Genomic DNA, 72089 nt, shown 5'->3' on the forward strand with positions numbered 1-72089 from the left:
ATACATTATACATTACCTTCACGCCTCTATATTCCATTTAGAGGTTTACTGCTTAAATTTGCTTTAATATCTTCTCAGTGGAATATAATTTGTGTGATGACACAGATGAGGGGAGTGACTTTCGTTTGTCACAAGCCCACCAAAAATCCCAGTCAAGGAGCAGAGCACAGCACAATGGCCCATAAGGAGACATGAGCCCCTCCCATTTGGAGCACAGGATGACAATGCTGAAAACACAGTAAAATCCTCTGCATCCAAGCACTGACAGATGAGGACCTAGAGCAGAAAGCCTAGGGGAGTGCCTGAGGTACTTGAGAGCAGCCAGTGTTTCCATGTGGCTGTTTACCTGTGAGTTGCTGATTGGTTTTATGACACATTTTTTCTGAAATGCTCTCATGCTGGACACTTAACGCTTTGTTGTAAGGAAGCTGGTCAGCCCTATCATAACCCTGACATTTTCTCCAGAGAGAGCAGAGCAAGAATAGTCGAAAATAGTGAATGCCTGTGATTCGTGCAAATAAAAGATATCGGAAGAAATCACCAGAATGTGGCTTTATTTAGAGACAGCTTATGCTGCAGGAATTTCTTTTTTCAAATACAATCACGGGTTATTTTACCCCTGCTGACTCTATAAGTTTTGGTGGTAGATCACAGATTTTAGCAATTCCCTACTGTCTTGTTACTTTGTTTGGCTGGATATCGAGCTCCCGTTCTGCCAGCTGTCCAGAAATCCTGTATGAAGGCCACTCGGCATAAGTGGCAACAGCCAATCTGCACATTTGCACAGGGAGTCTTGCAGCTGGGGCTTGTTGGACTTGCAGTAAACACTTCAATCAATCGCCATTAAAACCAGACTGAAATCACAGTGTTCTGGATTGCCACTAAAGGAAGGTCTCCTTATGCTACATAGCAGATGTACATCCCAATTCAACCTGACTTTAATTCTGTATAGAAATAAGAGACACCGAATACAAACTAATTCAAAGTGAATATCAAAGGATGTTTAAATTTAAAATAACCGGTTCTCTCTCCATGAAGCAGGTTAATACTAGCACACCACGTTTAGAAGTGGGGAAACTGATACAGAAATTTGTGTCCAGTAACTTTTAGGTGGTTAAGCTTTTAGGTGAACACTTCAGGAGAAAAAAAAAAAATGTTTTTTACAACCATCTGCAACGTGAGGAAAAGGCCTACAGTGTCTCACGCTATCCAGAAACTTGGCAATCCTGCTCAGAGGCTGTTTTCAAAAATTGCTCTAGCCTAGTGCTCTAGCCACCCAGGGAGTCAATGAGAAGAGCCAGGTGAGAGCTAAGTCGTTTCTAATCACTGCTTGTGTTTTCCCACTTCCAATCCAAGCTTCTGGACTAAATATAAAGTGAGCTGTCAAGTAAATGCACTCATGCCATATGCTAGAAACATCACAAAGCTTTGTTGGCCATATAAAAATCGCTGCACATGGGAACAATAACTCATTCTTGAAAACCAAATAACCATTCTGATCTGAATCAATCAGGTCCGAGAAAGTCAGAAAATCCACCCCTTTCAGGATATGATTGTTGTGCAAGGGCTAGGAATATAGCAGAGATTTAGAAAAACCCATTCTCTGGTACCTGTCCTTCTCTTACTGTTTTAAAGTGTGAGCTGTAAGGCTTTTTATGCCAACGTTTTACCCTGGAAGAAATATCGCTGTTAGTGATATAACTCCTTGTTGGTCAGATTCCTCAACTGGAAGCCAGACCTTTTGGCTGACAGAGTGATCACTGCGGAGCACATAGCAAAACGTTGGTCCAGTTTTCCCTTTTTCTCCTAAATTCTTCATTTTCATTGCATGACTTGAGATTTAAAGACAAACAATTTGTAGAAAGCTGGGCAATCACTCTGTTTTCAGATGTGTAATGTAAAATTTACAGGTAAGTGCAAGTTACCTCTCCAAGTTCAGTTTCTAACTGCAAATTTATTTGAAGGCATAAGGACAGTTGTGTTTGGGTATGTCTAGTTTGCTGTTTATATTTAAGTGCAGTTTTGGAAACTTTTGAGGATGTTATTGTACAAAAAAACCTAACAACAGAAGGGAAGACAGCAAATCAGAAAACACATCTCACAAAGAAGTGACAGAGAAATAAATGGGGAAGGAACTTTCACTTTTATTTTCACACTACAGTGTGTAATGAGCTTAACTAATTTCTGACCAGGACTTTGAAATGCAACAAAAACACAAGTCAAGAACAATAAAAAGGATAAATTAAGCCAGAGGGAGGGATCTCAGCTTCCTCTGTCTTGCCAAGGAATTTTCTGGCGGGATAGATCTGCCCTGGGAGGGGGAACGGGCTTTTCTACAGCCCTTTTCTCCATTTGGGTCATTCTGGGACATGTTTGTGAACTGCAATCGTGTCCCTACTGACACCCTAAATGACCCCATCTGGGGCCACAGCTGCTCTGTGTGGGACCAGGATCTACGTAGTTCCCTTTAAAAACAACTGATTCCCTACAGGCTGGAATGAATGAGCCTAATTAGCTATGGTTTGTATCCCATGGCTGAGCAGGCATTGAGACCTGTCTTGGGATTGGGGCATCTCTGGGGCCCTGCTTACGTGTGCACTCACTGAGCTGTGCTAAGGGGGAACCCTTCCCTTGGGCAGGGCACTGTCTCCCCTGACCATCCCCCAGGACAACTGGCCTGCAGCTTCAGGAGTGACTTGAGTGGAACAGGAGAGTGGATGGACGTGCACATGGGTGGAGGGGCTGCAGTGTTTCCAAGGCAGGCCGGCAAACAACTTCGTGTTTATGATTTTAAATATCACGATTGCAAATGCAATGATCCATGTGGGAAAATCTGAAGGAGAGAAAAGAGGGTTATGGGATGACCTGGAGGAACACAACAAAGTTAAATATGGGGATTTGCAGCCAGGCTTTTCAAAGTCAGCCACCAGTGTGGTTATCATTAAATGTTGCAAACAGAAGCCAAAATAGAACCATGTGACAGCAAAATTAAATTTTCAGAAGTAGTTTGGGGTTTATTTGTTTGTTTGTTCAGCTAGTATCCCACTGCTTTATCTTTATCATGCTGCCTGAAATCTACTTTGCATTTGTAGCAAGTCCTCAACAAAAATCTCGCAGGCTGATCAAAGTCAGAAAAGGGAAAAGGTTAAAGCACGGTTTACAATGCGCACAGCTCCGGGGAGCTCTTTGTCATATGTGCATGTTTGTATATAAACAAAATCCTCTCTGCGTGATGCACTGGCAGTAGATAAGATTCATGGAGTGCACTAGTCAGGAAGCAGCACTGTGCTGACAAAACTGTGCAGCGGCTTTGAGATAAGCAATGCAAAATGACCAGCTGCAGAGCAGAATCGCACCAGGCAGACCTGGATACTTGTCCCCATGCTGAGACTTGGATCTTGTGGCTATTTTTTTTTATGCACAGAGAAAATACTGACATTTTTCCTAAATTTTTCCCACATAGTAGCATAATATACCTGCTAGGTGTCTGTGTGTAGATGTACCTTCAGACTCAAGGTCTTCTGCCTGTCCAGCACAATGCAAGTCAGGGTTTGCTAGGGGAGTCTGCCTAATCATGTTTCATGGCCAGGGCTAGCTAAACTTGTTGCCCAGTATGAGCTATACTATGCCTGTGTGGTGCCATTGAACCGAGCTGCTTGAGGAAGCCCAAGGACTGGGAGTCGTTCTCTAGCTCTGCTTTGCTTCCTCTCTCCCCCAAATCCCTCTTCTTCTCCCTCAGACGTTTTCCTCTTCACTGGCAGTATTTCTTCCTTCGCTGCCTCAATGCTGTTGCTGGGATGTATTAATGCTCAGCTACCTGATTAGTTTTAGTTCCTTTCTTTGTTCTATTGATTTTTTCATAACTGAATCCATCTGCTGCCTCTGACTGATGGGAGGATGGGAAGGCTGGTTTTCAAATGGCTTCTTTGCTCTTTAAAAGGGCGGTGTTTTATAGAACTCAGCATGAGAGTTTCGGTGCTGTCTAGAAATTTCCACAGAGTATGTTCTGTATCATTTCATTACCACTGAGCTATTCACTGGTTATTATTAACAAATTTGATTATAGTGGGTCAAATTGTATGTGAAATATACAGCGTTCTCTTTCCCTTGTTCTTCCAAACAGCTATTTGTGCCAGTCATGTACTATGCTCTGAGCCAATAACAGTCCCACAGCTGCCAAAAACACAGTTGAAGCTGGAGTCTCCCTTATTTTCATCTTTTCACTTGCTCCCTGGCCAACATCCTCAGCTTCCCTTGAAACTACCAGCTTCTTCACCCCCATGTCCTGCTTGGCCCATGCAGTAATCTCGCCATCCACAGGTCCCTTCTCTGGTGGCAGACCAGAATGAGGAAGCACATCATAAACAGAGAGACCTCTTTGGTTTGCTTTGTGTGGGGTCCTGCTTAGAATCATAGAATCATAGAATAACCAGGTTGGAAGAGACCCACCGGATCATCGAGTCCAACCATTCCTACCAAACACTAAACCATGCCCCTTGTCTGCCCATTTTAGCTGGTGGGAACCACTTTTGGAGGAGAGAGGTGAGCCAGATGCTTGGCAAAATCCATTATCAGAGCAGTGTCGGAGAGAAGAGAAGAACAAAAGGGAACAGAGATGTTTCAGAAAGGAGAAGAAAAAAAGCAGGAACGTGTGCAGGATAAGTAGGCATCCTGACTGCTGCTAGTTGTGTGCTCCAGCACCATGTCCTCCTCTGTGCCTGGTTGGGACCTATACACAGTTCACATTCCTCTTACCTGCAAGTATCCCTGCTTGATTAAACGTAGTTGGGCATCCTAGCACCTTATACAGTTGTTCTGCCTCCAGATGGTAGATGGTGGCACCAAGACAAGCTTTACAGTGGTTCTATGGCTGTGGATGCCATATGGTGCTTCTTGGACAGATACGAAGATAAAGCCAACTTTTTCCAGGCTCAGCTTGGCTTTCACAAGCTCAGCTGCAATTGAAAAGGTGAAAGATAGTATCACAATGACTTGCTCGTTATACACCATACATTTTAATGCAGATGCACTGAGCAAGACTCCCTGCTCTATGGCCAAGCATAAACTTGAGGCCACATGAAAAAACCATCAAAGTTCTCTTTGCACTGTGATGAACTGCCCTGAATGCTGGACTTGGCTATAACAGAGAGGAATTCATCCCATAGCCTGGGGAGGCAAGGGCTGAAGGTTCAGTTTTCAAGTAGTAGAATAATCTAACTCCGGTCTGCAGGCTGGAGTGAAGAGTTCACTGGTGTGACTGGTGCCACCTCTGGTTTTGGCCTGTTCTTTGCTCTGCACCAATGTGACCCTGTAAAATGGAGCCAGCGATGAATCCCTGGGGTGCACAACTGGCCTTTTACATCTTCCCATGCATGCAACAAATCTGCAGCTGTTCTCATCTCATGGCTTATGGCAGTGGGCATAGCCAAAGACAACGCATCCTTGATGGGTGAAGTTGGAGAGGGCTGAATGGTGATACAGAGATTAAGCGAACTTCTCCCAGGACGTTGAAAAGTGCTTTACAGTTAAGTAAAACCTATCCAATATTAGTTCAGCCTTCTGGCTGACATTTTGATACAACATATATGATGGAAATCAGCATTTTAATTTCTGCTATAACTGCCACGGTACAAAAGTATTGTTCAGAAATTTTTCTATTACTGTTTGGAGTGTTAGATTTTATGGTGCCATATACATGTGCCGTATAGACAAGTTACGGTTGCCATGGGAATGTTAGTAATGAAATTCTTGAGTTCTCAATGCTTAAAAATCTCAAATGAGTTATAAAGGAGAGTTGTTTGCATTTCATTTCCTTAGTAAAGACAGAAAAAATAATTCCCACAACTCATTGTGACAAAATTTGCCAAACTAACGCCCCTCCATCTTAAAGCTCTGTTCAACTTTTTTCCCAAAAAAATCTCTCAAATATCCCTTATAACTTTGATGGGAGCAAAATGGTTTTTTTGCATAGGGAAATACAGTGCCCTTCCTGCCACTATCACTTTCCCACTCACATTAATTCCATGTAATTTCTGGAAAGGTGAAATCATATTCAGGGTACAGAGAAAGAACCCTGAAACCTGGGATTTATTTCTGGTCTTAGGCAATCTTGGGCATCTCCCAACTTCTGACTTTTTATTTTTCTGTCTGTAAGAAGAAGCTTTTGCTGCTTAGCCACCCTTTTGTTTTTTTTCCCTGGGTCTACCCAACAGGGAGCCTAGAATGCTATTGGAAGTCTGGATGAGGTTGAGGTAGGGAATAGGAAAAATTCAGTTTAGTATTCAACCTTTTAAAATCAGTTATGCCAGAATATGTATCCATCAGGTCTGTTCTGGGAATTATGAAGGAGTATTTCCCGCCCTGCAAGGTATCTCTATTTTCTGTTTTAAAACAATGGTCCCCCCAGCCTTGACCTCCCACTTTTCCATCCCCACTAGCGCACATTGCTTGGCATTCGTCAGCATCCTCTTCTTGCTCAGTGAGACAGGCTACTGTTACATCCCCAGCACACACATGACTAAAAGGTTTCAAGCTCCTGTCTCTGAACTGAGATTGAGTAGTATCTCACAAGAGTTTCTTCAGTTCTCACAATGTTAAATGGGAGAGACGTTTAGTGTTATCATAGCCCAATGTTATTTATCTCCTCTCTTTGAGAAAGATATATTGGAAGTTGTCTGATATTTTCGATCCCCCTTCTCTCCCAATTAAAATTAGCTCTTAACCTCCTTTTGGCAGGAAAGGAATAAGGTCTAGGGCCTGAAGACAATGGGCAACCACATACTGCCAGGAAAACAGTCCATTTTTCCCTGATAAGAGAATAACTGCTGGAGCAGAAGCTGACCACAGGACAGCCAGAGCAGCCCTTTTGAGTTAATCTCCTTCCCCTCCGGACCTCATTCCACAGTGCAGATAACAATAAAGGATTTGAAAACAGGCAATGCCCCATTCAGAAAGGCACTATGAGGCTGCCTGTGTATTTGAAGGCAACATCAACAGGAATTGTAGGGTCTCAGGCTAAAGTTCGTGGGGTGCCTAATAACCTGTTACTCTCAAAGCTGCAGTTCAGAGCCTAAGTACACATGTGGTAGAAGTGTATCCATAGCAAAGCCAAGGTATTTGTAGAGCTTTCATCTGCAACGTAAGATGCTATTTTGCACTCAGAAAAGTCATAAGGTTATGTTTCTGTTTCAGACACATTTCTAGATGTGTGTACAAAATGTAAAAGCATACTACTGCTTTCTAGTCTTTGAAACTGTACTCAGGAGAGTTTTAAGTGAAAAGCTTTGCCAGCACACAGCTGAGGATTGTAGGGATAATTGCAGTGTGTGAAGCAATACGGAAGGTTTGGGAGACACAACCCTTGATTTGCCTGTGAGGGGGCATGTAACTCCTTAGAGTAACTTGCTGCCATCATTATACGACATTGTAATGGTCATGAGTCAATGTGAAGGGGGTGAGAAAGACACTTGATACTCAGGGTATAGGTATATGGATGGGAAGAGAGAAAAGAGCTGTGGTAAGAGATAGAGGGAAAAGCACGTAGTCTGAATTTAGTTGAGAAAAAGAAAAAGAAAATATCAAAGACGGGAAGGAAAAGACAAAACAAAGAAGAAAAGAAGAAAAGAAGACATAAACAGCAGAGACCCAGAGAAGTCAGAAAATGGATAAGACAACTTACAATAAGCTTAATTAATGTATTACCTAGTCATTAACAGTGACCAAGAATGAATAATAAGACAATGAACACAGATGGCTCCAATTGCTCTGTCTTCCAGAGTGCTACTTTACACGCCTTGGCATTTCAGAAACCTGGATGCGTTCAGGAGGTTGGGCAGGAAGCTATGGAGGGTAGATTTCTCTGCTGGCCCAGCTCTACTACGTAGTCCATACACTAATCATCAAGTCTTGAAATCTGGAGAAGAAGCAGTCATTTTGGGACTATTGAGGCAAGGCTTGATTGTGAAAGAAGGGTTTGGATGTAGCAGTATAGGTAGAGGGATCTAGTGATCAAATGCTAGTAAGAAGACAACAGAAATATTTTACCTTTCATTACTGTATTCTCATTAATTTATCCAATAGCACTGTACAGACGCATGATTGTTGACTACAGAACTGATCCAATGTTGATTTGAGCAAAGAAGATACCTTTGATGTACCTTGTACTGGTGTATGCTCTGCTCCAAATTAAAGAATACATAAATTCAACAACTTGAGTCTGATTCTTAAGAGCACAGACAATGTCTATATTTATATAAATATATATTTTTATATATACCTTATTTTTTCATTTGCTGAATATACAGCAATGAAAAAAGGGGAGGGAAAATTGTTCTAGAAGACACAACTAGGACCGATTTCTGAAAATGTCACCAACTGGCTTTATTTGCATTTGACAAAAATCAGCACAGAGCCAGGGGAAGAAAAAGAAAGAATAATAAATCATTATTGAATTACCCCATGAATAGGATTGTTTAAATGAGTTGCTTCATAACTATGAATCAAATGTTCTTTTTCTAATCATTCCCAACACATGTCCTGTGCTGGATAGTGTTAACCTTTCAGCTCAGAGAATATGAATTCTCAGTTTCAAAAGTCATCTGAATTTCTAAATCTCTGACATTGTAGGGTTCCAATTACTTCTGTCCAAGTTGACTAACTTCATGAATGGGACTTGCATGCTTCTTACAGCAGTGAAATTTGGTTCAGTGAAGCTGATCCTTGGCTATTTAACTTCAGAGGCACGATGATAGCTCTGTCAGTTAAGGACGTGACCTGGAAAGTGCCAGTGGTTTACTGTCCTCTACAAAATACTGTGTGCCCTCCACATCTTGTAAAGGTGCTGGCAGCTTTGTTAGCTTGATAAAATGCAGAATTGCTTAGCATCTTGAAAAACTAAGTCCTAAACTGACTTCATAATCTACTTTTTCTCTTTTTTTTTGGCTCTTTTTCTTCTGAAAAATCACAGGAAAAAACAGCAATGCTGTTAAACCTGGAGATAAGGCATAAATGGAGCCTTTAACCAAACCCATCCACTCCATCAAATTTAAAGATTCAGATAAAATGGAATGACATCCAAACCAACCCCAAGTTGCTTTTGTTTTTGCAAAACCAAAACCCGAGTGATGAGGTTTTGCAAAATTCAAACACAAACCACTCCAGTTTGTCCATTATAGACATAAGACTGAACTCAAACCCTTTTATCTGGACCCTCTATCCCCTATGGACTTTGGTGGTTTGGCTAAAAATGGAACCTGGATTTAAACCATCCCTGATTTGGATTGTGCAAATCACAATCTGACTAATGTAATTCTTCAAAACCAAAACCATAACATGGCCTTCTTGTTCTATCTCTAATTAAATTAAACATTCTACATCCAAAGCATTATGGAGACTGAAATGTACAGAAGAATATTATCAGCATAACATAACCTTCTATTTCATTCATTCCCAAAGGGTCTAATCCTGAAATCACAAAGCCTCTCTAGCCTCATCAGACCATACTTGTGGGCACTTGGCAAGACACTTATGCTTTGAGGAGGGCTGCTTTCTCTGAAAATAGTGAATTAACTTTTATTGAATTCAAGACCAGTGTACCATTTCTTGATTATATTTTCTGGGTGCTTTGTTATCCCTTGTATGTGCAGTTTATGACATCTCTCCTGTTTCAGTAGCGGCTGAAGTAGACCAGAATTGGCCATGTTTCTGTCATCAGAAGAAAGCAAATTTATTGAATAAGTTTTTTCAGCCTCTGACCTCATATAAGTCTGGTACTAAAAGGAACAGGGCTCCCTGTGTGGCATTTTCTGGCATTTCTGATAGACTCTACCATCTTGTTGATCTTCCTAAGACAGTGTCTCCCGGCATAAAAGCAGCCAATTAAGCTCCTAGGACAGTCCTAAACACCTTCGTGGGAGGGGCATCATGTTCTCGAAGGACAATTCTGTGAACCTTTGCTCATCCAGGATTTTTGCTTGCGATGGATGCATGTGCTCAGCTTTGGCACTGCCTCTGCTTTCCTTTTCTGCCACAAGTGGGGGTCCGAGGGTGGTGCTTTTCCACCTCTGAACTGTCTATGGACTACTCCAGGGGAGATTTAGGCTGGACATTAGGAAAAAATTCTTCACAGAAAGGGTCATTGGGAACTGGAACAGGCTGCCCAGGGAGGTGGTTGATTCACCTTCCCTGGAGGTGTTTAAGGCACAGGTGGACGAGGTGCTAAGGGGCATGGTTTAGTGTTTGATAGGAATTGTTGGACTCGATGATCCGGTGGGTCTCTTCCAACCTGGTTATTCTATGATTCTATGATTCTATACTTTGAAAAGGCCAGTAAATGGTAACTAATTAAATAAAGCCTAGTGGCAATAGATTTTAAGGCAGTATCATGTACTCTGCCTCTCCTGTGTAACATTTTAGGGGGTCTGTAAATAGAGAGATGCCTGAAAACTACCACTGGCATTCACAGAGTGGTCTCCTGGAAATCCAGGAAGGGAGATGAGTACTGCGGAGAAGCCAGCTCCACCCTAGCTCCTGAAGGAGGCAGAGTGTCCCAGCTACACTTGCGAAGGACCTGCCACTTTCCTAGCAGCTATGCTAACAGTCCAAAAGTCCTTTTTCTAGGTCTGTAGGAGTGTTGCAGGCTAAACTTAAGCTAATACTTCATTTTTTTAGCTGCATTTCACTTTTTGATGCTTGATGTTTTGGTTGTTTCTTTCAGGTAGATTGTTACTTCTCTGTTAGTGTTTTGCTGCTGCTCCCATTCTGTGCTGAATTTTTTTTGGGGGTTTTTTTCATGTTTGGATTCTGATACATCATTTAGAAGGGATAATAGCAAAGGAGAACTTTTTAAGAGCAGCACAGGCCAATTAAAAACACCCACCCTTTAAATACCAAAATCTGTGAACTTCACAGTAATAATTTTCCTTGTCTACTCCAAGCGTTAAAACTCATACCCTTTCTGTATGGCTACAAGCTACTTTGAAGAGAAACAGTCGTAAGACTGGAGCAAGGTGGCCATTTAACCAGATAGCTGGCACAATTACAATTATGCTACATGTCAGCTTGGACTAATAAGTTGAATGAAACACAAAGTCCAGTGTCTTTTTTTGCCCTAAGCAAAGACTTTTATCCAGCATGTTCTCTTAAAAAGAAACAGGCTAAAAGCTAAGGACAAATATGCAATTCTGTGTGCCTAAAGTTAAACAATGAAACCCATGCCAGCAGTGCCTTCTTACCCTGCCTGGAAGCCCCAGGGGAGGGGATGTTGTGGGTTCATCCTCTCTTTTCATCCACAGCATAGGGCAGGAGGGAGAGGGAGAGTTTTGTTTCATGAGAAGAACAAGAGACTGAACTTCTTCCTTTCTCCTCTTCAAAGTCAGAAAGGAGGAGACAGTTGTGATGGGGGTAGAGGAATGAAGGGAGGTCATGGGAGAAGGTTGTATCTTCCCTTTGGCATCATGGGCTTCCCCCGGAGAATCCTGCCACTTAGTTGTTAAAACAAGTAAAACTTCCTTCCCCTGCCTCGCATCTTCCTGTTGACCCAGAGCATCTCTTTCCTGATCTTCATTTGATACCACCAGGATATATTGCTCTTCAGTGATCCCACCTGTTGGACAGTTTGCAGGCCTGGGGTGGAACATTAAATGTGCGGGCCGTATGTCTGGGGCTCGGTAGTGCTGCACATCTGGGTAAGATTAAACAAAGCCAGGGGCGGGAAGTGCCAGTATAACAAATAGTACGAGTCATAAGAGCTCAATTTAGGACCTGTACATATGTTTTCAATGCTAATTTGAAGCAATCCTTTTCAATTCATGCTTCAGTGTCCTTTTGCAATGTCTAGAAGTGATGTAACTCCAATGCCTTTCATCCTCAGGGCCGTGGTGTTATTTGGCCTATCCTGCTCAGGCTCCTAACACAAAACTGAATGGTTATCATCTCAGATATTTTCCTGTCAGAGCATCCACACCATTATAGCTTTTTGTCAGATATCACTAGAAATTCTCTCTAGTATGAAGGCAGACCCAGGGGTCTAGGGAGAGGGAAGAGCTCAAATCCTTTGAGATCCCTTATATGGACCTTGATATGGCTCCTCTGGAAGGGCTGGGGACAGGCAGGTCTGAGTGTCGTGCTGCTCAACTCCCTGATAGGTCCCTGAGCTCAGATCATGCTGAGCATGGTGAGAACTGAGACCAAATGACATCAGGAGCCCGGAGAGAAGAGTTGCTGCAGAGCTGTCTCTTTCTCCTGCTATCTCATGGAATTCAGCTACCCTTTGTGAGCTGAGAGTAAGCTGGGCAAATGTTAAACCACGTAGAGATACGGGTGTTTCAAAAGTAGCTGCTCTGGAGCAAAGGGAACATAAAAATATTTGGGTGTTATGTTTGAGCTGCACTAAGTCTGTAGGTTTGATTTCGAACAGGATAGATAATATTTTTGCACTCCTGTGTCCTCCACTTTTTATCAGGCATAGCTCCAAAGGAGAGCCTTCGAATCTGACCTACAAGCTCAGTCAATGGTTGCTCCATAGCTCTCCTGGTGTCACCCATAGGTATGACCAGAGAAAAGCCAATGGAAGCAGCACCAGCTCAAGGAAGTGGGGAAGACCATGACCATCCTGATGGTCATGGGAGGGGCACTGATGTAGCAGATTAAAGAGGAAAGGTTTTAGAATTTGTGTGTTGAGTTTTATAATGTGAGAGAGCGAAATAAAAAGAGCTAGAAAGGAGATAGTTATGAGAAAATTCCCCTCCAAAGACAGTCATAGTGGAAATATTTGTGAGAAGCCCAGGCTTCAGAACTGCTTTCTCCATCTGATTGAGTTGCACTGTATGGCTCTGTTCTCAAAAGTTGTTAAAAGTGGTCCTTCTGAGAATGGCTGTTCTTCCTCCCATCCATCTGCCATGAAAAACAGGTTTCCCACCATCAGATGCAGAACCTTTGAGGAGAACTGGCTTGAACTATGAAGTTAATAGCATGTCCATAAATAAGTGAATTATCTTCAGACATTTTGGTGGATCTCTTAAAATATTTACCTTTTAGGAGCAAGTTGGGTAATGGGTTTTCCTCAAACCTTAAAGTTTTAGTGGGCAACAAAGAATGCAGAGTGGAAGCTGCTTACCAGATGTTCCACAGCCTAGAGAGATAAAAGGAGACTGTTTTTACAAGTATAAATGGTGATATAGTACCCTGCACTCTGTAAAGCACGTATTTTTTAAAGTCATTGTGCAGTTGGACATTTCCATATTTCCCAGTCATAACCTGCCTCATCCACATTGAATTTTTTTCCCAGTTCTGACTGCTTCTTTTTCACTTTACAGTGCTGGCAAAATTATTAGGATTTTTATTTTTTTTTTAAAGACCCTCCTAAAATTTATTGCTTTAGTCATTAAAAATTAAATTATCTTTTGAAACTTTAGATAAATCTAATAAAGCTAATCTCATTAACAGAGTGCAAAAATATCCTAACACTCCAAAGTGTTTAAAGAGTTTGGGGAAATTACTTACTGCAGAAGACATACCCAAAGGCAACAGGGGATTAAGATCTGGACTTCTGTAAATTGGCTTGACTTGACTAGCAGTGGTGCAATAATTTACTAGGTGTGGTAGATTTTGTCCCTAATTTATGAGAGTCAAACAATCAGAATGAATTGGGTGAAAGCCTTTAAAAGAAGAATAGCAAGAAGGAAAAGGTTTATTTTCTTTTTAAATTTTCTGTCATATCTTCATGAAGTGAAAACCTTGAAATCTTGTCTCTGTTTTCAGATCATAGCAAATAAAGAAATGTGAAGAAGCAGACAGAGTGCTGTCATCAAAAGTACATGAGAGCTCTGTGTTCACTCCTGTCTCAAACAGGATTCCCCAGAAGTTTCTTTGCTTTTTGACTCTGGAAGTTTAGCTTGGTTGTCTGTCCTTCTATGTGTGCAGTTAGCCTTTTGCAGAAGAAAAAAAAAGGAGAAAAAGAATAAGAAAAATATCTAGTTTTCCTATTCACCTCCTCTTGTGGGCAATTTTTTTTGCAGTCTTGTATTATCAGGATACCTAGACTTCTCTCTATACAAACAAGATCTGTACTACATTTTCAAAGTTGCCGGTGAACATAGAACGCAGAAGGATGTACAATCTTAGCCTTCATCCTGAAGAGGAGGGATGACAGGAGCCAGAGCAGAAAGAAAGTAATAAGATTTTGCATTAAGTCACCTTTAACAGGACATGTAAGATACTTGCTTTTATTAAGCACTGGAGTCAGGTTATACAGACCACAGACAGATGAACTAGTCAGGCATGACTGACTCCCCTGTGCCTCTGTCTGCAAAATTTAAGTTATTTCCAGAACTGAAGCTAAATAAAGCAGTATGATGCTGAAGCACTTCTAAAATTTCTTTACTCTTCTAGCTATGATCAGCAGTGGAAGTACAGGTCCTGGGATACTATTAAAAATCCCTGACTTGATGAGGACCTAGAAAACAGATGGTAAAGTCCACTTCTGAAAGATTTCTAGTCTCATGCTGTGAATTTTGTAGCTTTGTATAGGACTAGATTTGAGAATTCATTGAAATGAATTGAAATTAGAACTGTCAAAGAGTGGCTTGTTACTGGTGCTATGAAATAAAGCAATATTATATGTAGCCCATCCTTTTAGCCTGTATGACATCTAACAGACATTACCATAATGCCTTGTTCCTGAAAAGATTTATTCTGATTTTAACATTATGTGATCACACTGTTTATTACAGGCAAGAGCATTTGGCCCACACTTTATATTAATTTATGTTAAAAAATAAGGTAAAATAATTGAGTAAAATGCTAGTTTGGACCATTTTAAGGGCACTGCCAAAAGTAAATTGCAAGTATTTGAAAATTAAAGCTCCAGTTCCTGAAATTGAACCTGTAGGATCATTCTCTACAGTTCTGAGACTGTTAAACTTGCGAGATTTAAAGCACTTCTGTGATTTCTTTTTCTTTCTTTTTAATCTAAATGAGTAATAAAGCCATGGAAATAAATGGAGCATTATTCTTGGCTTTGGTTCAGTTTTGGATCCAGAAACTGAACCCCAGTGGAAATGTACCATGGATATTAAATGCTGCTTTCTTGAACTGCCTTTGGTTAGAGTATGTTGCACTTCACATAGATCAACACAGTCACTACATCTGAATATTACACTTGAACAACAAGTAAAGTTTTAAAAATCCAAAACTGTCTCAGTAGTTTGCTACCTGAGTGACAAACATCACAATATATTATCAAATATAATTCTGAGATTGTGGTAAGAATGAATGGCCAAAACACGAGATGACTAAAGGGATCCTTCTTCCTTTCTGCAAACCAGTAAAACCATAAAAGGTAATTGAAAGGTGTCAGAAAGGAACGAACAATAATAAAGACTTGCAGAAGAAAACTGGATTTCTTCTCATGAAAACATGAAAATAGGAAGAAAGATTTCATTCAGAAGAAAAACAATCAATGAAAGTTTCTTATTGAAATGTAAATCCACTTGTATTTCCCACATATGTTTAGATGGGCGCCAGAGAAACTTTAACAAGCAGTGGAAGATAAAAATAAAAAGATTAGAGACATCCTAAAATAACACCCAGACTTGTATTAGTGTTATATTTCAGCTGGGAAAAAGTCTGACCAACAAAAGGAATTGTATTTGCAGTTTGAGAGATCTGTAAATAGCATTAGGAAAAGAACATCTGCTTTGGAATTGCATATTAAATGACCCAAGGGTGACAGTTTGTTGGCATGTGATTAACCAGAAGTATCATGTTTCAGATGCTTTTTATTTTTCAGTCTTCAGTTTCCCGGGAGTAGGGTGTCATCAGCTCTGTGCAACGCCACGATCACTGTCATGAGCACAGTGATAAGTCTCATTAAAGAAGTAGCTGGTATGTGGTGTAAGGTGCTTCATTATTTTTATTGACTATTCCTATGAAATAAGCCTTTTAACTCTGTTTGACTTCAGAAACAGCTGTGAAAGATGAATCCACCTCTTCATTAGAAAGTGAGTGAGGAAAGCCGTAATGTGCAGAACAAGTCTCTTTAGTATGTGAGCAACACCCAATACCTTTGTGCTAGCCGTCTGATCTAATTTTGCATGCCCTCCTGCCAAAAATGTTTAGCAAGATTGTGTTTGGGTGTAAGTCTATCTTGAATTTTCATTGGAGAGATGTCTGGCAGCTGCTGAAAGATGACAGGGGATATCAAAACTGCATCAGAGAGACCCTCCTCCAGGAAAGCAGGATTTAGATAATATTTTATTTAGCATGATGACTCCATGTCCCACTCCTCTAGTAGGTACATCATTGATCTTCAAGGCTCAGAGATACTGAAACACCAATGTATTGCTTTTTATATTGCTCATTCACTGAATTCTACCAACAGTCTTCCCAGCAGTTAAAATTTCCAGTGTTTTCTACTGCCCACATGCCTTGAAAGGTCCAGCTCCAGCTGGAAACATCTAAGCATGGCATTTGCTCCATAAGTATTGTGTAAGAAATTCTATATCTTGTAAGAAATGCTACCTACTATATCAAACACAGGTGGAATACAGGCTTTGTGGGTTTAAGCTATTGTTATGAATGGTGGTTCAGTGCCACAACATTTTGGGGTTACTCAGCTGCTCTGTGCAAACAGATGAAGCCATTGCCTCCCAAAGCCAACACCAAGAGGGCAGACAAGGCAGCTGTCTGGGCTTCCTAATGCAGTCTGTTTCTGCATACCTCAGGTGCTGCTGAAACTGGCCTCCTCTGTGCAAGCACCAAAGGGTAAATTCAATTACTATGTCTCCTGCTACAGTGAGGTAATCAGACATCTCAGACTCCCTGCTTGGCCAGAAGACCTGCGATTTTTAATAGCCATTAAAAATATATTTATTTTTTGCTGTTCTTGGCTGATCTTCTCCCTTCACGCTGATTAACAATGCTCTGATCTTTTACTGCTGCCTTTTAGTAACATAACAGCCTTCCAAGATGGAAGAAGGCCATGATATTCCTCTAACTAATGTTTATGTACCCTGTAATAATTTTTCTTCCATGGTTGCTGCTTTTGCTAGTTCCTTCACATCCTATTCCATAGGTTTTATTTTAACTGTAGGGCACTTCTCTTAATTTTCCATAAGGCCTTTTATTTGTGTTTAATTTAGAGATTTTAGCATTGCTTCTTTGTCTGCAATCCTTGCAGACATTTAAGTTACCAGCTGCAATTTTATAACATTGCTAATAATTTTTCCTTTTGTTCTAAATGGAATATTCTCTGATACATATTCTTTTGATTAATTTGAGGTTCTTTTCCGTTAACAAGGGTCAGCATGGCTCAGGGAGCAGGCAACGGGACATGAAAAAGTTTGCCAATATCTTGCTACTCCATGTCTAGACTGAAGAAGTTAAAGGAATGTTTTTGTGTGAGGAGAGTTTTGGTTTTTTCTCTCTCTTTTTTTTTTTTTTGCATTTGATCGCCCTTATTTGATTCTCAAGAAGTGATTTTAATAGCTGTTAAAAGTATGTCTGATATTGCTGATGAAAATGAACAGATTGCTGCTTCATTCTATGATAAAAAAAGTATGTGGCGATGTTATTAGGAAAATTTTGCATGTGTAATTGATATTTTCCTTTCCTATATTCTGTTTGTTTACAGTATACCAAAGCAATTTGCAGCTAAATCTATTGCGTGTAGCAGGCAGATCAATTCAAAAGAAATCAGATTTGTTCTGAGTGGCAAACTGTGAGACCTGTTGAAGATTTAAGTAGCAGACACATATGAATCCCTTTAATGTCCTGCTTTTTTAAATAAAAAACTCTATATTAATGGAAACTTTAAGAAGCGAACTATAATCGCAGAAATGCTTCAGCTTTTGCAAGTGGGCAGAGGAAATTCTATTTTACTATATAAATCACTTAAAAATGTCTTGGCTTGCAAAGCTTCTGAACTTTGCTCCGTGCAGTAGCAATGGATTATGGGGGTTATTGAAAGAGAACATAGATTACGGATACTAAATAGGAAAACTACCAGGAGACACGTGTAACACACATGAAGAAGACCTTGTGGATAAAATGATTTACAGAGTGAAAGATTTTTAATCTTCCCTTCATGACTTGATGGCTTCATAAAAGAAAAATACAACAAATACATATTTACCAAATAGGTTGTTAGCTATTGCTGCACTCTGTGTTTTGTCTCACATTCTCTTGGTTCAGCTATGGATCCACGGGTTTCACTCAGGTTAAAACTTGCTATGGCTGTGATACTTTTCTAACAAGAGGAAGAGTTATTTTAATACTTCCATTAATTTACTATGCAACGACAAGGTCACAGTGCTATGGGAGAAAGTGGCAGAAAGTGGGAGAAAGAGGCAGGAGTAGTATTTTGCCTCTATAAAAACACTTCAGAAAAAGTACTTTGTAGTGAATTTGAGTCAAACCAAATAGCTACATTTGGAGTAATTTTGTGGTACTTAGCTGAAGCTAGCAAGCTACTGCTTCTGAATCTTAGGGAAATTTTATTTCAAGGTCAATATTGATTTAAAATAAAAATCTATATTCTGGTTTTACTAATAATATGTATCTTTTGTGTTTACACAGCATTTGCAGGGGCTGCAGCCTTGCTTTGCTAAACATTGCACACACACAAAGCAAGAAAGTCCCCTAAAGGTTTTAGGTCTTACAGATTGAAACAGACAGTATGGAACATGGGAAAAGGTAAATATCTCTGTTTTACAATCAGGACATTGAGGCCCAGGACCTCCAAAATGCTTCCTGTTTTATGCACCAAAATCTCACTGAAATCAGTGTGAGCCAAACACCCAAATGCCTTGAGCATCATTGAGTTTGTGGAGAGGAACGCCTCTCCACAAACTGATCAGACAGACACACTCATACCCAGTTATACTCCCTTATACTCAGTCAGGACCTGTTTCGTCCAGCCTTCTGGTGTCTGGAGTTTTTTGTTTTGTTTTTTTTTTTGAGTTTTGAATATAGTGTTAGTGGAATCATCAGGGTCATCTGCCTACTAACCTACATTGACACCTTCCTAATGACTTGTACTTGGGCATTTAAGAAGCCTGGAGTTGAGCCAAGGCCATCCAAATATCAGTCTTTACCCACTGGTACTATGCTGTGCCCTTCCTGCCTTCTTTCAGGAAATATTGCATATTAAGGTTCTTTGTGTAACTGCAGTTGTGTTCTCAGGATGCCTTCTTTTTGTAGAATGTACTTCAATACACAGGGTCTATAGTGCAAGCATACACATTCAGTGATATGTTTCAAACCAGCTGGATGCTTATGATGCTGAGACAGTGTAAGGGCAGAGGTCTGTTTCCAATCTGAATGATTAGTTGGCTCCACTGGCATCACTGAAGATCACGCAATTACTGCTGAGAGGCTTTCTTGTGCCCTGTTCACAAGGGTGTGTCATTAGCCCAAGCCGAAATTAGCTGTCAAAACTGAGCTAACTGAGGACTTGAGTTACCCCTGAACAAGACAACGTTTTCTGCATAGGAATGAATTTTACCCATGGTGAATAAATCTCACAGGATCAAACCTGTAGATAGTGCAAAGTAAACAAGATGTTAGCAGTCAACTTAAGTCACACCAGACAGTTATTAGTAACAGAACAGGAGGAAAAAGGAATAAGTTATGCAGCGTATCTTTCTTTAAAAAAAAAAGTTTAATTGAAAAAGTATTTCCATTTGCTCGAGCTGCTCTTTTCGTACCCTGCTGTCTTCATCTCTCAGCTGCCAAGGGCAGAATGATGTGATTCATAGACTTTTCAATATAAATTGTACACAGCCAAATCATAGGGCTGCTGCTCCCTTGGAAGTCAGTGGCAAAGTTCCCATTGGCTTTAACAGACATAATCTTGGTCTATCAATGGATAGGGAAAAATATAACACCAACCTGGGTGATCCAGAAAAGGGTCCTTTACGCTTGTGGGACCGTGCCCTGGTTCATGTCCTTGCTACCTTACTGGTTTTTGCATAGCTGCAGATCTTGTGGTTTCTTTTGAGAGTCTGACATTCTGTCCAACTGATTTTATAGTTAACTTCTGATGTTTAGCCTAAAGTTGTCATCTCAGTGAGCTAGACTCTTCCAGCATGTCCTGTGTCTTGTCAAACCAGGACTATTCCCTTTTAGTGTATTCTGTGTAGTGTAAGATCTCTTAAAACATCTGGTTCGAAGGTTTTCTTTGTTTGCTTTAAAGATTACACCAGTGTAAGTCTCCTTCTCATCATCTTCTTTCAAATCTTTTGTGCTTTACCTACTTTTCTGTGAATATTCATCACATTTTCATCACACTGAATGCAGCTCTGTGTAGCGCACTAGGTGTGTGACTGCAGTCTCCAGGGTTGCAGTGCCAGATCCTGGATGCTGCTAAGTGGCTTATTTTGCTCCAGCAAAGCACTTAAGCACTGCAAGTGAGTAATGCCAGAAGCAGAAGACAGCGTTGCTTCTTACATGCTTTATTGCTGAGTGGAATTCAATGGACTTGTCAGCCTCCAGCTAATAAATGAGAACGATCACAGAGTATCTGGCAGTACCAGGGCTGGCAGACATAGAGAGACCAGGGGGACCAGACCTGTCAAGCAGAACCTTTACAACATTGACAGAAGGAGGACATTTTTTAAAGCAAGAGGTGCTTTAGTTAGATATATGTTTGAAATCTTCAGCTGGAGCTAATTATTTCGTCTCATTTTGAATACTACTCAGATGCATGGCTGATCAGTGAGCCTGCTGGACTACTATCAGTGATCTATGGGCAGAATAGATGGGCTATCACCTCTTCTGCCACTCAGGAAAGGTGTTGGATTGATCAGTGACAGAAACTGAGGTTCTTTATCACAGTGGTTCTCAATCTCTTCCAGATTGTGACCCCAAGTCACAAAGAGAGGGAGTTTCAGGATTCCTCTTTTCTGATCCTAATAAAAGAAGGGCATATATCCCTGCAGGCTCACTACATCCAGCAGACTGATTTTACTATTACTTACTCATCGAATGGATTAAACACCTGCAGCACTGGAAACATCATCTCTTTCACATCTACTTCTGGCGGAGTCTTCCATTGCTCCATGGCATCGTAAGCCAGCGATTTATAAATCTGCCTTGCTGCATGCTTTTGCACCTCCCGGTCTGAAAGTGGCCTCTTCCCTATTTACTTCTAGTAGGCTACTTTAAATCTTCCCTTCTCTCTGGAATAAATAGATGTAGGAGATGGGGTGAGAGCTGTTTCATGTAAAAAACAGCCAACCAACCAACCAAAAAAGATTTTGCAGTGTTTATGTGAATGGGTTTTCTGTTCATAAAATTAATTTTACTTTCATGAACAGCTAGCTGCACGCTCAAACTTTACATGTTAAGAGATAACTGCAGAGTGGTCAGATACAATTCCTACAATCTTTTTGGTGCTAGTGATCATTTCAAATGAAACCAATAAAGTAGTTTCTACCAACTCCTTCATGTACTTTTGATCAGCTAGGGAGCAGTGTATTATTGCAGAGCACTGCACTAAACATCTGTGCAAATTTTTAAATGTAGATGCATTGAAGAACAACAAATTTTCTCAGTAATGTGAGGAATAGTTAAAAAAGAGTACTATTTCTCCAAGATGAAAATTTGTGATAGGTCACCCATAAGTTCTTTCTGTTCTGCAACTTTTGTTTGTTTTATAAGTGCAGCTTAAGTTATTTTGGTCCATTTTATAAGCGCAATTTAGGCTATTTTGGTCAGAGACCTTGCCATGCCACATCATTGTGTCTTCTGTCTCTTCCCACTATTTCCATGTTCAAAGCGATTTTCCGTCAGGAAAGGTCACTTTTCCCAATTGTGAGACAGAGACACAGACTGCAGACATCTGGCAGGCAAAGTGAATTTGGGGCAACTAACCTGAAGTAGGGAAATTGGCACGGGAAGTGTCCTACTCTCTCCTGTTCTTCCTCATAGAGCTTTTGGGACTAGGATATTGAAAGAGTAATGGCAAGCACCACATAATAGTACATAGAATTCAGTGTTTATTTATGCTTCTCAGTGGCAAAGAGTTAAGAGTGGATAGACCTTGGAGACACCTTGTTTATGCTGCCCTCAGCGGCACTGTGGGGATCATGCTTCCTCCTGCTTGTTGGCTTTTAACTCCCATGGAATAGCTTTAGGTAGACTCTTAGGGGTAGATTTGCCAAGTGGGATGAAAGATCAAGGCAGCAAGCTAAAATTTTGAACCTTCCTTTTCTTGAACTGCATCAGTAATACTACATTTGTGATGACATAACTCAAGGGACTTTTCCCAATGCTAACTGGGAAATCATGCAGACTTGATCTAGATGGTGTTGAAATCCCATTTTTGTTGTTGTGTACTATCTCACACAGGTGGAACAGGACAGATGTTGATCTCTTTTTTCTGGGTACACTGTCTCTGAAGTACTTCTCCAGGCACCTGTTCTTCATCCAGTAAATAAATCAAGTGTGAGAGAATGATATTATTCTTTGACTAAAATTCTAAGTCAGTTTTCAATGAGCCTTACATTAAATTTACATTTATCTTTCTCTGTCGAATAGTGTAAGGTTTTTCTCTGTTCTGCTTAAAAATCTCAATGTATCTATAGATCAAATGAAGGGTAAAAATGCAGTTTTGCCTGGAAAATTTCACAGTGATTTTCTTTCCTCTCCTCTGTCCAAGTTTTCAAATGATCCTGTGCAATTGACATTTCCCACCGGACAATAAATAACCTGTTCAGCTGAGGTAAGTCTGATGTGAGAGAAAAGAGAGTTGTGAGAGCTGTGAGAAAAGATGCCTTTTGTGTTTATTCTAAAACGATGCTCCGAGGAGTTATGCAAACTCAGAAACTCAGATCTCACCAACATCTGGTTTGTATCAGCAGAAACCATGAGCTTATAGCAGTCTGGCTGGATCATTACACTGCGTCTGTTGCATATGTGTTTTAACTTCTACTGACATTACCTAAGAAATCATTAGACTGAAAGATGGTCATGTTTCTTCACACATATGCACAAACCAGCATTAGTTGTATTCATCTGCTTAGCCTCCTCATCCCATTCAGTGCCAGTTTTATGAGCAGTGCCATCTCTTACAGTAAGTCAGGTCATTTAATTTAAGTACCTGCCTTTTTCACTAAGAATATAGGATAACATTGGGAAATACTGGGTGCTAGTCTTCACTCAGTTGCCTTGTCTCCACACATTCTTTTGAGGACAGGTACTTAATGGGAGAGGAGACCAAAATATTCTCCTTGCACATAACAGTAGTCACAGCGGGCAGTTGTTTACCTTGAATGCTGGGTCTGGTCAGCTGGACAGGGAGCAAACTTCTCTCTTCATCTCACAGGTGCATCCCACTTGAGAATAGGTCTTCCTTCTGTTGAAGGTGACCTGCAGGAAACAGCAGCAAGAGATGTTTGCTTTAGCTGGTTAGTTACTTGCCTGTGAAGGGAGAAAGCTGGGGGTTAAACCCTACTTCTTGGGATTGGTATGCATTCCCTTCAGTTTCTCACCGGACTAGTTGTGGGTTAAATAAAATCCAGAATAGATCTGGGAGAATGGGCTAGGCCTTTCAACCCTCTCCCTCCAAGATTAGTGCCCTAACCACTAGCTTACAATCACATTCCTATTGTCTTTTCTCTGGCTGTCTCCACAGTTCTTGTATGCTAAGCTGCTCTGTGGCTTAATTTCAAGAGGGAGAATGAGGAATGCTCTTGCCCAGCATACCCTATGAACTGGTGGTTAGGGTACTTTTTTGGGAGTGAGTGGGCTTAATCCCTCTGAGGCTGATCAGTCCCTTTTGCTTCCTGCTTTAATCCTGTAGCATCAAAGGCAGATACCAACACTGCTTCTGACTGATTAAAACTGCGTGCTTCTCCTAGAGACTTGTGCAGTGTTCAGGTGCAGTATTCATGCATCAAAAAAATAGTGCAGCAGAGCTTTGTCTGCCTGTCTTTTGGACATAAAGTGAATAAATATGGAAATGCCCAAAGAGCGTTTACTTAGGAAGAATAAATGGATCTGGGTTAAGTAGTGGAAGGAGGATTGGATTAGTGTTTGTGCAAACCTGCTTGTGCTTGCAGGTAAGATTTAAAGAACGGGATCCCACCTTGATCATCTGCAGAATTTCACAGACAGAGCTGCTCAGGGTATCATTCTCAAGTAATACAGTCCTTGGGAGTAGCTGCTGCTCTTTTAGTCCCTTGGGAACCCATGCAAGAATTCTCCTTGGTTTAAAAAGAGGCAGAACATGCTTTGGAGACCTCTTTCTGTATGCCAGCACCTTCACACGACTATGTGTACGTGGTTTCTGGTTTCCACTACTTTGGTCACATTTCTCCTTGTTTAAATATTGGCAGGGCTTCTGTTTGCAGCTTTCTTGTTTTTCTTTTCTTGAAAATAAAAATTACAAGTGACCTGTGGATCTTACAGGTTTTTATAGCAATAAAAAATGGCCAAATCTGCTACTAAATATTATGATGTGTGATGTGCTTTTGAAGTTAATGACTGTCTAACTAATTAGTTCAAGAAAAGTACTAAGGCACAGTGCAAAGGTTTCTAACATACTCTGCCTTGCTGTTTTGGAAGTTTATACTACAATTTAGCCAGATAAAATCATCTTCCTGTGTCACAATGTATCCTGATTCTTTTCCGTCTTTGCAGAAGTATTTAGAGAGTAATGAGCTGAAGGTGTCCTAAATCAGTGAAATACCTTGGTACCTGGATAACCTGGATACTCTTTACAGCTAGTAACATTTCAAAGCTGCTTTTGATTTTTCTCTCCTTCCAGGTTGGAGTATTCCTAAGATGCAATCAATTGGTAGTTAGAGAAAGAGACAGACACATCAATGTGCTTCTATGTCCCTGTGTCTTCTTTCCTTTTTTTTTTTTCCTTGTTTTTTAATTTTCAAATCCATCCCTCTGTACCTTTTTCTTCTCTTCACAAATAGTTGTATTTCATCTCATTTTCTGTCTGTGATTTTGTTCTAAAGACAAATGCTCTTGCATTGCAATATTGTGCTGTTGTGTAGCAAAGAAAATGTCCTGGGCTAGTTGACTCTTGTAAACTGCCACATTTTGACTTTTAAAAAGATGTGATTAATGAAAGCAAAAGAAATGGTTTCAAAGCTTTTGAGAGCTCTTTGGAGAGCCTCAAAATCAATGATGGAAAGAAGGAAACATGCATTTCCTACCATATGTTTTTGCCAGCTTCCAAAACATATATAATTATGACCAGCCCTGTTTAAATTAAACTCTGGAAAAAAAATTTAAATAGTAGAAGATTCCACTGCAGTATGAAAAGCTTATAGCTACATGAGACATGATGCTGTGTTTAGCTGCCTAGAAATGTTGTTGAGGTCCAAACTGACACTATTAAAAGTTACAGAAATCTGTGCTATCCGTGCTGGGAAGTATTTGCATACAGCTGGTCAGGGACAGACTTACTGAGGAAGCTGGAGGATGAAAGCAGTCATGGAGTAACAGTGGCTAAGCTAAAACATTTAGGATGTTGATGTGCCAACCTTCCTGGCACCCTTGGAATGTTAGGAAGGGCCCATTTCACACCTGTTTGACTCTAGAAAAATCCATAGGATTATTAATTTTCCTGTCCTTCAGAACCTTTTTATGAAAGTTGAGTAGAAAATCATACATTTCAAACATTTCTAATTTTTATTTCTTCATGAACCTTTTTGCCATTTCCCCAACATTCTCTTCTGAAAGAAGAGGCATTTCTCAATGATTCTCTTCCTTAAATGCAGTGTTAAGATGGTGAAATGGCTGCGCAGTAGCCTTTTCTTTAGTAGGCTTACATCACGTAGATGATTGGAAACACTCTTGCTCTGGTTATATTTACCCAAAGAAATGTAGAAATTAGTACTGCAGCTATTTCCAGACCTACCAGTACACATTCAGTGGAGCATAAGGAATAAACTGGTTTCAAAGATAAACCAGTTTCATGAGTCAAAACAACAGGTCCCTGCAAGACAGCCACATGTTCAAAAATAGAAACCTCTCTTTCCTTTCTGGCAGGGCCTGGGAAGTGAGGCGTGCAGGATGCTTCTGGGAAGGCTCAAGGGCCAATACTGAAAAAGGTGTACTTGTGGGTAAACCTGGGCAAGGGACTGCTACTTGAAAGTGCTTGAATAGCATCTTGCACTTCTGATTCTCAGTCCTGGAGCCCGAGGATTTACTTCAGTGTCCTACTTCACTGGGTCTTCCAATCTTCAACTGTGTGCATATAAACTATGCTTGAGTGAAGGAAAATGTAGAAAATGGCTAGTGGAGGATAAGAGGGAAGACATGGTGATACTTAAATGCTTTTTGTTCTCTCTGGGCAGAGATGAGCAGGCTAAGGAAGCCTATGTTAGCTGACTGTCTCCACTTGTCTCTGTGCTCTTAATTTCCCAGGCTTATGAAGCATTTGGAGAAATGCAATTCATTTACTACACAGTTTATACATTTGACCCCAGGTCAGGCCAGTGATATAGATCACAATGACTTTGATGACATTTGGACTGTGATGTGTTTGGCTGAAATGATTCGCTCTCTGCCTACATAAATCTCCGCACTGCATGCTCATGGCAGGGTTTTTGGGAGAGCAAAGGAGTCGGGAGTTGATCTATACTTTGTGATATAGCTCTGCCCACTGCATGAGAGGTGTTTCAGTGGGGTTTTGCCTGAGGAAAACCAGTGCTATTCCTGCTGCAGTGGTGCAGAGAGGCTCAGTTGGATATATTAAGGCTTTGGTGTAGTAAGCACTTGGATAAACCTCATTGATTTTGACTGCTTGTATGCTTAAGTAGAGGCTACCTAGTTGTGCTGGGTTGTACTGGTGCTATAATGAGCCCTAAGTGACTTGGATTCCTTCCCCTCCTTTTCAAAGCTGTCAATATTTTATTTTTAGAAAGAGCACAAAGGAAGCAATGGAAAGGGGAATAAGGAAACTGCATAATGATGTGTATTGCCTTTTCTAGTTTTGTAGATTAGTGATTGATTTAGCAGGAGATGTACTGTTATTACAAATGTGGGGACTAATTTGGATTTTGTTGCTTGGGAGTTGCCTGGGTGGAGAAAGAAAATGAGATCCAACCCTTATTTTTGCTCCTTTTTGCTGTCTTGGGAATGTACATGTTCAAATACCATTTGTCTCACTCCTTTTGCACGGTCTGCTTGTTACTGCCATTTGCCGAAGCAGACCAAATACTATAAGCACAGGGGAGCCCAGACTCCACACTTACTCTACCCTGTCAGGCAGTAGCTACATTTTAGAAGGAAACCGCAGCACTAAAGTGGGATCTCAGGTTCCATGCAGCGTATGCAAAGAAGTTTCATTGAAAATGTCAGGTTTACCTTGGCAGAGCCAGTCTTTAGTAGGGATTAAGGCTGCAAAAACCACTGAATCATACTCTGTGTTTCCATCTCTGTGCCAGGTCACAAACATAAATTGTAATGTTGGCCCTCATCCGTCATCACATAATGCTCTGGCATACTTTTTCATTCCCTGAATATGAGTGGAATGAGAAGGTTACTCGGAAAGTCATCTGTCTGAGAAGCTGTCCTGTTACAATTAGTGGGCAATCTTGAATTTCATCTCTGGAAGATTTTGAAGTGAATAGCAGGGGAATGGGATGTGTATGGTAAGTTACCAGGGTCTCTGGTAAGCCAATCTGACCATGACCCAAAAGGCTGAAGCAAAAAACCCCTTGCGTAATCAGACAACATGGGAATCAAACAATGTTATTTTTTAAACAAAAATGTGTAAAGATGACCTCAAATAGCTAAATTTGGATCTAGACATGAGTTTAAATTTCAAGCAATTCTAAACTTCAGGGATATTTAGAGATGGGAGGTTTGTTTGGCTTGCATCTGGGACCAAGGTATCACTTTCCTTTCTAAAGGCTTCTCAGACACCACAGTGAATGAAAGGCAGCTCTTAGGTGGGAGCAGTAGAATAAGGAAAAATAGCTGGCAATTGGGTGGGTGTCATAGCTGTAAAGTTAGCAATGCCAACCTTGTGGGTTACCTGAAGATATCTTCTTCCTCTGCATCTCTTCACATCTGTACTACAAGTCAAGGGCTGCTGTCCTTAGCTGTGCTTCCATCACAATACCTGCAATTTGTGTACAATCTGATTTGGCTGTATTTTTTAGAGATCTGCAGCAGCCAACCTAAACCACCCTGGTGCTGTAATAAGGCAAGAAGGACCTTTTCTAATATCACTTACATTTCTTTCAAATATGCAGAAGACATAATCCTTTCAACAGCTTTCAGACAGACTGCAAAAGAAACTTTGTACTTCAAGCGTTTATGATAAATATGTTCTCTCTCTCTTTTTTCTTTACTTGGTCAGGAAACTTGTTACTATTTTTCCACCGTCTGTAGTGTGGGATATTAGATGCTCAGAGAGGAAAATAAATGCTTAAGGCTTCCTTCCTCTGGCATTTCATTAATGCCAAGAAGGAGACTTGGTAGTGCTGCTTTAATTATCAGGCTTTTGTTAAAATAAGTGGTTGGAACTACCTGATTGCAGTTTTACCCAGCAAAAGAAATAAAAAAAATTACATCCTAGAACAGAACATTTGCAAGAGCAATGTGTATAATATATTTGACTATGTGTGTTGTAGTTCACAATTTTACTCCTGACTCCTGCTGAGGACTGACTTTGGCTTTGAAACATGAGGATTGTATTTCCTGTACAAAATAATTTAACTCCTTGGTGACTTGGCATCACTGCTTTCTTTGCCCCACTCTAGACCTATGTGTTCTGTAGTCTTTTGTTTGGTAGATGTATTAGATATTTTTTCTCAGACTATAAATTAAGATATTTTTTACAGTGCTCCTGATGTTTCATTGCTCACTCAGTTCTACCTTAACCACTTTTCTTTTTTGTTTGCTATGAGCAACACTGAAAAAAACAATGTTTGGGCACTGACAGCGCAGTGGTCAGTGTGAATGTTTGGTTTCACCCTGGCTAACACCCACAGAATTTTGTAGGTGTCCGATGATGTGTAGAAGAGCATGAGTTGTCTGCATGAGCTGAAATTTCTTCACCCATTGCCATGGTGGATATTGTCAGCATACATACAAAAGAATACATACATACATGCATGCATTGGGTGTATATCTCTCTGCAAGGAACTTCTACAACATACTGTTCCATGAGAAAATCTTATCCTGAACCCTAGGAGCATGTGCCTGGGTTGCTTCCTGAAGTATGAAGCTTTCTATATTTCCTCTGGTTTTATCTTACCATCGTTTTTACTGGGTTTGTAATTTCTGTAATTCTGGTTTGAGCTCCTGTGAGCTCTTCCCCAGTATTGTCCCAGATTGCTCTGCAAGCACACATTAGGCAGTAAATTACAAAAGAACTGCTTCTAAATGGGGAGCATTTTGGACAAAAGAAAACTGTAATTATTCCAATGAGAATTTGAGCAAGCCATCAGAATTAACAATGTTGCTTTTCCAAATGTGCCACTGTTTTGATTAGCTTATGTGCTTATACAATCCTTGCCGTGGCAGTGACCGTAACGAATGCCTGTAACTGCAGGCAGAAAGCTATTAGAGCACATCCACATAAAAGCAGCTGTTTCAGTTTTCTACTCATCAAAAGCCTGTGGTGCCCAAGTGATGCCAGCTAAGTATTTGTTTCTGTGAGATTATTCTCTCTTTCTACCATTCAAAATACTTTTTATTGCAGAACACTAAATTTGATCTATTAATGTTTTCTGAAAAGTGAGTTCTTCAACACATTCTTTGGGTACTGCTGAAAAAACAACCCTTGAAGCAGAAAGAAACCCTCTAATTTCACTGACCACTTGAGGGAGGTGGTGTGTTGTCTGGAGGGTGGAATTGAAATCTGTGTTGTTATTAGCTTGCAATAGAAATATCACAGTTGAAAGTTTTTTTGTAGGCAAGAGGGGACACTGGACTTCTGCAGTGACTGCTTTTCCTCACAAAGCCATTCCCCATGCAGTCTATGATAATTCATTTGTGACTAGCCAGTTTCTGCTTTCTGAAGGGCATACAGTTTACAGAATAAAGAAAAATGAAGTTGGAACAAGTAACTGTCTTCATTCTTACTACAAATGCATTAGAAATACCAAAATCTAAGAAAGGGTTTAAAAAGCCAACAAACCAAAACGTCAGATTTCAATAGCTCTGCAACATATTTTTCAGAACAAGGATGTTTACTGACTGGCCTAAACTCAAGTAAAATTATGAAAGTAAAAGTTTTTCATTCTCCTCAATGAATTATGTGCAATTCTCGGACATTCAACCTTTTATCCCTTCCTCTATCTTCCCTTCTGTCCCTCAGATGTTTGGCCTGGTGGTCCTGTAGAACAGCTGAGGTAAAGGCGATACAAATGTGATATGACGTTTTCCCACCTGAAGGAGTTGGAGGTGAGCCTAGAGTTTGGTGAAATTAGGAACTGAAACTTTTCAGACCTGTTGTCAGACCTGGGGTTCTGGCCCATGTCCTCAGATGAAATTGGGAAGAACAGCCCTGCTGTCTAGGGCAGCCCAGTCCCATACCTGGGGCACTGCATACAGCAGAGCTGTGGGGGAGACAGGAACTGCAGATGCCCTACGCATCCAGCATGTCATCACTGATGGCAACTGTCTCCATGTCCTCTCAAGAAGGTGTTGCAAAGTCTAGGCTAACAATCATCCTACAAAATAGAGCTGGAGTGCATTGAGAAGTGGAGACATTGAAACTGACTAAAGCAAAAAGAGACTAGACATAGTTAGAGTAGACATAAGGAAGAATTTCTTCACCATGAGAGTGGTGAGGCACTGGCACAGGTTGCCCAGGGAAGCTGTGGCTGCCCCATCCCTGGAGGTGTTCAAGGCCAGGCTGGATGGGGCCTTGGGCAGCCTGGTCTGGTGGGATGTGTCACTGCCCATTGGCAGTGGAGTTGGAACTAGATGATCTTTAAGGTCCTTTCCAATCCAAACTATTTTAAGATTCTGTGAAAAAAGCAGGTTTTATTTTCTGAGTAGAACAGAAGCTGCTGCATGTCTTTTCTCCTGTTTATAAGTTCTAGCCTAGTGTGTGGCCTGTCTAGAGCAGGATGACATAGTTGATTTATACTGAGCCAGAAGAGCTTTATAACCCAGGGAACCTCTTCCATCTTTGTCCACCTAACCAGTTGCTCCCCAACATGCATCAGAGAAGCTGATTCCTCCTGGCTAAGTGTAGTACATTTTGTTCTTCCTTGTTGAATACCATCCTGGTTTTTTTATGTAACTTCATTTTGCAGGATCATTCTGAGCCTTTCGGCATGTCTGAAGCTCCACCCTTCCCATTGTCTGCAGATTTAATAAGGAATTTCTGTTTTCCATCACCTAGACTGTTCATGAAAATATGCTCACTGAAGACCTCCCCCAGACTCTGGTTGACAGTGATTGACTTAAATCTAAAACACATTTACTGCTTCTCCTAAAGCTTTATATCTTCCTACTGTAACTCAGGATCTCCTGTATTTAGTGTAAGCATTTTAATTAGGCGAACTTTCTGAAACATACAGCATAAACTCATCAAGGAATGGAGTACTGCAAAAGTGAGTAGACACTTTTCCAAAGAATCCTGCTTTCTGATGAGGTGAATGGTCCCTTACAGATCATCAAGCTTCCTATCTAAAATGCATTTAGGAATCTGTGCCAAACACTTTGAGCTCTGTGGAGGGTTTCTGTTTCTTTCTAGTTTTCTGCCACTTCTACTCTGGCATCAAATAGATTTTGAATCCCAAACCAAAAAAATAACTGTGTAAGTTTGCAGATTACTAAGAAACTGAAATCTGCTGGGAAGTGAGGGCTCGAGTGATAGTTTTGACACAAATAATGCTCAGCCTCTGTATTAATAAGAACATGCTGACGAAGTGTCAGAAAAAATATCCCATAGCTAGACAAATTACAATAGTCTTCTTTTCCTCACTATCAAAACAGATTTTATCCTACACACTTACATCATATTGACTGCTAATTTTGACAAGGTCTCAGCTCTCCTACATTTAGCTGGCAATATTTTAAGAAGCCACAAACTCTCCCATTTATTATCCTCTTTCACTTTTTTTTCGTCTTGTCTATTTAGCTGATATTTTTTTCCATGACAGCTCTTGTACCAGGGAATTGCAGAACCCCTTTTGCAGATTAACCAAATCAACTATGATTGCTTTTGAGTTCCTAAAACACACTTTTGAAAGGACCTAGGAATGCTTCTTATTCGCGTATGAAGGAGGCAGTAGTAAGTTAGATGACTGACAAAAAAAAAGTAGAACAGAAAATATTTGATGAGCTCCATGTCAAAAATAGGGAGTTATTATGGCTATTTTAAAACATACACAGTATATGTTAGTTTTTAATCTTGAAGAAGAGTTACCAAAATGTTAAAAGTTACAAATGAAATACAGTTAATTGGCCATTAAAAATTAACCGCATACTCAGTACTTCCCAATGCATTGTGGTTTTCAGCATGGTTGGGTTCAGATTTGTCAAATACAACCTTTCTTTATATTGCCTTTCTTTAATGTCACAGCATTTCCATATGATCGCTACTTCCCTTGCTCCTTCCTACTTTTCCTGAATCTATCAGTCAGGGATTTCTTGGACTTTTGTTTGTAAAGATGAAGACCAAACAATATGAGCTTGCTGCCTACCTTTTTGCATTCCTGGGAGATCTAGTGCTCAAATAACATACTTCTTTAAGTAAGAAGATGGTTTTCAATTGCTGAAGTCCTTGGGTAGGTATTAACCGGGCACTGATGAAAATGTTTAGAATCCATCTTTCAGCTAAATCATTGTTTATCACATTAAAAAAGCAGAAGGTTGCACTCATGGAGGGTGAGGGTTTCAGGTGGTTTACATCTTAATTAAAAAAACCACATGAGCAGAACCACCCTAGTCAAAGAATTCTGTTGTAAATACGGCTGGGAGTCAGTATGCATTTTGTTATCCCCTCTTTGGACTAGCTTGTTACTTTACGCTTCAATGCTGGTGATTAAAACAAAAGTTACATTCACATCTACTCAACCTAATGGAGGAAAAACAGACATAGCAAAAGACTTCCACTGTGAGCTATGGTATAGTGAGATTTGTTACACTGAATGAAGAAACACAAGCTATTATAATGCACTGCAATGCAGACACTGTTTCCAAGACTGATTGATGACATTTCCATATATAGTTAGGAGTAAGACATTGCTTTTGAAAATAGAATTAAAACTTTCCCTTTTTAGGAGCAAGCACCACTTTGGCAACACAACTAGCCCAAAGTACATTAGTTCTTTTGGTCAAAACACTAATAGGGTACTTTGTTAACAAAATGTTTGGGTCATAATGAGGTCAAAGCATGAACTGTAAGACTTTTTATGAGCTAAATATTTCCAAATAGCACTCCAAGTTGAAAGTGCTGAAATTAAAGCTTTTCTCCTGTAAACAGGGTGTTGCTGAGATGAGTGTTTCTTGTTTTTTTCAATTACTCAGCAAAAGGTGATGGGACTCTGCAATGACATGCCTCTGCTGAGCAAAGACAGATGTCATCAGAAACATCTGGATAGTGGGAACACTTCAAGGAACAGATAATAAAGACATATTTGTGTTTCCACTTTCTAACTTGGCCAACTACTTGCCTGTTTTCCAAAATTAAACCTTACTGCAACAACGTATTGTCTCAATTGTAGACATGAAACTGCTATTCTGATCTAGTTAGCAAAATAACAGCTTTCCCTGTTGTATTCATACTGCTGGAGTGAGGTCTAGATTTGAAAATGCCCATGGACATTCATTCCCAGCATGATGGACTGCTGGTAGGGGGGACCTCACCAGCTGAACTGAAGGTAGCATTGGCTATTTCATGACGTCCATGCAAAGAATGAGGTATGATTTTGGATGCTGTTTTAATGTAGAAATTATTTTACTTCACTACATTTTTAGTGGCATATTTTATACTATGGAGAAGGTAGATCATAATTAAAATTTATGTAGTATCTATGGAAGTACAAGATATTTCTTATACAACTAAATCTACTCCCTACCCCTTAGCAGAACACAAATTAGCTGCAACAGCGCAAAGTATTAAAGTGAGATAATTTTGAAAATAAAAGACATGACTAAGCATATACGAAATTTGAATAGAGAGGAACAGAAATCAATGTAAATTCCTGAGCTTTGCAGGCCATGACATCATTGTAATCCAGGCATTTCCAAAACTGCACATGGATATGTGCAAGTTTCAGCTACTCCAACACATCCTAGGTTTTTCATTGTTGTAAGAAAAGACTCAAAACATGGGAAATCCTTACACAAATGTTCTAGGCACATTTTTATGTCACCATGAATGAAGCATGACAATGTTAACTCTGGAAAACCCAGAAACTGCTCCTTGAATCCAGAAAAGCAATACTGTTATATGTGTGTCTAATTTGCCTTGTACACAGTAGAAAATTGGATGGGAAATTGTTTAAAGAAATGGCATTTAGCTACAACTGGGCTGTCTTCTTTTCCCGTTGGGGCATCTGTAGCTTCACAGTAGAAATTATGGCAGACTTCAGCATCACGGTCCTAATAGACAGGATCATGGTTTTGGAGGTTGCCATGTGTTTTTATCATGCAAGCAATGAAGTTGAAGACAGCATGAATTTGCACAAAATTTCTGCCAAGACAATATTTTGGAACAAAACAATATGAAGCTGCAGTGATAAAAGTTTTTGGTTTTTTTAATTACATAATTTCACAGTAACTTGTGTAGGAAAGTGCATTTCCACTGGAAAGAAGAGATTTGTAAAATCTGTGACTTTTCTTGAGGACTGACAGAATGACCAAGACTAGATATGAATTATAGAATCATAGAATAACCAGGTTGGAAGAGACCCAACGGATCATCGAGTCCAACCATTCCTATCAAACACTAAACCATGTCCCTTAGCACCTCGTCCACCCGTGCCTTAAACACCTCCAGGGAAGGTGAATCAACCACCTCCCTGTGCAGCCTGTTCCAGTGCCCAATGACCCTTTCCATGAAAATTTTTTTCCTAATGTCCAGCCTAAATCTCCCCTGGCGGAGCTTGAGGCCATTCCCTCTTGTCCTGTCCCCTGTCACTTGGGAGAAGAGGCCAGCACCCTCCTCTCTACAACCTCCTTTCAGGTAGTTACAGAGAGTGATGAGGTCTCCCCTCAGCCTCCTCTTCTCCAGGCTAAACAACCCCAGCTCTCTCAGACGTACCTCATAAAGCCTGTATGGCATCAAGTGACTTTGGTTAATAACAATGTTTGATACTTGGCTTCCCAAGAGCTGAAAAAACTTGAGACGAAGAAACCAAAGTGCTCAGAACAGAGCAGACTTGCATACATTCATGCACCAAGACCATGACAGGCTGAGGAGCAGAAATGTAGCCTTCTTGGATGCTGAGGTCCTTGTTCCGCACACTTGGCAAGTGAGTCATGCACTAAAATGCAAAATATAAATAAAAATATTTCTTTATCTCTCTAACGGGACTCTTCACTGAACAGACTCAATGCTGTGCAAGCCCACACCAGCTCTGTGCTGGCATTTGCAAAGGCAGCATATTTTCTCTTTGAAACCTTTTCCTGCAAGGCACAGATCATGGCTGTCAGCATCTCCGTCTATGGCATATTGAATATGAGTTTTCAGCACATAAGGAATTCATTATGTGCCACAGGCATTGGTTTTCCTCTCCCTCTGCTCTTGTCTTCCTCAGCAGTAGGAGAGGTTCAGACCAGATCTGTCACTGACAGGATCACCTGGACCGGAAAAGTCTAGGCAGGATTTCAACACACTTGCTCCCTTGTTCACCACCTCTCCATGCCTGCTCCCCACTAGTGGGACAGCTCTCTGTGACCCGCAGCAGTGACACAGCTCCCTCCTCCAGCTCTGCCAAGGCTAGGGCCAGTGAGAGTCAAGAGGAGACAAAACAAAGAGGCACCCCCCTCTGACAAAAGGGCCTCTTACAACGAGCAGATCCTGTTTCAGAGCAAGTGAGAAAAAACCAAGAGGAGCTCCATAATCAGTCAGCTCAGCCTGGAGAGATGGAGAATGAAAGCAACCTCTGAAACAGCCTCGTGAGGCAGGAGGGAGAGCTGGTGGGAACAATTCTAGCACAGCTTCCTCCCTCCCCCATGACATTGTCTCCATGATATCTTCCTGTGGCGCCTAGAGGTAGATGGTCTCGATCTGACTACAGCTTTGGCTGTCCAAGGGTGTGGGCCGGGGTGTGATGAGCTTTTATAGTGCAGCTTGCCCCATGTTGCCTTGCCAGGCTGTGCCACTGACTTCAGAATCATCTCACACATGGAACTTGGTCTTCTATGGCTTGCACACCTGTGCACGAGAAGGAGACCATCTACTTCTGCTCCTTTTCCCCATTCCCTGTACATATGGATCTCTGTCAGCAGTAAAGCCAGACCTTCCGACAGATATCTCCAAACCTGCATCCAAGCACAGGACTGGAAGGCTACATTCCTTTATCTGCTGGGATTTTCGTTTTCTTTCCATGAGCTAACATTGTAAATCCCACAGCAAGGCATGAATAAACAAAAACTAGGAAGGATTAGGATGTACTATTTAGCAAATCATGACTAACACAAACCCGTCTTGCTTCCTCTGAAAGCGTGCCACGAAAGTTCAACAAATATTATTGTGCAATGAACCACAAAGTCTTTACACACTTTAGAAATGGCATCTTCACCCATTTTCCCTGGCAACAAACAAGTGGATTTAGTTTCTAGTTGATGGGAAAATCTCTAAATTTAAAACACTTGATAATTGACAGAGGACTGGAGTTTTTTAACTTTTTTCCTCCCTCCTACACCCTTCCTGTATGGCAAATATGATTTAGCAGAAAATTCCAAAAGTCAGAGGGTTTTAATCAAGTTGAGAGGCTACTTGCTTTGCCTTTTGCTAGGAAAACGCTCAGCAATGCCTCTTTCTGTGAAGCAAAAGTTTTAGAAATGTTACTGGGACACCCGCCTCTTGTGCGCTTAACTGCTGTAGATGTGAGGGGGAATAGAATGTATAGAAGGAGGCATTTTCTGGTGCACAAGAACATTGTTGCACTGTGACCTGTGGTGTTATGAGTGCTTGTATGCTTGTATGTGTATGTGTACGATGTTTATATGTTTACATGTGTATGATGTTTTTCTTAGACATAGATATACCTATGGTTTTGAAAAGTTTGCCACAAGCAAGTTTGTTTTAAAAAGTAATTGGCATAGCCACTAGCCTTGGGATAGATTAAAGGATCCACTTGTAAAAGAAGTCAGAGGAGATGCTGGAAAGGGAGGACAGGCTGAAGCTCTAAAATTGCTCATTACAGTATTATTTGTAAATATATATTATAACACCATTTTAAGAACAAATACCCATAGACAATTCAGATAGATACTTATCCATGTACATAAATCCAAATAAAAACTGAAGGAATGAACAAGCAAACACACATGTTATTGTCACAAATCCAATTCCTTTTAATAGCACATTTTGTATAATTCCATGTCCCAGGCAGCTATGGATAATTTCAAGCTTCATGAAAACTGTTCACAGGATTTTAGCATCTTAGAAAATATGTCCGTGAGAGTTCTGATCTTTTCATACTGGAGAAATAGGCCTAGGAATTTTGGGGTTGGCCAGATACTACTTATACTGCAGGTGAGTATTTTTCTTTGACACATGGGATAAACTACTTTGCACTAACAAGGATCTGCCCATTCCTATTCCATGTTCCCTGGCTTTGCATCTCCCTCAAAATCCTCACATGCAGTTCCTTCTGTCTTCAAGAACCTGATTTTGCAGAAGATAATCCTGAAGGAGGGGAAGGGCAATATTAGAAATGTGATGAGTGGCATATAATAAAACTTCTGGTTAAACTACCATTCTCACTAAGTTTTAACTCTTCCAAACTTCAAAGCCTTCCTTTGGAATTTTATTCCCTCTGAATTTGGAGAAAAGTTGTTGTCTGTTCTTTCCACGGAAGGTATTTAGTAACTGTATTTATCTGTAGCCTTTCTGCTATGCTACAGAAGGTCATCCCCTGTTTGCAGCTCAAGAGATCCTGGGGACATTTTTTATTCTGAAGACTCTGTTTCAAGTACAAACACAATGAAAGACCGAAATAGATGGCAATTTATTAATCTCTAAAGGTTGCATGTATGTTCAATAACTTTTTTATAAGACTCCAATGATTCTTCTTATCCTGACACTATATCACTTATCTGAAATTGCTTTTTTTGAATAAAATTAATCTGCTTGACTCTCAGTGATGTTGCCATGTCAGAAGATAGTGGTCCATTCTTCATAATTTTGCTGTGCTAACATGACTTCTTTCTCTGTATATTTTTTAAGGCTGCTATGATATTCAAGGGTGAGACCAGCATGCAGCACTCGGCATGGATTCGTACAGTGGTTTAATGAAGTTTTTGTTTTCCCTTTTATTCCTTGTGCCTGAAACACAGAACAGACACTTTTCAGAAGCTGTCTGCATACTCAATAATTACTTTGTAGAAATGTTTAATATTTGAGCTGTGACTTCCATCCAGAAAAACAGTTTTGGCTTTTCCTTACTCAGTCAAATCTTTCCATGTGGCTACTAATCCTAGATTTTATTATAGTTTCCATGTTTCCCCTATATGGAAGTGAGACTTAGTGATCTATAGTTCCCCAGATCTTCACTGACAGCTTAAAAATGGTGTCACACTTGTTGCTTTCTGTTTCTCTAGGAAAGAGATTGATTTTAAGTGACATATTACACATAACATTTTCACATTGGTATGTGCATTCCTTCAGAAAGCCTGAGTGAACACCATCTGGTCTTTCTGATTTCCTACTTCTCATTTTATAAATTTTATTAAGAAATCTCTTCTGACACTGCAATTTGAATCAAACTCAGCCGTCTGTAAAGAAAGGCTATGGTGGAAACTTCCCTTACTAAGTAAAGATTTAATTTAACTTTGCTTTAATGGCCTTATCTTTCTGGAAAGCTTTTTTTGCAGCTGAATCTGTTGACTCTAAAGACTCTGCCATATTTCTTGATTCTGATGCATTTGAAACCTTGTTAATTTTTTTCCACTTCTGCATCATTTTTATAATACTCTGTGTTTTGAATGCTCTCATGAAACTGTAGAACTAAGTTTGCAGCAAACCAATGCATTTATGCCTAGAAAAGCTAAAAAAAAGACATGACAAAAAACCTCATGCTAATGCTCCTCTTAAATAATCAGTGTTAATAAAGTACAACGTATAATACTTCTCCTCAGAAACTGCTAAAGATATCGATTCTTTACAAACAAAAAAATCACAAGGTTTGTTCTCTTCTTGGCTAAGAAAACCAAGGATTGCAGATATCACTGTGATTCATGCTCTGTAAATGAAACTGTTCCTTTCCATATGCAGTGCACATTACATTATTGTTCCAATTCATCAATGAACTTTTGTGTTTGGCATTAGATCACATACATACACTCAGAAAAGCAGGCAGAAACCTAGAATATAAATACACAGCTTTGCCCCTTTTTAAGTGCAAATGCTCAAGGCTCTTTCAGTATCTGTTTCAGTCCACTCCAAAAGCAAGTGTTCTACCTCATGGAGCTCAGTTTGTCATGAAAGAAAATACTAGAGATTGTCATGGGTGAGTGCTGTTATAGGAAGCTAATCTGACTTGGACAGGAGAGAAACTGAATGTTAGTGTTCTGGTGAGAGGGAAGAAAGAAAACACAGAGCTTATGTTATTCCATTGCAAAGTCTTCCCCGTTAAATCTGTGTTATCAGAGATGTACCTCTAGGCCAGAAAGATGAATGAACTGCCAGGAACTCTATTTGGAGGCCACATGCAGGCTCCCAGAAGGAGCTGGATCGTGACAGCTATACACACACACAGATTTATGAGCCTTTGCCTCTGGTTTTATTGATTTAGCAGGTTTAGAGCCACTCTTACAGTGTTACTAGCTGGAGTTCACATATCCTTCTTGCCTATAAACAGGCCTAGGCTTATTGACAAAGGAGACAACAGACGGAAGATTAACTAGTGAATATAAATTTAAATATCAATCACTCCTGGTGGAATGGCTCTCAGAGGATTTTGGAATCAATAACAGAAGAAGATAAAAGTACAGATATAAGGCTGCATATTTGCTTCCTTTTTTTCTTCATACCATGAGGCTGAAAACAGATAACCATGCATCATACCTCTCTGTCCTCCTCCAGCAATGTGGCTCTGCTCACAGCAAGCGTTGGTGTTTCTTAGCGGAAGCTATGTCAGCTGAGGACATCTGGATTTGGTCCTTTTGAGTTGCATAATTAAATTGCACACATAATATACACATGGAAGAAAAGCCTGGTTACCTGAACTTTTAATTTATGCCTTTACAGAAAAATAGCTGCTGGATTTAATAAGGGTCAATGTGTAAACCATACAACCTATATACCGTACCAGTACTATCTCCAGGCACTGCTATGAAGTGAGCCTTCCTGCGAAATAGGGTTAGTAAAAGCTGTTGGCACAGAACTGATTGTTAATACCAAGAACTGATGTGGGTAGATGCAGGAAATGTCAAGTACAATATGATGCCTCAGCCATAGCGTTTCCATATTTAATTTCAGTTTTCCAAAAGCGGCAATGATGCTTTCTTTATGTGTGAGATGCTACATCTCAGCAATCCCAACCCCTCAGCCACTGCCATCATTCACCATTTCCTTCTCTGTCTCCAAACAGCCATAAATGACCCAACCCTTTCCTGGTTCAACACAAACCTTTTTTCTGCCCTGGCTTTTCACACCTCATCCACCTAATCCCCTGCTAAGACAGATGTTTGAACGGGGCTTCCCTCCTTGATCATTCCTTAGACAGGACTTAGAACTCCAAAGACAATCAAGAGCTAAAGAAAAATATTTCATATTGTTTTTTAGGCTGTGTGACAATGATCCACTGTTGCTTTTGCTTTCTGAGACTAATTGATCTGTGTGAAAAAAAAAAAGTGGGGATTTTTATTTGTAGAAGCTAAAAGATAGGAAGGAAGTTGAAAACAAACACAAAAGCTGCGTTAATATTCAACCAACTACCTATCTTAATCTGCCTACCTTTTTAGTAAACTCCTTGTTGAAGATAAAGTGAGTCCTAAAAAGACATACTCTTTTCCCCAAGTTTTTCATTTACCTATGCTAAACAATATAACACTGATCTGAACCCTGCTTACCAAATAGTTCAGGTCTGTTTCAGAAGTCTTTTCCTTCCAATATTTATATATATTTCCTGAATTTGTGTTATTTAGAGATTGTATAATTAATGATTTAAGGTTTTGTCTGGGCTCATTGATAAAACCTGTTTACATTACAGGGCCATGAACTGATTTCTGTGGCCTGGGACGACTCTCACTATTTCACTGTAGTACATGAAATAAATTTTGCTGTCTACTTCTGCATGTTTAGGGGAATTCAGACCTGGGGAAATATATTTTATTTTTTTTTTAGCTTTTTCTGCAATACTGTAATGAAGATGTAAATCAGTTAAAAGTTCATTTTTGCATTTGGAATTGATCTAAGAAGACCTTTTCAAAATCAATGACATAATTAAAATAACTTAATGCACTATAGAAAGAAGAGGCTTACAGAAAGGCAGTCTAGTGATGAGTAGCCACACGAACAAGTTAGAAATCATGACTGAAACTTGAGAAGCCTCATTTCTATGTCTGTTTTAACAGGGAATGAACACATCTCATTCTTCAAAACAAAGTCACTTGACTGGGGTCCTGGAGAAGAATCAATCAGATTTAAAAAAAAAACCCCTGTGTTAACTTTGTCCTACAAATTTCTGGCAACCATTTAAGGGCAATGTATTCTGCACGCATGAAATCCACAGTTGTTTACATTGTCAAAGAGATATCAACATATAAATGCTGATCAATTACATAATATTTCCTTTCCATTTTGTCATCCTCCGTAGCTATGTAGTCTACCTTTGTGGCACATGAGCTTTTCTTGAGAAACTTCTGGACCCTCATCTCCCCTGTATTGATTCCTGCTTTGAAATGAGGGTCCATTACCCACTAATTACTGCATATAACATAACTTGTACACTTCATTTGCTGTAGCGTGTCAATGAAAATGTTCCACAGTACTAAATCAAATAACTCACCATGGAAATTAACTCTATCACTTTTATAAAAAAAACCAAACCATAATCTTATTTTACAAATTAGTTTGATATAGGCTCACGGGAGAAGGCTATGTAGATAAGAATTAATTGGACAGCACCTTCTTTAAATCAAATCCAGTATAGGTCACATCATTTTGCTTAGGACTGAAGGGAGCTTGCCAGGCCTGCAGATGACTTTGTCACCTTGTTTACCCTTTTGAGAAAGCCCATCAGATGGCACTGTTGCACATTGTCTTGTAAGTACTCTCTCAACCCATTTGAGCAAATTTCTTTATACTGCAAGAAAAGGGGGATGTTTTGTCTTTTTTTTTTCTTTTCTCCAGATCGATGGAATCCATGAGAAGCAGTCACTGCATTTTTTTCTGCCATAGAAAGACTTTCACCAAGTAGAGCTATTTGACTTTGAGAACAGTCGTCCTTGAAAGCAGAAGGAGGGGTGTGTATGTATATTCTAAAATTAGTTGCATTAAGACAGGACTGATACACTTCTGATAATCGTGGTAAGGCATCAGAGCCATCATGAGAAGGGAAATCATTCTCCTTTCCCTCATTTCTTCTTCCCTTGCTTGCTGTGCCACGGGTCCCTCTCATACCTTTCCCACTGGTCATTCTGTTCTCTCCAGCTCCTGGGGATGCAGCCTCATCTGGCCAGGGGAGGGCTTAAGTCTTAATTCAAGACAAAACATGGACTATTAGGAGAAAGAAAGAAACATGGGAAGGAACAGAAAGGTGCAGCTCAGGAAATGTCCTGCCCTACTTGTTCCACATGACCGCAGCACTCCTCTTTCCTGCCTTAAGCTAACTGGTGTCAAACATAAATTCATTTTGTCTGACTTTTCACTTGATTTCTTATTTAAGGAGAGGGGAATTAAACATTGATTAAAAAAGTATTGTATTAGCCCCTGAGGGACCCCTGTACTGCAGCAGAAATACACTTACAATATAAAAAACTACAAACAAATCAGACAAACAAAACTGCCATATCCTTTCCTACACTATTCAAAAATTTGATTTTGTCAGAAATTCAGCAGAAAGCTAGTAAACAGTTAGTTTGACCAAGGCCGTCCTATTAACTGCTGGTTACATCTCCTGCTTAGGCTACCTGTTTTTGATTTCTTCCCCTCATGACAACAAACAGGCTTGAATCACAACTAACAAAGATTTCAGACATCCTACAACTTGACTTCCTTTCCTAATATAGTATCACATTGTTATGGTTACAATAGAATACTTGCTGTAGCAGATATTCAGCATCTGAAGAAAAAGCCCAGTCATGCAAGGTCCAAAATAAAACTGACAAAATGATGCATGTGTGTGTGAGTGTGCGTGTGCTGGGAGGACACAGATCATATTTTGCCTGAAAGTTGTATTGTAAAACATCCATTTTTTTATTAATCCAATCATAAGGTCAGTGGTTTACTTTTCTTTTTATATTTATTCTCGGGGAAAATGCTCTGCTAGACAGAGCAGGCACAAGAAATAACCCATACAGAAATGGTTTATCCAGTCATTGGAGGCTCCAATATTCTTTAACAGAAGCCCCCAACTAATTTTGATGATAAATGACAGAGAAATTAAAGTCACAAATACCGGGCCAGACCTTCACCAAGCAGAGTTCCATCAGTGTAATTATATGAATATAAACTGAGAAAGAGCTGATTTGCAGAATATATGACATACATGCAAAATGGGCTTAATTGAGTGCAATGGGTCAGACAGCATGGGTTCAGATAAAACACAAGCCAGACTCCTTCCAGTTCCCCTGGCTTTAGCCTGACTTTAACCATCAACTTCATCCATTTGTTTCAACTAAACCAATTCTGGTTTAAACCAATGTGGCATGAGGAATAGGTCCCTTGTTGCAGCCAAACACTTGAGCAGTGATGGATCGCAGTTATTCCTGTGCAAGAAAACATTTATAAACTCTTTGTGAGCATTTTATTTTGCCTGTAGTCTTGAATTTAAATTAATTCCGTGCTCCTTTGTGAAACATTCATTGACCAAGAAGAGAAGTTGAACTTTAAAATAATCCTATAGCTACCCATACTGCATGGGATTTGCATTACTTGTAGCTTGAGGAGAATGACTTGCTGTAGCTGATTTCTTTTTCTTGATGCCCAAGTTTAACATAGATCTTTCCATTCTGCCACTTTCACAGGTCAGTGTGGATATTTTCTTTTTCACAATGTCTTCCTTGAAATAGAACCAGATTCTGAAAAGTCCGCTCAGACATGAGAACATGTCCTGCCACATGCTTCATGGGGAAGGAGGAACACTAGGGCAACTGACAGAGGTTTTGCGTCTTGTTATAAAAATACAGCTTTCTGCAAAAGTGGACAGAGGGAGGGGGTTTCTTTTTCCATATGTGGTCTCTTATGAAAGGTTGATTATAGTCTCATGGTAAACCTGGATTACCCTCTTCCCACCACCTCTCTCCCACTCCTGAATTTTAAGAGAGCGAATACAGCAAATGACCCACTGCACCCGAGTTAATGTTTTAACAGCCTCACAGATGGGCCCTGCAATGATGTGAGCTCTACATGGGGCAGGCCCAATGTAGCCATCTCATAGGGTTCAGCTCAGCACATGGTATCCTGGCCCCAGCACCAGTCATTTTAAACTGACTGTGACCTGAAGATACGAGATGCTCATTAGAGGCCTTAGTAGCCTAATATCATCAGCAGATTGAACAAAGCTGTTCTAGTCTTTGCCAGGACAAACATTAATAAAAGGGACCATGTCAATAAAAGTCTCCAAGATGAACCCATAGAATGAGGCACTTATAGACTATTATAAACAATTTGCCCCTTGGTGGTTGTCTGTTATCAGGCCCAGTCAAAGCCTTGATAAGCCTTGCCTCTTTAGGAATCATTAATTTCCTTGGAAATTTAAACAGCTGTCACTTGTGATATTCTTCAGGTGTACATGTGGAAAAGATTAGCTAGTGTTTATAATCCAATCTGTTCATTAAGCGCCTGCCCATGTGGAACCTCCTTCACAGGATGAGAGTCCGGCTTGCAAATCTCCCACAGATAATTGGAGGCAGCCATGAATTATGTGAATGAGCTGTCGACAACAGGGATTGTGAGGCCTTACTAATATCAGCTGGTCTCAGTACAACGTTTAATGATTTTTCGCAAATGGGATTTGGTTTCTCTGGGCACATGCACTTAGTCCTTATGAACAAGGAGAGCCAGGGACAGCCAGGTTGATGGCTGGTTCTTCCTGCTTCACCTGCTATCCTTCCAGCTTGCTCTTTCATGTGATATCTTTCTATAAGACGGTGAAATACTTCATACTGAAATCAGGGCCATGTGAGGTAACTGTCAGTGCCTTAAAGCTTAATGGCTCCAACTGGCCCCACTTGGGACAGTCACACACACGCTTCCTCTGCACAGGGACTCTCTATAAGGTCAGGAATGGGCACCTGGTCCCTTCCTGAGCTAAGTTGTTGGTGTACCTGTTTCCAGCCCTGTCTCTCCAATGTATCTTTGACTTACTGTGAAGTTAGCTTCTATCCTAGATGGACCCCTCAATCATATGTCACAGCTTATCTCCAGCCTCATCTCTAGTTTTATTTCTTTTTGCTCCTGACTGGAGCCCCTAGGTCAACCCTGGCCCTGATTCATCACTTGTTTGGGGGCATATTGATAATTCCTGTGGCAGGCCCTGGCCCTGCCTGCATGAGATGGTGTCGTAGCCTGGGCTGGGGTCACCCTTGGCTGCTGGCTTGTCCTCCTTTATGGGACAATTCTGTTCTTGCTGCTCCCTGACTGTAACCCTCTGATAGGCATAAGCTCCAGGGCCTTCTCTGTAGCCTTTCTTTGGAAGAATATTTTCTCTGCATCCCTTGGGTCACACTACAGTATTGAAGATGCTTCTGAAGCTTCTGGTTCAATGTCCATAGTGGCAGTCAAGGAAACAGATGCCATTGGGTAGCAGTGTTTTCGAAAACAGTGCTCAAGGCATCAGGGACTTGCACAAACATGTCCTTAAGAGCACAAGTACTTTTAAACACCTACTTATTTCCAATCTTGCTTATTGTGTAATTCCATTCAGGCACCAAGATCAGCTATCATTGCAATACTTGGCATATGATCATTTAGCATGAGCTAAGTGTTTCAGATAGCTCATGGTTTTACTGGAGAAGGAGGGAGCACCTCTCCCACTGAAGCTACCGGGAGCAGAAGCCATTAAATGCCTTGCAGAGGATGCTTAGTATTTAAACAAAATATCATTTTGTCTGCTTACTCCTTCTTCATTACTCTAAAATGTAATGTTCATTTTTTCATTCCCCAATCCTTACCCTTTCTTGATGTTCCCAACAGTCAGCTTGAATAAAATTCCTCTTCATTTTTCTTCCTTTCACTGCTTATCTTTAAATCATTGCGTTTACAATGAAAAGAGAGAGACTATCTCATTTCAGGGTCCACCCAAGTCTGGTTTAGGCAGACTGCAAGGACTGCTGGGCCTTCAGCCAAGATCTCTCATCTAGGCCAGGGTGGAAGCTTTTGGTTTTGAATGGGAGTTTTTAAAAGGGCGGGTGGGTGGAGGTACATGTCAATACCTCTAAAAGTCATACTTTGGTTTTGAAGTACTTTTCTGAAGATAAACAGGTTCTGCATACACCACACACCAATTCTGGAACTTGTGGTATTGCCTGATCTCCTTCACTAAGAAAGATTGATCTTGGACTTCCAGATGGGCTCCATTCTTACAGCAGAAGTCTGCTCTGACCCATCAAATGGACCAGCAGAATAAGTCACTGTAAACACTGAAGGTATGCCAAGTATCAAATTAGCTCAGTAATGCTCAGTTTGATTGTACTATTATATTATTTTCTGTGAAGTTAATCAATCGTGATCAATTGGTTTGCCACTGGAACATGAAACAGCGGACTCTGGTGTATGTCTTTCATGAGCAGCATAGGTTAACTACATCACTATGCATACTGATTAATTTAAAAAATGGCTAGATGTTTATGTTTTAGGGCAAGGGCAGGATTTAATTGAAGAAAATATGAGTGAATAAAACAAACTGCATATTGGACTACATTAAGAGCAGCACGGCTAGTTGATCAAGGGATGTTATAACTATCCTTTACTTGCCACTTGGGAGGCTACACCTGGGAAACAAAGTCTAGTTTTGGGCCAAGTTCTGGAGGCAGAAAGTGGAGAGAGACTTGAGGGGCTACCAAGCTGGTTGAGAGCCCAGAACACATCACTTCTGAGTGAGTCTGAGGGAGTTGGGCTTGTTTCTTGCTGCCAAAGAGAAGCCTAAAGCGTGACCTAATAGCAGTAGAAACAGACTTACAAAGATGACAGAGCCAAGCTTTTATTTTCTGTGGCAATGCATGCAGCATGGGCAACAAACAAGAAGAGCTGGAAGCCATTGTACAATGGGAAATCTATCATGTAGTTGCCATCACAGAAACATGATGTGGTAACTCTCACAACTGGAGTACTGCAATGGGTGGCTCTAAACTCTTCAGAAGGGAGAGGCAATGAAGGAGAGGCAGTGAGGTAGCTCAGTGCATTAGGGAGTCTTTTGATTGTCTAGAGCTTAATGGAAGGAGAGGCAGTGAGGTAGCTCAGTGCATTAGGGAGTCTTTTGATTGTCTAGAGCTTAATGATGGTGATGGTAGGATTGAGTGTTTATGGGTAAGAATAGGAGGAAGGACAACCAAGGCAGATATCATGGTGGAAGTCTGCTACAGACCATCCAACCAGGATGAAGATACAAATGAATTAGTCTATAAACAGCTAGGAGAAGCCTCACAATCACTAGCCCTTCTCCTCCTGGGGGACTTGAATCTACCAGATATCTGCTGGACATACAATACAGTGGAGGAAACAGTCTAGGAGGTCTAGGAGGAGACAACTGTGAGAAGCTACTCCCAACCTCAGCTATCCTCTGATCCCTTAAAGTTTGTCTGTTGTAGCCAGATAAGTCAGAATTTAGAATCTTGCTTTTTTGTTTCCCGAGTATATGACAGGCACGTTCAGCTTTTAATTATCCAAAAGTGGAATCTCAGGATGTGCATTAACTATGGAACTCATGCAGAGACATCAAACCTAGCTCAGTCTGAGCTAGCTTAGGTCCAGAACAGTCTCTCTGAGTTTGTGCTATACTGAATTGGTCAGCACTACTTTAATGACTTCTCTTGAATATACCCTCAAAGTACAATCTGCCAGTTTATTTCAGCTGTATTTTGACACTCTCTGGGTAGTATCAGCTCTGTAATAACCTCAAGAAAGTAAGATGCACCTTTGTTTAAATCTCCCTGTTGATATTGAAACAGTGCAAGTTTGGAGGTTTTTTTTTTAAATAGTTTCTATTGGTGTCACACCTTATTTTTTCTGTCTACATATATCAGATTATGCACAGTTTTTAAGAATACAATTTATGAAGAAAGTCACTTTTTGTAAGAAGATATAAAATGCAATTTACATGTGTGACCACTGTGGAGCTCTCACCTGATTCTTCTCCCAGGTGTACCAGCACAGTCATAGCTGTATCACAAGCTCCTTCTGCTGAATTTTCCTGTAGCTTCTTAAATATGAAAGAAATAATCTAAGTAGTTTCACCTAGTCTTCAACAACTCTTTTTCTTCTGGCTAATTTAAATTTTAAGATGCCTACCTCCCTTTAAAATGTACCACTTTAACACTGCATTATGTATCTGCTCAGTTTCTGAAGCTGGGAAATTTTTCCTGGTGGGAAGATCTCCAGAGCCAGCAGCTATACATCTATTCTAACATAAAACACAGAGCTTTAGTATAACTATGTATTGATGTCAACACATTGATATTGCAGTACCCATTGGAAAATACATGATTAAAAATAAAATTAAATGATTGTACAGGGTAGCCAGGAAACAGTGTGAAGATAGCCATTGCATTTGCACAGAGCAATTCATGCCAAAACCGAACACTTTGGAGGTCGAGCCCTGCTACTCTTTTTGACTGTATGCAAGCAGGTGTTCAACTTCCCCTCTGGCATTAAAAATAGCATCTTGCAAGAAATGCAGCTTATATCAAATTGCCTTTAAAAAACAGTTGCATCCCAAGACTACTCACTTTGCCTTTGACAGAAAATGTTTTAAAAGAGAGCTTTTTTAAAAACCTGTTTACTTCAACAATAGTAAAAAATTTATAAGAACAAATTGGATGAAAGAAGACCTAGCTGCTTCTGCTCATACATTGATCTCATCAGTACATCCTCACTTAGTGATGATGTATCTTAACACTATACCACAGTTACTGATGTCTTTGCTGCTCTAGGAAAAGTTTCCACACCAGTTGGAACCCAGAGCTACCAAAACCTCTTCTTTTGGTCTTTATTGAAGACAAGTAATTAATCTTTTGAACTGAAGGAGGAGAAAGACACTACCTGTCTAGTTGTTTTATTTTTTTTTATAGCAATTAGTAAGTAGTTCAAAAGGGCGCTACACATTGAAGGCCTAAGTAAACCCTAATATTATTCTAGTGACTCGGCTGCATTACAAAAACAGTAGATGGTGAAAAATACACTGAAGGAAACTAATAGTATATTCACAACATGCTACATGCCCAGGTTCAGTCTTAATAGACTTCAGGACTCTTTCCCTTCCTCTCACTGCAGGGGTTATAAGGCTGGAATGTCAGGGGGTTTGAGAAACCACATCAGCAGAAATTAGTTCCTGGAAACTGGTCAGTCAGTGGAGATGAGGCTCCATGTCCTACCTGCAATTTGACTTGTTGGATGAGCTGCACCTTCTTCTGATTCTTTTAATAGAAAGCTCACAAAGGAGTGTCAGGTTGACCTATCTTACCCCTTTCCAGTAAGAATCATGCCCATGTCTTCTTCTTCACCTGCAGAGTTAGAGTCCTCCAGGCCATGTTCATTTTTTGCTCTTTTCTGTACTTTGACTGTGCTCCTAGAGGAAAGGCTGCAGCCAGCACTGGGCAGATGTTGTGGTTTAACCCAGCAGGCAGCTAAACACCACACAGCCAGTTGTTCACTCACCCCCAGTGGGATGGGGGAGAGAATAAACAAAAGCAAAACTCATGAGTTGAGATAAAGACAGTTTGATTGGACAGAAGAGGAAGGAAAAAAATAATAGTAGCAAAACAAACAAAGCAAGTGATGCACAATGCAATTGCTCACCTCCTGCTCACCACTGCCCAGTCAGCTCCCCCAGTTTATACAGTGAGCATGATGTCATATGGTACAGAATATTCCTTTGGCCAGTTTGGGTCAGCTGTCCTGGCCTTACCGCTTCTTTAGTTCTTGTGTACCTCAGCCCCCTTGCTGGCAGAGCATGAGAAAATGGAAAGTCCTTGAGTTAGAATAAGCATTGCTTAGCAACAACTAAAACATCACTACGTTACCAACATTATTCTCATACTAAATATAAACTACTGCACTATATCAGCTGCTAGGAAGAAAATTAAATCTATCCTAGCCAAAATCAGGACAGCAGATTTAGAAGTAGGTTTGGCCATACTATGTGTTGACCTCAAAGCTCTACATGTGTTTGAAGCAAGCTGTAATGGGCTGCAGCTGTAGATGGACATCTTTATCTCTGGATCATGGCGGAGCATCAGTAAAAGTGAGCTTCTCAGCTGAGGCCCTGCAGTGGATGTGCAGGCACTCAGGAATTTTTAAGACCATGAAAAGACATAATAGAGGTGTCCACTAAATCTGAGATGTCTTCATGATAAGGCACTGCTGGATAATAGCTTTCTTCACCACTTTTCTTGGGCCTAATTTTTGTTTACACTGCATCCATCTTGGGTGCTCTTAATTCTCCTACACAAATCAGAAGCAAATTTTTTTGTATAACTGAGTTATGTTTTGATATATTCAGAATAAGCATTTTAATGTAGTTTTAGAATTCTGTTTCCAGGAAGAAGTTTGAAATTCTGATATATTTTCTTTTCAGTTCCTCCCTTTCCTTAGCAATTCCCTGCTAGCATTATATTATTTGCCTTTTTGAATTGTAGCCTAAATGGTTACAGCTGTTGAATCATCCCAGCCTAATCAAGATGAATTATGGTATCTGATATTTGAATAGACTTAGCTCTCTTCACTTAGCTTTGCATATCACTTTGCCTATGTATATACAACATTTGACATGAAACCATGCTCATGGCATGTTCCCCGTTTCCTCTCAAGTGGCTCATGGACAGCCTACCTGGGCAAACCAGGTGGTAAGATCAAGGCTGTGGGATGCCACCTGTTGGGATGGTCTCCAAGATCACCTGGGGTCAACCTTTCAAACTGGCTGCCTGTCCATGGGAGCTACAAAGCTGATGCTGCAGTCAGCCACAGGATGGTTCCCCAGGCTATACTGGGGGCAGTGAGGTCCAGTGACAGGGTCAGCTGAGTTCAGACCACCTGAAAGTTCCATAGTGAGGAGGCAGACTCAAAGTCAAGCTAGGAAGTCAAGACAGCTGGAAATGTTCAGGCACAGGCACAGCTGCAAATGCCACTTCGACAGAAATCAAAGTTGAGGGTCTGTGCTTAAAAGCAGCTCCTGAGGAAAGAAGGGTAGAAATCTGCTTCTCACAGCTCCTTCCACATGTCTCTCTGGCTCAAGGCCATCCAGTTTTCTCAAAAGCTGGCCTTAAGATCAGGCAGACAGGCCTTAGCAAAGAGGTGGGGGGGAAAGATGTTGTGCACAGGGCCCTGACAAGCAGTGTAGCCTTGCCCTTGGAGATATCTGGATATAAGCTATTGTGCAACATTGCTCTCCCATTCTAAAAATAGGTTTGCCGATGTTTGCATTGCATTTGAAAATTCAGCACACCATGTATATGCTAAAGTTTCCTATCTTACATCACACTGCCTTTGAAAGCACAACCAGGCCTGGCCTAAGACCCTGTTGTTTTGTGGGTAATAAATCTGTATAACACTGACCATATCCAAAGACCAAAAAATTACTTTAAACAAACTTTCAATATTTGCACATAATAAGCTATCGATATTTTCAGCATGCAGCTGGCTTCCCCTGAGAGCAATTCATAATTTTCACCCTGAACACACCCAAAATTCCAAGTTCTCTCAGACAGATTGCACAAGTGCTGTGTTTTTCTTCCTTACCACATTTAACTAAGGTAATGATATAGAAGAACTTGTATTTGAGGGAGGTGACAAAAGCATTGACTCTTTGGAGGGCACTGTTGGGACTCACTTTAATTATCTGCCATGCAATTATTCCATCTACCTTGCCTAAAAGTTGAGCTTTGAACTCTGAGGTGCTAGAACCACATTGCTACATTTTTCTTGTTATTTATAGGCTACATTAACATTGCCAGTGCTTTTCACACCAAAGAATGCCTCTTAACCAAATAAGGTGGTTTGCATGTTTCTGAACGGCTTAAGTCTTGGCTATTTGAAAGGACAGGTCTTGTATCTGCTGCATATCAGCATCGTGTGCTGTGCTGTGAGTACCACCTCTTCCTCTCTTGCATACAGACATCATTAGCCATGAGTACCACAACCTTCACTCCTTTCAGAAGGTTTGAGATGTGGAGAGAGAAATGTGCCAAGAGAAACAGAACTGGGATGGATGATGGGCAGCCTGTCCATAAAGTCTGAAACCCATCACAGTCTGGCCTCAGTCAGTGCTTACATTTTTCAGCCAGAAGAATTGCTGGTAAATACGAAAGCAGAGAATAAATGCAGATCGCACTGTATTCAGGGCGAAGATGGAGCTAGCATAGGGATGTTGATTAGTATTGCACAAAGTGGTTCATAAGGTCCCTAACTTGCAGAGAGCGGGGCTCTGGCATACACGCACACTGAGTGCACAATCTTGCAGTCCTTCAGTCCTTGAGGTTGTGGCTACCTTTCTCCCTTCAGCTTCTCATTTATACCCTCCTCCTCTGAGGACCCATAAAGCCACAAGACCTTATTGTCAAGCTGATGAGATCTGGTGGGAGCAAGACTAGCCTGTGTTCCCTTGTTCTGCCCCTTCTATTTAGGAAGAGCACCACTGAGCAATACCAATTATTTCCTTGGGATGCTGTTGGCATGTACTTCTTGGAGTTGTTTTTTCTTGCCCCTGCCACATCTGCATGTACTTTTCCTTCTTTTCACCCTTTGTATCTCTTCGTCTTTGATGACTCTAATTTTTCACTAATTTTTTTCTTTACACTGGTTGGGTAGTTGGCATTAGGCATGAAATTAAGTCTGTTTATAAAGGGATATTCAGTGAGGACAATGGTCATAACCAGATGCCTAGTGAATACCAAAAACTGAGCAAACAAATACGAATATGCCCTGAGGACTCCCAGTTTTATGCTACCTCCAGATGAGGGATTTCCTCAATTAGGTGTAGTTTCTATGTTTTTAGTAACTTGTAATGGATTTTTCTTCCATTAACTAGCCCAGTGTCCCCTCAAGCCTGCGTGTGTACCACATCTGCTACTGCCCATAGTGCATGAAGAACTGTGCTCTCACATTTGTTTGGATCAGGATTTACAGTCTTCACTTAATGCCTGCTTTTGTATCAGAGAAGATATTGAGCAGCTGATCCCTATTCATCTACATGCCACTCATGATTCTGTAAACTCTTCAATTTTGGTTCTGGTCGTTTCTTATCCAGAATAAAGAATACTGGCGTACTCAGTGATTCATCATGCCTTTAAATGATCTTTAGATGAGCCACCATTAAGAAATATAATTGATTTTTTTTTTGTTCTAGGGCTGTTGCTTATAAGTAATTTATATTTTCTCTGGATAATTAATGTTTCATTGATGTAAAGCCACCACTACTACAGGTCATCTCCTTGTGTTGATTCTACATACACACTAAAATATCCATTGTGTTATCACTTCAGAGGTAATTGAGAAGTTTCTCTTCTGTCTAGTTTTCAGTTTAACTGAAGCAAGATACTAGAAAAAAACCAAACCAGCAGGTCTAAGAACTCTTGAAAGGTATAACCTTGCTAGGCAAGCATAAGCCAAGTGCCTGCAAGTGTTTGCTTGTGTTGTTCCTCTTGCAGCAATTGCAGTGAGCATATGATGTGCATGTGAGCCTTCAAGGAGGCTTGTCCCGAAGGCTTCAGAAATGCTGGTTCAAGTGCTGCTGCCCATAAATAACATTATTTCCTGTAACCCAAATTTAGTGGCCTTGAGCCTTCTGTTCTGGTTTTTACTCATTTGTAAATGTGAAAATGTCACACTGTCAAAGGTAAACTATTAAGATGCTCCGAGTGATTTTCTTAACTACAATAGGCCAAAGGATCCATTTTGTATGATCAGGCTGTATCTTTTGTAAATGATGTCCCTTTTTAACGGCATGTGAAGTTCTATTGCTTGTGTCTCTTTTAACTATATATGTAAATCATCTTACTGATACCATCATCCTAAGAACCAAGTATGTGAAAGAGTTTTTGCAAATAATACTTCTTGTCCTTTGACCATTTAAAAAAACAGACCAACCAAACAAAAAATCCTCCTGTAGCTAAGATGTGACCCGTTTAACTCAACAGGGGGTTTCCAGGACTTGAGTGAATTTTAACCATCCTTTTTGACATAAGTGAAGTTGTGGAAAGCAATGAAATTCTGATCGCTGTGCAGTGAAACGACTGGATAGTGTTACAGTTCCCTCATTAAGAGGTACTGGAGTTAAGCAGAGGGAGTTGAACTTTCCTCTGTATTAAAACAACAAGTGTGGGAGAGAAGGAGAGCAAGCTGGAGTAAGGGAGTTCACCTTATAACAACAAAGACTTAACATGCAGTATATCAAGTCTCCTTAACTTCATCCTGCTTCATAGTTTATCAGACAACCAAGATGAATAGAAGAGCAAAGAATGATTTAAATCCATCCTGATTTCAATCTTCTGGCCTAGTTTTCCACCTCATTCTTTTTGTGTTCTGTCATTTTATTGCTGTGTTCCATCTCCGCAAGAGATGTTCACAGTTTATACTAGCCTTAGAGTTCAAAATAAATGCAGATCCCATCAGTGGAATAAAACACAGTGAAGACGGCTAAGATGTAAAGCCGGGCCTTTGCTAACTTAATGATGATTTCCCCTTTTTCAGCAACGTATCCAAATTGCACTAAAAAAGAAATAAAACTCAAATAGTCTCCACTAATTCTTCTTGTAAATGCTAACTGTACCTAAGCACTGTTAAAATACATGACGATGTATCTATGGCTTTTTACAAACAGCAAAGAATTTTCATATTACTAAGACATGAATAAATCTTATAATATGAACTGACACTTTCAATCAAATTTTACAGAAAGACGGAATGAAAATCAGAGGAGTGACATTTCATCTCACAAAGTTAATATCAACACATTTGGGGGAGGGTGGTTCCAGAAAAACACATCGCAACAACTCACAAGACCAACATTCAGCCTTGCTGAATTACTTAGAAGCAATCAGTCCCCAGATAATTTGCCCTGGAAAAAACCAAATTATTTAAGTCTTTATGTTGATGCTTCTATCGATTACAGCTGAAGGAAAGCAAGACAAGGAAGATAATTACGACATAAGTGGGCAATGGTGAAACCTGGTTTCATGAGGAATTGTGCCCTGGGTTCAGTCCTGCTCTCTTTGGGAAGTGCAGTACCCTCTCATATCGCCTAGTCTTTCTTTCTCATATGCTCAGGTTCTGTTATAGTTGTGGATGAACTGACTGGCTCCTCTATAACCATAGACTGGTCAGACGGTGCGGTGGGTTGACCTTGGCTGGATGCCAGGTGCCCACCAAGCCGTTCTATTACTCCTCCTCCTGAGCTGGACAGGGGGGCAAAAATATAATGAAAGACTTGTGGGTCAAGATAAAAGCAAGGAGAAATCATTCACTGATTACTTTCACAGGCAAAACCAGACTCAGCTCAGGGAAATTAATTTAATTTATTGCAATCAAATCAGAGTAGGGTGATGAGAAATAAAACTAAATCTTAAAAGCATACCTTCTCCTCACTCCTCCCTTGTTTCTGGGCTCAACTTTACTCCTGAATTCTCTACCTCCTCCCCCACCAAGTGGTGCAGGGGGACAGGCTAGGGGGTTTGCAGTCAGTTCATCAGACATTGTTTCTGTTGCTCCTTCCTCCTCGCACTCTTCTGCTCCAGTGTCTGGTCCCTCCCATGGGAGGTAGTCCTCCACAAATTTCTCCAATGTGAGTCCTTCCTTCGGGAGACAGTACTTCACTAAATGCTCCAGCATGAGTCTCCCAAAGGGTCACAAGTCCTGCCAGCAAACCTGCTCCAGTGTGAGCTGTATTCTCTGTGGGGTCAAAGGTCCTGTCAGCTCACATGTGGGCTTCCCATGGAGTCACAGCCTTCTTGGGGCACATTCACCTGCTCTTGTGTGGGGTCCTCCATGGGCTGAACATAGATATCTGCTCCACCACGGGCCTCCTACTTCACCACAGTCTTCACCACAAGCTGTGTAAGAGTCTCTGCTCTGGCACCTTCCCCCTCCTTCTTCTGTCAACATAGTTCTTGCTTTCAATATTCTCACTCCTTTCTTCTGGCAGCTGTTGTGCAGGGGTTTTTTTTCCTCCTTTTTAAATATGTTATCCCCTACCACCATCACTGACTGGCTTGTCCTTGGCCAGTGGCAGCTCCATCTTGGAGCCCACAAGCATTGGCTCTGCTAGACATAGGGAAAGCTTCTAGCAGCTTCTCACAAGAGCCACCCTGTAGCCCTCCCACTACCACAACCTTAACAGTAACAGGGGACTGATAAGTAGACTACAGCATAATCTTCTCTTCCAAGAAAACAGAAAAATTTTGGTCAGTGATACTTCCTTAGTGCTTAGAATCACTAAACTTATTCACTTGTGCATTACACAGGCTAATGTCTGGGCTAATAGCCAGAGTTCAAAGAGGAAAAAACAGTCATACACTTAATTTTCCCTTTCTAAATTATCTGCCTGTTGATTTTTCTTTGTAGGTGTTTCATTGTGGCAAATGTATGGCTCTCTGATTACTGAGCTCTGGCATACAATGCTTCTTAAGAATGTAAATTACTTGATGCAGGGACCTCATGCTTCTCTATGGCACCTAATACAATAGTGCATAAGACTGGCTGCAATTGCTGGATACTGTGGCAGCATGAATATTGAAATAAAATGGCACTCTATTATCTTGTACATTTGAAGCTTGACCCACATAAATCCTTTCGGCAGTCTCTTCAGGGTCTGTACTGAAAGGGCAGATGAATACGTTTCTTCAACAGAACAAGAATGTATTCTTCATTATATTGGGTAACATCACCTGAAAAAATAATTTGCAGGCACTTCCAAATCTTTTGTGTGATTGCACTTACCTTCAGTGTAACCAGGAAAACCAAAAATTTTTACTCTGGATGCCTGACCTATTAAATACTTATGACCTAACATAAGCTCCAGTTCAGAAAGGTACTTAAGCACATACCTAAATACCCACATGAATAAAGTCAGCCACACTTCTAAGTGTCTTGTTGAATCTGGGCCATACAGAAGCTGAACACATCAAGTAACTACCCACATCAAGTTCCTGTATAAGAAAACTGATTTCCAGAGTGTATTCCCTCTGGCTGTTAACACTGAAGAAGAGTAAGTGATAAAATTTCTGCTGCTTCTTCTTGGATAGAGGCTGTGTGTGTACTTGCTTTCCCTTAAATATTTTGGTATTAAAAGTGATTTGTGAATTTTGGGAACTAGATCAGATAATGTGAAATAAAGATCCATATTTTTTGGTATTATTTAACCTTTTGGTATTATTATTGAACCTTTCATAACATCACAAATAGTCAGACAGGAAGATCCTAATAAATACATTAATTAGTAACAGGAAAGCCAGTTGGATCTGGTTGAACTTTGCAGCATTTCTGTTAAGTGGTTTCGTGGTCTATGTACTAGTCCCATTTTTTATGTGTGGAGTTTACAGCTTCAAGAGTGCGGAAACACTGCTCTGGAATATAATGCTCAGTTATCCAGTGACTGGTCAGTATTTTGATGTGTGTTTTGTTGCCTTTTTGAAAAACAGCAGTGCAGTACAGTTGCCTAAGTTATCACTTACAGATGCTTCATGGATGCAATACAGAAGACTCTTCTCTATCTGTGGATCAACAATTTATCATACATTCAGAGATAAGTGGAACTTTGGACCACAGCCTTTGAAATTTTTTTAACGTAACTAAAGTTCTTCTCTTAAAGTACATTGACTGCTATTTTGGGATTTATACTAGCACTATTGTAACAGGGCATGAACACAGCAAAATCACTGCCTCCACTGAAATGATTATTCACAGAGTGTTATAAAATAGTATAGTTCTGTGACATTGTTAAATCAGAACGCCCTCCAGCTGGAATCTATGATCAAATGCTATCAGATAGAATCTGATAGATCAGAAGGATCACTACTTTACAGACAGGTATAAAAAATACTTTGACTACTAGCCACGAAGGAGTCAGAATTAATCCTCAGAACATTAAGTCTTCTGGAGACTGGTGCTGAGAGAAAACATTAGGCTGTTAAAAGTCTATTTTCTTCTGACTCAGTTTAGTCTGATCTGCACTTACCGGCCTATTTTTAGAAGTGTCTCCAGTTAAACCTGGTGCTATTTGAGATTATAGACCTATTCTAACTTGCTGTATGGAGCTCAGGGCAATCTAGCTATGCAGCACTGCAGACAAACCCATGGTTACCAGGAATGCAACAGCATTATTATTATTGCTCTTTTATCTTCATTGTGATAGTGCCTATGAACTAGGGAATCGCTATACTCTGTTCTAGCCAAATACCATAACATGGCAGTCCTCTCAAAATCATCCTGTTAAAGCAATGATTTAATCGGTGTGTCGAAAGCAGTGATGATAGTAAAGGAAAAACAGGCTTGCGTTGTTTCTTATGATATGCAATTTTTGATATGTAACCCAGACATAAAAAGTTAAAGAGATATTAATGACTCTTTGGATGGGACGACAGTTCAGTACCTTCAGGGCTTTGATAAGAAAGTGACCCTGTGGATTATGTATGAAAGTAAACATCTGCCTGACAAAGAGGGTGAAATGATTTGGACTTTAAAAATTGAAGGAAGCACTCCTTTTCCACAATTCTTCAGAGGAAATTCTGTTGCTTGGATCTCCATGGATATATCTAGAGTGGCCCAAACTATATCTATGACTTCATACTCATGTCTGTGAACAAAGTCACTCTTAACTCTTTTATAAAAATTTTCAGTACACAATTTTTTTTATGTAGAACATGGTTGATCTCTTCAGACACCCAGGGAACCAGAAGTATTTCCTCTGGTAACCAAGAAGGATTTAATTCCTTACTTCCCTGGTCCTAAATCATACCTGAAGGGCTTCATTTGGCTTACTGGTCTAGGGACACCACTCATCCGAGGGACTTTGTTTCTGTGTTGAGCACTGGTAGCTATCATTGACTTTGAGAAACTGCAGCTTGAAATACTGGGCTACTGTAAGGCTGAGCAAGGACTTTGATCTTGGCTTGTCAAATAGTGTTCATCTGTCTTATTATGAAACCTGAGTGTATTATTTAGTTTCCCATTTTATAGTTATGCAATGTTTTCTTAAGACCACTATTTCAATCTTTCTCTGAGTTGTGAATTAAAAGGCAATGCAAAGGTAAGATCCATTTCACAGTTCCCAGTGAACAGGAAGATTTCTGGACATGAAAGGAACTGGCCTCACATTTTTTGGCTGGGGACTCCTGAAACCAGATGGTATAGATTTTGTACCTAAGCTTATTCAGCATTTACTGCTGGCTGCTGTATTAGTCCTGGCAGCTGTTTGGAAACCTCCTATCCCCCTGAAAATTAACACCTGGTTTCAGAAATACTGAACTACAAGTGATGGAAAAACTATCTACCTTCATAAGAGGAAAGTTCACGCATTATTAAATGGAAATTTGTTAGCCTAGAAGTAACTCCTCTTCTAGAAGGAGCAAAAGGCAAATCTCCTGAAAAAGGTAATTTTGTGTCATGGAAAAAATTTCTATAATGTAACAAATTTAAAGTGTCTGTAAACACATTCAGATAAATAAATATTATTATGCATGGTTTAAATGTTTGCAAACTAAATATGAACTGAAGCAGTGTCTTCAGATTTAGATATCTATCTCCACAGACCTTAAATAGTACTTTGATGTTTTCAGTCCTGATAACTCTTACATCACTTGTTTGTTATTAAGTATGTCTGCAGGTGTTCAGATTTAGAGTAGCATATTTGACAGTTTGATCTTAATGTCTTGGAGTCAGTTGCCTTGTCTGCAAAGTGAGGATCATGATTTTTGTATCAAATTTACTTCAGTTTTGTGATGTCTAGATACTTGTTTGCAAAGGTCTGATATGTGCTAATGCAACCAATGTATGTGTGCAGCAAAAAAAATAAATAGGTTTTATGAAAGATTGAAGCACCTCCAATTTTGCTTATTTCAGGAAGAATTGAGAACCATTCTGTTTTTTTTGTTTTTTGTTTGTTTTTTTTTAAATATAAACTTAGTCCATAAGTATTCACCCTCATATTTAGAAAATAAGTAGATTTTATGTACATGAGTGACTAAGGTGTCTTTCTGAAATCCTGTTTGCCTAAAATATGCACAAGTTCCCACGCCTGCTCAAGCAGTGCCTCGCTCACCTCAGTGCAGCTCTGTGCAATGAATGCCAAGCCCACGGAGTGAAGGCCTCTGAGACTGCAAAGATTTACAGGCTTCTACCTGTGGGGTGTTGTCCCTCTTATATACACCAGCACTTCTTGAGCTGAACCAGTTAGGTGGAATGAACCTCAGACCATCTCTAGACAGAGATTTTAACAGTGCAGTATGCACTCCCGCCACCTTTTTAGGCAGGTAATAGAGAATTCCCCCCGTTTCTTCTTAGTGTGAGGGAGCACTCAAATGTCAAGCAGTGACTTAAACTTACAAAACTTCACACAAATTGATTTTGAACTAATCACTTATTTTTGGCTGCTAATGTATATGATTCAGTTAAGACTTCAGAGGCCTTAAAAGCTACCATGAAATTTACATTGTCTTTAGTTTGAAAAATTTAATGAGGTCAAAATCATACTTAAAAGACACTTTCACACTACCAATCAAGCTTTTTGATAACCCAGTAGGAAAAGTCACTTGCTTTTTCTTAATAGCTGCAAATGCTCTTCCAGCTGTGCAATATCACAGAATCACAGAATCACTAGGTTGGAAAAGACCCACAGGATCATCCAGTCCAACCATTCCAATCAACCACTAAACCATGCCCTGAGCACCTCATCCACCCATCTTTTAAACACTTCCAGGGATGACTTAACCACCTCCCTGGGCAGCCTGTTCCAGTGCCCAATGACCCTTTCGATGAAAGTTTATTTTCTGATGTCCAGCCTGAACCTCCCCTGGTGGAGCTTCAGGCCATTCCCCCTTGTCCTGTCCCCTGTCACTTGGGAGAAGAGGCCAGCTCCCTAGTCTCTACAACCTCCTTTCAGTTCTCCCCTCAGCCTCCTCTTCTCAAGGCTAAGCAACCCCAGCTCCCTCAGCCGCCCCTTGTAAGACTTGTTCTCCAGCCCCGTCACCAGCTTCGTTGCTCTTCTCTGGACTCGCTCCAGAGTCTCAACATCCTTCTTGCGGCGAGGGGCCCAGAACTGAACACAGGATTCAAGGAGCGGTCTCACCAGTGCCGAGTACAGAGGGAGAATAACCTCCCTGGACCTGCTGGTCATACCATTTCTGATACAAGCCAAGATGCCATTGGCCTTCTTGGCCACCTGGGCACACTGCTGGCTCATGTTCAGTCGGCTGTCAACCAACACCCCCCAGGTCCTTCTCCTCTGGGCAGCTTTCTAGACAGACTTCTAGTCTGTAGCACTGCATAGGGTTGTTGTGCCCCAAGTGCAGGACTCGGCACTTGACCTTGTTAAACCTCATCCCACTGGTCTCAGCCCAGAGGTCCAGCCTGTTCAGATCCCTTTGCAGAGCCTCCCTACCCTCCAGCAGATCGACACTTCCACTCAGCTTAGTGTCATCCGCAAACTTGCTAAGGGTGCACTCAATGCCTTCATCCAGGTCATTGATGAAGACATTAAACAGGGCTGCACCCCGGGGGAACCCCACTTGTAACTGGCCTCCAGCCAGACCTAACTCCATTGACCACCACTCTCTGGGCTCAGCCAAATGTACTGCACTGACACAGGGGCTGGTATTTGGTTCTGCATCTGTTCACAGGAGAAGACATACACGTACCTGAGTTGCACTTGGGCACAGTGTTTTACAGAAATGTACTTGAGCTGCATATGAAAACAGCAGAGAAGGTGTAGAGTGGTACAGTTTTGTAACAATCACACCTTTCTGGCACTCAACCTTGCACTCCACTTTCTATTTTGGCTTTGATATGTCATCGAGTGCTAATGCTCAGTCCATATTTTCCTTGCCGAACATTTTACTGATCTCTGGAGTAAGCAGACAACTACTTATGCAGTTATTGAGGATTCTTTTTTTAACATTTCATTATGCTTGATTTGGCAGTCAATGGGAGAAGACATCTTGTAAAAGACAAGCTGTATTTATTTAACATATTACATAGTGAAGACATTTGTTTACAAAGATAATAGATGCTGAGGTTACAACTAATCCTACAAAATTTAGAAAACATTCTTATTGTTTTTCATATTGCAGCCTTTATTTGAGTAACAAGGAAAACTGGTTGTATTTCAAACATGAACTTTGTTAACAAGAAATGCAAAACATTAAACATTAAATGCAAAACATTAAAAAACATCTCACTAATTTCTGAGCATCTTCCTTTATAGAACTGTATCACTTGAAAAGGTCCAAATTAGATGTCATGGGAATTTTACGTCTTACATTATATTTGTAGCTTCCACTGTTTGCATCTAAGAGGAAAATTCAAGCATATGATAAAACTACTTCAAGTGATTAGAAACTACCTAATAAAATCTACTATTGTATTTCCTGAAGGGAGGAAGGGTTAACGGGGGAGTGGAAAACTTGGCCACCAGCAAAGGATCCTCAGTGTTGTCATTGTCTTTTGCATAGGTACAGAGAGAGAACTTCACCAATTCTTTTCAGACACTTTGAAAACTTAAAAATTGAAGGGCTGTTTGGGATCACGTGTTGCTCTTCATATATTGAGAACTGTATCTGGAAACAAATCTTCCCATACAGAACTTCCAAAACCAATCCTATACTTTGTTATGAGTAGGTATTCATAGGCTCATAGTGCAAAAGTTCTTGTTTAATTGCTAAATTCAGTTTTATATATGTATGGAGCAGCGTCCCCAGTGGAACACAATCTAAATCAAAGGTATGGATCCAGACACTGCTGCTAGGAGAATTCAGATCTTTTTATAGGTACAGCCATACAAATACATACAACGCATTCTCCCACAAGTTTATGCTCAGACCTGTAGCCATTCACTTGCAGATTTAATTTTGTGGATGTGCTATTGCACTATTGTTTCTTGTTGGAGTGAAGTCAAATTTTGAAATGAAACTCTTTTATGGAAGATTTAATAAATTTCTTATCCTGTGTTTGCCCTCTGACATCAAGCAACTCTTTGAGTGTCAGACAGTGTAATTCTTAGCTCTGCTAAAAATCTGAGAATAATTTAGTTCCACAGTTCATACTGTCTAAACAAAACTTTGGCAAAACAATAACCAGCCAAAAATAATTGTTTACAATGGCTGAAGTGCAGGGTAGTGCTTGTGGAGCAGACTCCATATCCCTGGTTGCCAGTGGGTAGTTTCTGCATATTCGTCCATGTCTTTGGAGAAGGATCCTAAGTCCATCTCTTCCTTAAATTTTGGGGCTGAAGACTGCATTCCTCACCTACCAGATGGATGCCCCAGACACCAGGCTGTGGACATGCAGAGACATCTAATTCCTATTCTGCCTGTTGAAATACTGTTGCCGTAGCAAAAAGCAGGACTACAAAATAAAATTACAACACTGATCTCGTAGGCCAGTCATAATGGCAGTTATCAAGCACAGAGGAGGTCCATGTTCTGGACCCTGGTCCTGGCTAGTTGGAGCACAAAATAAAATGCAGAAACAATCCTGACATGGACCAGCTTCCTTGTTGAGTCTTACCACTGAACTTTTCTAATTCTGACACGTAATTTCTTGTTTAGGACTCTAGCTTTCAGTCCCACTGACAAATGTCCTGCAATCAATACTGCATTATTCCATGGCTACAGGCACAGTACGCTAAACTGGAGAATGGATAGGCACAAAATCTGGCATGCAATAGCAGTAGTTACTCAGTGTTTGTCTCCAGTAATGATGATTGACTAGATCCCCCTTTATTTAGGGAGAATTCAGCCAGAGGTACCTGAGGTGTGGCATGCCTCTGGCTCTCAGACCTAAGATTAGGTCTAACATTATACTCATAGGTACAGATCTAACCTATAAGATCAAAAATGAGAGCCTTCCTCTGAATGAAAAACTAGATTCTGCTGTTTGGGTCTACTAAAGGTGAACTGTACATCAAGATACTGATGGCTGTGGTTTCTTTATAGAAACACAGGTAGTTCAGGCTGTATTTCAGAAGCCTTGTAGTTAAAGCCAAATGAAGATTTGTCATTCTCACACAGAATTCACAAGCGTAAGAACTGTGGCAGAAGGCAATTGTTAAATTTATTTTGGAAATAAAAATAAATTCACTTCTTAGGAAATAAAAACCAAAATAGGCGAAATTAATTAAAGTGCAATCCTGGTAATTATTGAAATCAGTGAAAGTTCTGAGTTCACTGGCCACACAAACTACATTAATGCACTTGAAATATAATGTTACACAGAAACATTTAAAGTCTTAGCATTTATGAACATGTGTTCTGTGGTATAATTTTGTTTAATCTTCAGAGGCCTCTCAGAGGCCTCTAAATTTAACCTTAGACAAACTGGCAAACTCTTGTCTGACTAAAGAATGCCAAATAAAGCCTAAAAAGGGATTGTTAGGATCAGAATTACTCATTGTCTCCAGCTGCTTTGTTCTGCACTGGTATTGTAAAGATGTCATAAATTCAGCTTAATTGGAGAGTTAAGCTAGGTTTACAGCTGTTTCACTTACTTGTAACACTGTAAAACAGCTGAGCATACCAATGAGTACGGGCCTTCAACTGAATGACCTTTACACTAGAAACCTTCTCAAAAGAACTGCGTCTGGGCTCATTTTCCCATATTCTTTTACATGCTTATTTTCTTTCTCCTGATGGCTGTCTGTCAGGACACTGTGCACATAAGAGCAGAGATACAGACCTAGTGATATCACTACATCATCAGATAAAAGTGGGAGGAATGCTAGAGAGAAGCAAACACATCTTTCAAAACATCAAATATCTTTAGACCAGTTTGGAAAACATGCCGGGAAAAAAAAAGATCCTGCAGCATGTCAAATGTAAGCATATTTTTATTCACTCTATAAAGCAGGGCAGCATTCAATATCGATGTCTTACCATTTAAAAAACAAACAAACAAAAGAGTCTTAAAAAGCACACATCTGCCACCTTTTTAGGCAAAAAGTTGCCTCTGAACAGCAGTTTTATGTTTTCCCCCGTATTGCTTAATGGCAGCATTCAGTAGTTGGTTGTACAGGGGTACAGCAGCAGTTTGAGGCTACTGACCTCCTCCAAGGGATCTAAGAAAACTGTTCCATTGTACATCTGGAAGTTGGTGCATCACTGGCTATACGAAGGAGACACAGCAAAGATACTTCAAAAACATCACAGCAACTGTATGTACTATGTGTGCACTGAAGAAACACAAGCTTAACCTTGGCTAATATTCAGGCTGGATAGTCTAACACAAGATATCTATCTGCAATACCGGCAATAAAGGTGAGAGACCTTAGGACAGACTTATGTTTTCTAAGGTCTTTCAAAAAAAATCCTTGCATTAGTATTATGATTCTCTCTGTGGTTTCATGGGTTGAGTTTTGTCATAAATATATTTGTGCTGGCTCAAAAGCTGTGACTTTTGGTTTAAAATATAACTTTTTAGCTTTTTGGTAGTTAAGTACACTATGTAAGCTCAGGTAGACAGTTTCACTGTGTCTAGAAAAACAGTGTGGAACCTCCATTTATTTATCTAGTTATACTAGCTACTGCGCTTCCATGTACGTTCCTGTTTTAACAACAGGCTTACACAGAAGTTTGGGCTAGATGAAGAAAAATCGATACGGCTTCTCTTCTTCACAGACAATATAGTTATTCTTATGTTAAGGCTCCAAGGCACTTTCTTACAGCAGGGAGCAGCATCTTGCCTCTGTGCAAGGCTGCAGCTACAGCTGCTCTCTTTTAGTTTTATTAACCTGAAGCATTATACCCTCATTATTTTTCTTTTTGTCAAGCACTGTTTGAAGAAAGTGTGTTTGTTTTGTAGGAAAGGAAGAAGATTGTATCGGCAGTTGTTTATTTACAAAACTGTGGTCAAAGTTACATTTATTTATGCAATACTTATTGGTGTTGTTTTACATTCAAAGAAGTGTATGCAGTATCTTCCCCTTTGTAAACTACCACTTCCATTTAATCACATTTGAAACTGAAAATGTTATTGGCCCCCAAAGGCAAAATTATTCTAAGCGAATAAAAGAATTTTTAGCTCACTAGACAGTTAATGTTTGAAGCCTCTTTCTATACACTATATAGCAAGATATTAAAAAAGAACCAAACAACCAACCAAACCCCCTACATTTCTAGGCATAAACTTTGCAGTTAGCTAGCTGAAAGGAAAAAGATCCTATACTTCACTATATTTTCCAAAGAAGTATTTTCCCTTCATTTGTGCTAGAGCAGCAGCAGCAACTTTTAAAAATCAATCTTTTTCATTTAGGTACCATCAGAAAGCTACTGATTCTCAATACAATTTGCAATAGTTTCAGAAGGTTTTATATTTTGCTTATTCCTGGTGTTCAGAAAAAGATGTTTGATGTTTGCAAATTTTGAAAGAGTATGACATAGACTCATACTCAGGAAGGTTCTTGTGCATTCAAAAGGAATGCAAGCATTTCTGTAATGACAGAAACTAAAGAGTAACTCTGTCATTCCCCAGTGTTTATTCTTTACTAATTTAAAGCTGACATAAAAATTTTCAATCACTTTTTTCCCCAGAAAAATAGATAGTTGAAGTCTATGCCTCCCACTCTTGATAGCTTGTATTAGATCATTAATTTCTTAATATAATTTTGAAGAAGTGTTATTTTTATGTCTGCTGTCTGCCGCTTTATTGTTTTTTTTTTTAAATTCAGTTTGCTGTAATCCATCTAGGGCACTGGGGCAAATCAACTGGCAGGCAGACATCCCACTGGTTATCACCTGCTGTTTATTAATTTTGAAAAATTAATTAATGTATTGACGTTTTTGGCTTGAGATGTACATGTGATCAGTTGTCTAATTGGCTTTAATGTTAACAAATATGCCTGTATGTCCCTTTGTTTTAGTACACTCACAAGGCATGCAGGCAGTATCAGGCAAGATGTGCGCACTTTTCATCACAGTGACCTCATGACCACTTCCTCCACTACTTTAGGAGAGCTGACGATTAGTGATGATCAGAAACATCAGCAAGAGTCTAATTTTTTTTTGCTGCAGGGGCTATCTCAAATCGGGATCACTCATTTTCCTCTGCAGCCACGACCAAAAAGCTGATGGAAAGGTGCATAGCTAAGCAGGCCATTCTGTAGTACACTATTTCACACTTGAGAGCTGACATGACCTGCAGCAAAATCAACAAAGTCAGGAAAAATACTATTGCATATCAATCTTCTAGGGGTTTTCTTGTGACTGAAGAAAAAGTCAATGGGGAAACCCCACAGTCCTTGTGGGAAGTGAAAGCTAATGTCTCTTCCATAGGGACTGAAAGTTGTTGCTGCCCTTCATATGAAAAACAAAGTGAAGAAAAAGCATTAGACTCAGGGCTTCTTGTGGTCAACACCTCTGATTTACCCTTCCCAATAAATATAATTAAATGTTGGCAGTTGAGTAATATGTATCCTGTTAATCTTTGAGTTCTCCATTGATAGTCAGTACTATAAAATACGTTGTGCTTACTAGACCAGTTTTCAATAAAGTAAGATCCCAGGAAATGTCATTAAGTTTTCTGCACTCCTTTCCTCTCTGTTTACAACACCTGCTAAAATTAAAAATTTGTTTTTGGGGGGGGGAAGCAGACAACAGTTATTTTTCAAAATACTGTTTAGGTTTGTGAAATTTTCTCAGAGAAGGTAGTTGTTTTGGCAGGTCTGGATTAGCAGGTCAGACTAGAAGTGCCAGAAGATCCTTCTGGCTTGTAGTTATGGAAAACATGACATCTGCAGAGGTTAACGTTGTTCCTTCTGGAATTTAGGGGAGGAAAAATGACTGGCATTAAAAGGGTGTTGTAGATATACGAGCACAATGCAAAGAACATAAAAATCTAAAAAGGTAATGACAAAAGTTATGTGAACGCAGATATAGTGGGTATCTGAAGTAATTATTTTTTATATTATTTACTTATCTTTATGGATTTCATTGGAAACAGCTAAAATAAAGAATTTCTACAGAATTTAGAAATAAAGGATTTGTAAATTTATAAATAGAGAATTTATAAATGAAGTTGGGGATGTATTTAACAATGTGATCCTGCATTAAATTACTCCAAAAGCAGCGAAACTGATATACTTTTAGCTGATAGCATGTCAAGTGCATGACAAGTATCTCTGAAGGTAAGAGTGGTAAAAGCAACAGTTGAGATGCGATTTACATGCCTTTACTTTTTATGACTGCAAACCCAACAGTTATAACAGGCAGATCGTGTCTGGCCTCTGGAACTCAACTGTCAGGCTCTTCACAGCCTGACATAGACAGAGCTAAAACACAGAATGTCCTGAAAACTAAAACTGAAGCCACAAGATAAGAGTCTCTTGTTAAAATTGCCATTTCCACCTTCTTTTTCAAGCAAGACATGTACTTAAATTCCACAGAGGAGAGGAAAATATACAATTTTCTCCTTTGTATTCCCTCTTGTCCTGTTTTTTCCACAGAAGTATTCAACCACACCTGAATTACCCTATATGCAATAGAAAGAATATACAGATGCAACACGAGAGTCAGTCTGTGTATTCCAACCACTATGATCAAGCCTATCAACTATATTATAGAAGAGTTTACTTTTGCTGAATTGTTATGTTCTGGTTTAGAGATATCTCTTCACCACCAAAGAAAACATCAAAAGATTTTAGGCTTTGACATTCATGCCCAGATAAGTTTCAAAGTCTTTCATCAACCACTGGAACTGGATTAGCACCAGAAAGTATTTAACAGTCTCTAAATGGCTAGAGAAGAAACCAAGACAGCTTTGGCTTAGCAAGAATCTATAAACTGTGAGCGTTAATTTTAAGATATCACACATTTGAAATGGACTTCTTCAGCATTCTTTGGGAAGATTGACTCTAAAATTATGATTTGATGAAGAGCTGACAAAGATTCTGACTGAAGATAATGTCAAAATCCAGAAACAAAATAATTAAACTAATTGTTATGAAGGACAGGCTAGAAAAACCAATTAACAAGTGAAGATGGGCTTATAAATAAGTAAAAAAAACATAAAAAACCCACTGTTTTTCATTTTAATTTCCTAATATTACACTCATTTCAATTTAAAATGTAATAGAGGAGGGGATAAAATCAGTCTTTAAATTAATCTCTTTCCTTAAAGAAAGGGAGAACAAAACGTTTACTAGTTTGCAGTTCAGCAGTGATGGCCTCAAGCTTGGCCTCTTTTTAGTCACCGAAATGTATGGAACTGTTTTTAAGAAATCCACATAATCTGCAAGCAGAAGGGACAAAATACTGTGTCACTGAAATTGCCTTTGTTAAAAAAACACTGCTTTTTTTTTTTTTTTTAATTGAAGAAGTCAGACCTGGATGGTGGCATTTTAATTGAGGAATTTTTCTAGCTCTTATCATTGGTATCAATGATGTATTTAGTTCTGAAACACAGCTCAGAGCTCCTGGAAAAGTGGGAAAATGCTGTGCTGCAGCTGAAGCCACAAAACCCATCCACCAAATGAACTAATCATAGAAGCATTTAGGTGGAAAAAGATCTTTAAGATCATCAAGACCTTTAAAATGGCAATAGTTAAAAAGTGAAAAATAAAAATTTTGTGAAATACTATTAGAAAATAATGTAACTGCTTGTAGAAAACGGATGCAAAACTGCTGCAGCTTTTGAACAGGCAGAACATGTAAATGTGCCTATAAGGCACAGAATTGCCTTTTTTACAAAGCTGCATTAGCATGACAAAACTGTCAATTTCAACTTCTCAAGAATTAATTTATAATATATTTTGATTGTTTTTAGCTATTTAAATGCTGTTTGTAATGGCATTATATCAGAGCATTATGGATTCTGTCAAAAAGATGAAAAAGGAAAACAGCCATGTTCAAATCAGAAGAATAATGTGAGTTTGCAGTTTTCTGTCATTCACTGTAACGTAATCTTTAATCCATGTGTCGGTACAAATAAATTAATTTAACTAGTTGTGATTTTTATGAAATTTAGTCACTTAGTTAACTTATAAATTTTGTTCATTGAAATATGTAATACTCAGCAATGTATTTTCTTCTTTTTCTACAATACTCATTAAAATTAAATTATTAAAAATCATATTTACAGAAAAATTTACTGGTAAAGGGATTACAATATATAGTCAAGGAGAAATTTTAGCTGTTGTTCATGTTCATTCAGTAAATATGGGCCTATAATTTTATATTTTTACATTGGACCGCTGTTATTGATTGCTCGCATTAACTAAAGTCATTAACTTTCCAAAACATAAGAAAAAAGGAAATCTGGTAAATAAGTAGATTTGAGATAGCACTTTAAAATTATTATTTTTCTGTGGCTAAAACCAAGGAATAGTCCAGCAGAAATACAAAACTATCAGAATGAAAAATAGTCTAATAGTACTACACTTAATCGTAGTTTTTAGTTTTTGGTAGTTTGTGTCTATAGCAGGCACACCAGTACAGACACAGTTACTAGGCTTGAGTTTCAGTATCTGTCATTTTATCCAGTTCACTGCACAGCTTCAAATTTGTGTGATATATTTTGAAAGCTTTAGATCTATAGTGGAGGTACTTTTGGAATTCATACTGTTTGTAAAATGCTTGCCCACAGCAGTTGCCCACAGACAGTCTGAGATTGCAGGGCCCAGTTCTCAGCTCTAGTTAAGGTCCAGTGGAGCTACTGATCTATCCCAGCTGTAGATCTGAATCTGCTGACATGCTAAATTATTGTTGATCCCAGTGCAAGTTTCTCTGTGTATATTAAGAGCACTAGAGTATATGACCCCATGTAGCTCCTGAGTCACAGCCATTTAGTTAACTGACAAAACGTTTACTTCTGTCAGTGCTGCTGAGCCATTAACTGTGATTATTATTAAACTGCAGGAAAGACCTTTATGTTTTAAGAGTGCTTATCCATTCACAGAAAAAATGTTAAGACACTAATTTTAAGATCTGCATCGCTGTTTACAATTAATGGCAAGTGACAGTCAAAGCTGAAAGAACAAAGCACTGTTTTCAAATATCTGAGAGAGTATGAAGAATTGGCAAATTCTCTCCTGCTGTCAGATATTATACTTCTATTTGGATTGCACTTTGTGCATATCACAAAATTAACTAAAATACCAAATAATACAGATTTAAGAACATACTTCAATAAAACTGATTCATATCTGGGTGCTGACAATTTTGCATATACTAAAATAAAGACGATATGTTTATCTTAACGATTTAATATTTGCAAACATCCCCTAGGCCAAAGAAAACAAGAAACTATTAAATATGCTGAAAAACTCCATACCTCAGTATGAAATCCTGACCCCTTCTGCAACTAAGTACACACAGACCAAATACACTGAGAATGCCAAGCTACAGGGGCCCCTCTGTGGGGAAACCTGTATTTCAGTCAGCAGCACCCGTCAGCGAAAAGAGAAGCGTAGGGA

General features: G+C 39.9%; 1 long non-coding RNA gene across 2 annotated transcripts; it reads right to left on the bottom strand.

Moving 5' to 3' along the window:
- Nucleotides 1–2136: 2136 nt before the first annotated feature.
- LOC138717893 (uncharacterized) lies at nucleotides 2137–23323 on the bottom strand. 2 transcript variants are annotated; one of them, XR_011336978.1, is made up of 4 exons: nucleotides 23266–23323; nucleotides 18131–18244; nucleotides 13029–13129; nucleotides 2137–2833 (listed from the first exon to the last, which is right to left on the bottom strand). It is a non-coding gene; the product is annotated as an uncharacterized lncRNA (long non-coding RNA). The 2 variants fall into 2 exon arrangements; XR_011336977.1 differs by lacking the exons at nucleotides 18131–18244; nucleotides 23266–23323 and adding an exon at nucleotides 15063–15302.
- Between the last annotated feature and the right edge of the window lie 48766 nt (nucleotides 23324–72089).

This window comes from Phaenicophaeus curvirostris, chromosome 2 (assembly GCF_032191515.1).
Source record: "Phaenicophaeus curvirostris isolate KB17595 chromosome 2, BPBGC_Pcur_1.0, whole genome shotgun sequence".
NCBI classification, from domain to species: Eukaryota; Metazoa; Chordata; class Aves; order Cuculiformes; family Cuculidae; genus Phaenicophaeus; species Phaenicophaeus curvirostris.